The 68,156-nt window shown below is 41.5% G+C and overlaps 4 protein-coding genes across 10 annotated transcripts; all 4 read left to right on the forward strand.

Annotated features, from left to right (window-relative positions):
* Positions 1–38,496: 38,496 nt before the first annotated feature.
* On the forward strand, positions 38,497–42,745 carry LOC6732133 (adenylyl cyclase X E). Its single transcript, XM_002079229.4, has 12 exons — positions 38,497–38,662; positions 38,712–38,852; positions 38,909–39,068; positions 39,130–39,913; positions 39,976–40,076; positions 40,136–40,475; positions 40,599–41,049; positions 41,102–41,463; positions 41,522–41,616; positions 41,682–41,833; positions 41,891–42,035; positions 42,146–42,745. Exons 1-12 carry the CDS (start codon positions 38,552–38,554, stop codon positions 42,694–42,696), a joined length of 3,393 nt encoding a protein of 1,130 aa, XP_002079265.1. The 5' UTR covers positions 38,497–38,551; the 3' UTR covers positions 42,697–42,745.
* Position 42,746: 1 nt separating this feature from the next.
* On the forward strand, positions 42,747–47,942 carry LOC6732134 (adenylyl cyclase X E). Its single transcript, XM_016180060.3, has 14 exons — positions 42,747–42,949; positions 42,997–43,137; positions 43,194–43,353; positions 43,403–44,186; positions 44,267–44,367; positions 44,421–44,766; positions 44,819–45,266; positions 45,325–45,686; positions 45,745–45,839; positions 45,907–46,058; positions 46,113–46,251; positions 46,324–47,205; positions 47,247–47,397; positions 47,781–47,942. Exons 1-12 carry the CDS (start codon positions 42,857–42,859, stop codon positions 46,854–46,856), a joined length of 3,354 nt encoding a protein of 1,117 aa, XP_016024809.1. The 5' UTR covers positions 42,747–42,856; the 3' UTR covers positions 46,857–47,205; positions 47,247–47,397; positions 47,781–47,942.
* On the forward strand, positions 47,064–51,509 carry LOC6732135 (adenylyl cyclase X E). Of its 7 annotated transcripts, none has more exons than XM_002079231.4 (12): positions 47,064–47,205; positions 47,257–47,397; positions 47,453–47,612; positions 47,781–48,561; positions 48,699–48,799; positions 48,854–49,199; positions 49,281–49,731; positions 49,811–50,172; positions 50,238–50,332; positions 50,397–50,548; positions 50,606–50,750; positions 50,820–51,509. In XM_002079231.4, the coding sequence occupies exons 1-12, from the start codon at positions 47,104–47,106 to the stop codon at positions 51,314–51,316; spliced, it is 3,333 nt and encodes a 1,110-aa protein (XP_002079267.2). In that variant the 5' UTR covers positions 47,064–47,103; the 3' UTR covers positions 51,317–51,509. The 7 variants fall into 7 exon arrangements, 6 of the variants coding, with proteins under 6 accessions (XP_002079267.2, XP_016024817.1, XP_016024811.1 ...); XM_016180068.3 differs by having other exon boundaries at positions 50,823–50,963; XM_016180063.3 differs by lacking the exons at positions 47,064–47,205; positions 47,257–47,397; positions 47,453–47,612 and having other exon boundaries at positions 48,447–48,556.
* Positions 51,510–51,584: 75 nt separating this feature from the next.
* Positions 51,585–55,867, forward strand: LOC6732136 (adenylyl cyclase X E). The gene is made up of 12 exons (XM_016180069.3): positions 51,585–51,734; positions 51,796–51,936; positions 52,093–52,252; positions 52,311–53,082; positions 53,161–53,261; positions 53,321–53,678; positions 53,742–54,195; positions 54,260–54,621; positions 54,675–54,769; positions 54,833–54,984; positions 55,051–55,186; positions 55,244–55,867. Exons 1-12 carry the CDS (start codon positions 51,663–51,665, stop codon positions 55,810–55,812), a joined length of 3,372 nt encoding a protein of 1,123 aa, XP_016024818.1. The 5' UTR covers positions 51,585–51,662; the 3' UTR covers positions 55,813–55,867.
* Positions 55,868–68,156: the final 12,289 nt, after the last annotated feature.

Genomic DNA, 68,156 nt, shown 5'->3' on the forward strand with positions numbered 1-68,156 from the left:
CCCATAACATTTGTAATTTTTGACGCACACAATGGCAGCGTGGGAGAATTGCGCTCGTAGCATGTGTAGCGAATATTAAATGACTATTGGAGTTGTTTCTTTTTCAATGACAAGTAAGATGTAAAAAATTTAAAAAAAACTAGTAATGCTAAGAAAATTACAAAAATAAAACAATGGTCAATATTCAAATATATTAATTTAAAACAATAAATTATTATTTGCATAAAAAGGAACTAGATAGGCATTTGTTTTTTGTGACTCAAGAAACTTCGCATTTTTTTTTTGGTAATTACTGAATGTTGCTCAATAAAGGGACACAAAGAAACGTTGTGAAAAGTGGTTCTATGATAAAGAGCCACCGTTCGACAGTCAGAAAGTCAATAGCGATTTCAGTTGTGCGGGTCAATAGCTGACAAAATATTTCGCTACATCGACGACAGGTCAGCAAGTTGATTGCCTCATTTATTTTTCAATTACAACATTTGTTCGGGCCAGCAGCAACAGAAACATGCAAATTGGCGTAGCAACAAAAGGAAAACAACAGCACAGACTAATTAAAAAGTGTAGTGAATAAATGAAAAATCACAAAACTCATTAGTCCGATTTCCAAATGCCATAGACTCGACAACAAGTTTGTTTGACACGAAAGGCCAGCAGCAGCAGCATAAACATGAGCATAAATGACAACAATGATAGCAATTTCCAATGATAGCAATCGAAATAGAGGAAAAAAGTGGATGAATGGTAGAAAAAGGAACGGAACCTAATTGATAGGTTGGGTCAACAATGGCGGGATATTAAAACTAAACAAAACAAACAGATAAAAACATTAAATTAAGGTTAAAGCCCGCATTTCCAATGATATTTGAAAGCAAGTTGGTTGCTTTATACCGTCTATAAATTTTATCACATACCCAATGGGCCACATTAAAAGCGTATCACATGTTTATGTAGAAATTGTTGTTTATTGAAAAAAAGTCAAAATTCCTGCAATGTTCCCCAATCAATATTTAACTTGAATGTGATTAAAGGTTGTCTGTAATTTGACGTAATTAAATGTCGTTACACACTTCAAAAATTGAATTGAAAGTGCTGGAATTTGTATAGTCCACAATTACGTATTAATTGAAATAATTAACCCTTAATTTGAACTAGCACGCGAGCATAGTGATTAAATGTTGTAAGTACTTTTTATTGGTAAGAAGACGAAAAATGAGAGCTCATTAGGTTCTTTAGTTGGTCAAGTATGGCAAGTGAATGACTTGTAACTGGCATTAAGTTTTAATGGAACCAATTAAAGTACTTGGCTATAATGAATGAAATATTTATGAATAATAACTAGTATACATATCTATCTTATTATATATTATGCTAACTGAATTTAACTTTAAATATCACAACCACTTTGAACTGAAATGTGTGCAAAAACTGAAATGCTGCGTCTGGTAAATTCAATAAACAGCAAACCCGTGACCTTTCGCAGCCTGGCCCATATCACGAATCAAAGCCTTCCATTTGCCGCGGGTATATTTGGCACCACACTGTCCAGGCCCTGATCCTTCCTGACATGCATGGGGCATCTAGCCGGCAGGCAATCGCTTCATTTCAGGACCCCATCTCCGGATCCCACCAATCACGCCGAAATTCCCTGCAATGTGCTCCGTTTTCGATGTCGATGTAAAGCTAACATGTCCATGCCTACATGCTAATATGTCTGACAGTTGGTTTCGATTTGGGTCCGGGTTCGGTCCTGCCACTGCTGCTGTTGCCGCTGCTCCTGCCGCTACTGCTGCTGCTTATCCTGCCAGCTTAACTGTCATGCAACTACGGCATGGAACGCAAAGTATCCTCGAATTTGGGGCGGGTCGATGGTACCGGAATCCGGATACGGATCCGGATGCGGCTGCGAATTTGCTGCGACCGCCGAAGGAGTCTATAGAGGGCTTGTCCTTCTGGTGACAGCCAAACGTCCTCGTACTCCTATTCTCCTCGGATGCCGAACCAAAAAGGCGAAAATAAATAAAATAGAATGCTAAAAATTCAATTTGCAAAACGTTATCCGTGGGATTTACATAAAGCAGTCATTTTGAAGTTATACGCATCCCCGAAACTTTTCCACTGCCACTGCCTTTCGCACTCTTACCCATTTTTTGGGACTCCCTATATATCTAAGTATATCGTATGCTTGTACACTGAGCGAAATTCAGAATAAAATAACATTATATTCTTAAATTCTCTCTTGCTTACAGAAAGATTCAGACTCAAGTATCTAATACTCAAATCTTACATTTATATTAATAGTTATTATGTTAGTTTAATCATTAAGTGTCTTCTTTATTCCCCGAAGCATGTCCCCATTTGTTTAAGTGCACTTAAGTTCGATGGGGAACTTAACGCAGAGAGTGTTACCCTCGTTGGCGCAATCCCGCTGCCATGTCAATAACTTGGCTTGTATTAGTCATTTGAGCGCCTCCCCCAATTTCACTCATCCAGCCAACCGACATCCTTGCCCTCCACATTCGTCCTGCGTAATTCGAAATTTTTTACTGCGAATAGACGATTGAGTTTGGGTTGCAAATGGAAAACCATCAAATTTATTGAAATCACTTGCTTCTGCTGCTGTTTCTGTTTCTGCCTCTGCTTCTGCAGCTTTTGCTTCTGAGACTCTGCCCGGACTTAAATGTCCTGGCAGCCGTCTGGGGCCGTATCAGTCGCATCCTTTGCTATTGTAAACATCAAATCACAGACAGTAAAACCTTAACGCACACATACGTTGCCAGTCGGATACATTGAGACACTTTCAGACGGATCCAGGATACCGCACACACACATAAACATAAACGTAAACGTAAACATAAACAGGGAGAGGCGCTGGCCTAAAGTGCGTCTGGGCGAATGTCCTTTTTGGCCATGCGGATGGTGCCCCGGCCCATCACTCCAATCGTTCCATTCGTCAATCCCCCGTCACTGGCTTTCGATGCGCTGTAAGTTGTGTTCAATTTTCTAAAAAGTTTTCGCCGAAATTGACTTCGGGTGTTAGCCAAAAAGGGGAGCGGGAAAAAGTTTGCGAAAACATGTCGATTTTTAAGTACAATCAAAGGGAACTAAGCCGAATGCAAAACTCTCTGGAATAAGAGTTGAAATTAGGTCAGTCACTCCATTTATTGGAAATTGCGTGCTATCCAGCGGATATCACTTATAGTGAAAAACTTATTTTGTTTGTTTCTTACGAAATCCAATTTTTTAAGTTCAACTTTTAATATATGTGTAAATCAGTTAATGAAATATCCTTCGAATAAATTTAAGCTGGATAATCATCGGATTAAATTCCATAAAATCATTAAGTTAAATCTTCATAAACTAAATTGACATTTATTTTTAAAAACATCTTGATTATTTTTCATCCTTATATTTATCTTCTCTTGCATTTGAATAAATCAAACGATAAATGCCGAAAAGTACAAGGCGATGTGCTCGAGTGGCATAGCCTTATCCACATCCACTTATTTATAGACCAGCAGCAACCACAGTCGCAGTGACACCAGTCCACTTTCTCCGGCTTTCGCTCCATCTTCCATCGCAGACTTCGTTTCCTGACCATTTTCCGTGTGTCATTTTGCAAATGCTGTCAGTTGAAGTGTCCGGCAGAAGACAGAAACGGACAGCGAACGACGGGGAAGATGGAGTGCGGCGCATGGATGGGGAATCAATAAACTTGGTCAGTGGTTAGCAGAAATCTTGAATACAAATATTTTACAATGCTTACAATGTTTGCAGTGGGACCGAGTCCCGCCCTCACCTGGCAGTCGCCTTTATCGAGCAATAAAAATTCAATCACACACTTCGGACGGCCGGGGGTTCAGTTCGGTGCGGAGGAGGACAAAAGCCATGATAGTTATGTAGATACAAGCCCGGGGATCTCGTCCTGGCTGAGGGTCCCAGCGCAGTGCTTAAATATTCACATATCGCAAATTCAATTGAACGCAGCGCCCAGGATAACGCAGGACATGGCCCGGCTCTCGTCCTGGCGGCCACGCAATGCCAAGGATAAAACGGTGTTGACAACAACTATGGGAATACCAACACACACTCGTAATTGGGACTGGGGCTGGGGCAGGGGCTTGGGGTTGGAGAACGCAGTGCCCAGACAGCCGGAGCAGCATCTACGAGAAACGTAACTTTTTATATGTTAAAAAGGATTTGCGGTTAAGCCGAACGGACAATGGCAGGGACATATATGTACACACACCCGTAGAGTGACTGCGAAAAGTCTCGCAACTGGTTGCATTTTCCTACCCATTTTGGGGAGACACGGGCAGATAGCATCTGCACATATCCCCGGCATTGCGATGGGCCCCTGAGCCTCGAATTGTTTGTGCCCCTAATAGGGATCAACGTTGGTCAGCCTCTTGAGACATCCCTGCCACACCGGCGGTGCACGCAGTCAGCTCCCGCAGTTTATCCTCGTTATCCACCTTGGGATTTTCCCCAACACACACACACTCACATGCTACTTGCGGCATGACGGCGTAGATTGTTTTCCTGTAAACAAGTTTATAAACAAGGTAAACAAGGTTCTGAAGAGTGGAAGCAATTTTGCTGCAATTATGGAATTGGGAAAACATTGTCCTCCCTTATTAAAAAATATATATCACGCATAACAGTTTCCACACTAAATACATTTGTGTGGACTAATCATTCGAGATATATGTATATTCCCTACTTTAATGGATATTTTATATAGATATATAAATATTGAATATAATTACATTTTAGAAGCACATAATGTGCATATAGTGAACCATACGGTATCCTTTAGCCTTCATATACACTTTTATTTTCACCCCACACGTTTTTTCCTTGCCTTTTTTAGAGTCTGCTAATAGGAAAAAGGTTATAACGCGTACGCAACGTATTGTAATTATTTTAAAAGCGCAAAATAATCGCATCAAAGTGAATTAAATTAAAAGTTTCATAGCATTGCGTAAGGCACACGTTTTCCCGGAACCAAGTGGTTGCCAGGGGGAGACTACCTGAAAAAGTGGAGTGCGCGTAAGCTGCACATGGTAGAATTCACTTAAGGATTCGCCTTGAAGGCTCGTAAAAGGCAGAAATCAAATGGAAAACTTTTTCGTCACTAAAAAATTTTCGCCGAACGTGATGGTGAGAACGGGTAGAGTGGGTAGACACTAATACGGCGACCAAAGTGATTTCAACGCAATGCAAACGCCTCAAATTCGGCGGGGAAGTGGTGGGGCGGGCGTTAAATTAATGGCGCTTAACTCCATGTTTACAAGACGAATGTGCACGGGAGCAGAGCCAGATCCCGGGACACACACACGTGCTGCTGCAGACGAGTCTTCCTTCCGCCGGAGTCCTCGAGAGCGACCGTAAGTCTCACGGCCCCGTGACTGATGGGCGTATGCAAATGTCCTGATGACAGGCATCAGCAGCAAGGATTCCACCGCCGATGAGCAACTGTGCGACACAGAGCCGATTAAAAGTTACCATGACAGCACAGTCACAACCCATCGCACCGCATCCCATCACATCTCATCCTCTCACTCCGCTCCGGCAATCTATTTGCATTTGTGGGATGGCGACACAACGTTCGATTAGAAGGCAATCGAAAATATTCACTTGCCAATGTAGAAATTTTCAATTTAATTGATATTTTAAAACGATATGTACATATTCTTTATGCCATTATAAGTAACCTATCTATGCAATTTATTAGATACGCGTTGAACAAACTAGTTCATTTTATATGCATATTTGCTATGATCCATTACGTGGATATCCTATTTTTATATAATAGCAATTAAGTCGAAATTTAATAACAGCACGGAATAGTTTACCACAAACAGTATTTACTATTCACCCATGCAGCCTTATAATTTTGGTATATTTCAACAATACAGTATGAATATTTTAAAGCAAGCATATCGATATTCCATATCCCTATCTATAATTTAATTCAATCGACTTGCCAATTAAGCATGTAGCTCAATTCCATTCCCTACCTAGACAAAATCCACACGAAACCCAATCAATTCTTAAAATCAAAACGTATCTCGGGCCAAATTACATAAGTTTCAACACTCTCGTGTAAAACTTTGTGCATTACCCCTAACCTTTTTCCCATCCCTACTGGCTCTTTTGCTGCGCTCAAACTTTTCAAGCAGCCATTAGAATAAGTGCAATAATTATATCACTAATGTGCACTTACAATTGTTGACTTTTCGTCTTGATGGCAGTGACGCAGCCCCCCCCTTTCGTGGGCTAGAAACCCCCCTTCATTGGCACGGGCGGAGCCAAATTGACTGCTGCCACACCTTGGGGGCTTCTGTTCGACGGCCCCGGAAGGTGAAATGCGTTATTTGAAAATTTATCGACGCTCTGGGAGCGTTATTATGGTAAAATCAATAACAAATATTTACAGACCCGAAAGTTGAGGTCAGGGCTGTCTTAGAAGGGCGCCACCTAGCGGCAGGAACCGCCCGCCTACCAAATCTCCATCCAAATGCCTGATGAAAGAGCACGTGACATTTAAATTTTTTTTATATCGCTGCTAGACATGGTGTACTAGGGGCACGTCGTTGGTTTGAGTGTTTTAGTGGTTCCGAGGGTGTTGGGTGGTTGGGATCTTCATGATGCAGGGTCTGTGTGGGGGTGGCTTATAGGTCGGCTGGGCACGAGGACGAAACAAATCAGTAGCGAAATGCTCTCGATACACAGAAATTTATACAGAAAAATCATTGAAGCGACTTCAATGAAGATGGCGATGATGATGATGATAACGACGGCAGTTGGGGGCTGCCGAATTGGGGCGTGGCGCGACCATGACTGATGGCAAATGCTGCAGTTGGGATAGACAAATACAATGGCGTCAGGGTGTGGGGATGGCTGTGTAGATAGCACATAACAAGCTCAATCAAAGACAAAAAGCACAAAAAACATCAAATCAGCACTCACACATACATACACACACATCTATATATATATATATATAAAAGGGGGTTGGGGTTTGAAGGACGCACTACGATTGGATTTGTATTGATATAAATTGCTGGAGCGTCTAACGCGAATTACAGCTGCGAAAGCAGGACTCTCCGGTCGGAAAAGGGCGACGACAGCAAACAGAAACAAGGACGCGGACCAGGACGAGTTCGAGGACATCAACAATCATGGCCAGCGAAATGAAAATAAAGGAATAATCAAATCAAGCAGCATATTGATTGATTATGCACCGTACATAATGAATAAATATGAACTGAAACAAAACAGAAAAAAAAAGTGTGGGAGAAAAATATTCAAGCGGTGGCGAACCTAAACCTAAAGTAGACTGCAGAAAGGATTATCGTCGTCTTTATGGGCTTTCACAGGTGCCCCAGACAGCATCAGGATTTCGCCTCTGAAATCGTAATTTATTTGACATTGCGCATACGCCCTGTGTACCAAGCCAAAGAGTGTGCACGGAGTTGGAGTTGCTTTAACGCAATGATTAATTGTTGTATTTGCTGAGTGTGTGCGTTGCGTGTGAGGGATGTAAGACCCGATGCCTCTTTTATTTATTTAGAACGAAATTAATGTGTGTAAAAAGTAATCCAATAGAGTCCCTAGGCTGTTGATTTAAGTTTACTCGCATAAAGTCAAAATTAAATAATTCTACCTGGGGTGAAATCAATTGAAATAGGAATTTCATAATTTTATTTGATTTCTTATTTCCCGCTGCCCACATGTATTTACATTTCGATTGAATATTGCTCAAGAGTATTTGGGCTGCTGCTAAATTCGCCTAAGTGTCATTTCACCCTTGTGTTTAGTTTAAAATTTATGTATGCCAGCGCAGCGATTTATATTTAATTAAAGAAGCTACTGCATATGTCTGCCCCTACACAATAAACATAAATCTGTGTACATCTAAATAGGAAATGCGATAAGAAATGGCAGAAAGGGATGACAGGGTAAATTGAGAGTATGCGTATTGTGTTTGTCCGAAGGGCAAAATTTATGCATTAATCTTCACTTAATGGGCGACGAAGAAATGGGAAGGGGACAGCTGTTTGTATTGCTCATCAGCTTTATATCTCCATTTCTGATTAAATGCTGGCTAATCGAAAATGTACAAGTTATTTGCATAAATGAGTAGCACGACTACCGAGTTATATTCCCCTTCATTTGGCTGCTCCAGCTCGTGTCAAATGAAACCGAAAACGGTGCAAAAATAAAGCTAAAGGAAAACAGGAATTTGCGCAACACGAAAAGTTTTGGTGCAAATTTTTCTCGTATTTTTTGCATGGCATTGTGCTGTTTTGTTTCGACTGGATCCTTTATGGATGGTGGACTTCAGCTCCTTCCTATACGCTTATATGTGTGTGTTTGGAATGCGGCAAATTGCTATGGCCAGGCGAACGTGAAACGAGCAACAACAGCGGGAAACTGCGTTTTCCCAGCGGACTGCAAGTTCAGTTGAAAATTAAATACCAATTTTTGGTACATGGCGCTGGCCCTTTGTTGTTCCCGCTACTGTTGCCTCCTCACTGCCTGCAACATTTCAAATAACATTTCAACTTTTCAGCACTCGCCATCGTCAGCAGACAAAATTCTGCTTCGGTTGCCACAGGATCCCGCTTTCCCCCGCTCCCCGCCCCATTCAATGTTGCCCTCTGCAGCGGCATTTATTTATTTGTATTTGTGCGCGCAGCTCAATTACGTTTAACGCTTTTGACGTTTTACAACATGGCCAATACCAACACACACGCAGTCCCACTGCCTCCTACACACACACACATACAGAGGGAGAGGGTCCAGTTGAGTCGCTGATTGCGGCGGACAGCGAGCAGCATTCTCCACTTTCCACTCCACTCGCACATCCTTTTCTCACAAACCTTTTTGGAAATTGTTGAAATTTTTCAACCTTGTTTCGAATTGCTGCTACACTGCGATGTTAAATCTTAATCTTATGCTGCACTTTCTTAAACTAAATATAAATATTTTATGTATGCATTTTATAAATTTGTTGTTTTGTATGTTTCTTCAAGCTAGGCACATTTTCTAGTTTAATAAATAATTGTTTCGAAAGAGCAGTTTTGCTCTTTGTTATTCTTTCACTTAGCTTTAATCAATGAAGGGAATTTAACCCCTTGGTACCCCGAAGACCGATTTCTCTCAGTGCATTCAGTTGCGCTTAATTGGTTCTGTCAGCGGCAGCAGCAGCGGTGGCAGGAGCAGCAGGGGCAGATTAAAAAAGTTCTCCTAAAATAACATTAGCAGCATGTCCGATGCCAAGGGATTGGGTCCTGTTGCGGGGTGAGAGAAGTGGTGAGGACAAGGACTGGAATTTAAAGCATGTGCCTTGCCTCCCGGTGCTGGGCAAACAATTTGCTTAGTTATTGATATGAGCCGCACAAGAAGTCTAGAGATATCCGAAGCGCGAGTGAGAGATACCAGCCAGCGGAAAGAGATGGCACTGCGCCACTTCATTTCCGGGCTTCCGTTTTTCTAATAATGAGAGTTTGCCGTAATCTCGCGAAATGTACAATCCAATTGGGATGGGTACTCGAAGGAGGAAGGAGTGCGCAGACAGCAGTCGGTAACCAGCAGCCAGGATCCAAGACCAACAACTGGCACGTGAACAATGCGAGTATTTTCGATTTGTAAGGACCGAGTGGAAAAGGGACAGAGAGTGAGTGAGAAAGAGACACACAGAGCCAGGGACGTGAAGCCAGGGTCCTTGTGTCCTGTAAGTGCGCTCATTCGTATCGGAAAGAGTCACGTACAAATGGCAGCCATGGCAGCCAGACTCTCCGCTTCGTCCGCTTTACAGTTTTGCACTCAATTGCTTATGAAATTAATAGGATATGTCAGTGGTTAGTATTGACCGGAAGTAATACAATTGATAAGGATTATGGATGTCCAACTGTGTGCTGCTCCAGCTCCTGCTGCTGCTGCTGCTGTTGCTGTTGCTGCTGTGGCATGTGCGTGCCCGGATTCCTTAATATCCTACCGCACCTATTCCCCTCCCTCGCCATTTGGCCCGTCACTCATCATCGGCTTGGCCAACTGGGCGTATGAGTGTTATTGACGTGTGTGTCCTGTTAGGTTCCTGTTTCCCAGTGGTTATTGGCTTAGCCCCAAATTAGCATATATAATGCACGGGCCAAGCTGCAGGCAGTTCCGACTACCCCCTTTTCACCTGACCGAGCAAACGCACGCCATTGTTTAACACGGCGTATGCGCAATTATTAATTCAGAGTTTTCATTATGCTTGCAGCGGCCACGTTTATTGTTCGGCCTGCTGCGGTCGATGTTGTTTTTATTTAAATAATTTAATTGCTTTTCGATTTGTTTACAAGTTGAAAATGCAAATTTGCTGCCTAGGCCGCGGGGCAGTAAATTGACTGCGATTTAAGTCACGCGTTAATCCTTTCCCCCACTTAAATGAGTGGGTGGCACACGCAGTTGGTGTCGCAATAGGTCATTACTTCCCATGGGAAAATACACTGTACAATGTGTAACAGAATTTTAATAATGTCCCCTTTCAATTACATAGGTTAATTTAAAGATATTTACATAAGAAATGAACAGTTTAGCAATGCTTTTTAATATACATAATCATTGATATAGCTTGAAGATATAATTTGAAATTTATAATATATAATTTAATGGGACAAAACAGAATTACCTAATCCAAACCCTCGCTAAAATAGTGACTGCATTTGTACTTAAATCATTTCAGTAGCCACTTTGTGCAGCGAATGCAAGTACTTATAATAAAATTAACAATTACGCTCATAAATATAAATGTGCAGTACATATTTTACAATAAATAAATAATAATAATTGCTGCTTTCCAATTCGTGCTCGAGCGCAATTGAATGGGTCATCGATTTTTCACATCCCCCGAAAGTGGCTATCTCTGGCCCAATAATATTTACATTTCCAATATCCACAGCCAGCCAGATTTCCTCTGGCTGCTTACATAACCGCATTAGCCCACGGGAGGATAGGAAGAGAGTGGAAAGTCAAAGCTGTGGGCCAATTCAATTTGTTTGTCTCACTATCAGACGAACATCCGCTGACGCCGAGACTTCCTCTACCGCCCGCATTCCTTATTCCTTATTCCCGGTCCCACAGACGCGGAACTGTATCCTCGTCTATTCCCAAGCTGCATTTGCAGCTGCTGGAGATGCCCTGCTGCCGGAAATTATTATTGGTTTGTTAGAGCGAGTTGCTGATCCAAAGATCCCAGTGGTAAACTCTCAGCGGCGCACTGATGATGCTGGCCAAAAAAGTTTCCTCTCGCAGTCGCACTGGAGTGTCTCTATCGGGGTTATCCATACCTGGTGATTGGACTTTTATTATTATATTAACTTTGGTACTTGCATGGAAGAGAATTGCATTGAAGCAAAATGTTAAAGCAATTTAAAACAGCATTCGAAATTTGGAAAATAGTCATAAATAAGATGTATAAATTATGTTTTTAAAATTTTTCAGCATTTTTTAATTCAATTTGTTTAAGATAGATCTTAAATTTCGCGAAAACGGGTATCTGCTAGTTCCATCATATAACCGGCTATCTTCTTGTTGCTTAAGCATACGTATATTTCTTTTAGCCAGCCAAGACCAAGTTAACTTTTGCCATCGCAACGCATAGCCTGGCCATTGTCTCCGGCTCCAGAGGAAAAACTTTGCTCATGAACTTAATGCCAGAGGTGGGGGCTGAAAGGATCTGCAGGAAGTGCGGCATGATGGGGAGGAGGTGCATAATGCGTGGCAGGATTCAAGGGTGAGCTGCGGAGCGTGCGGGGGAGAGCACGCATCCTGATGACTTTGGGCATTATTCTTAAATCCGATCCAATTAAAATGCAGGCAACTTGCATATGCAATGCAATTTAATTAACGTCGCTGGGGAATTTTTGTTTACTGCCCTTTTGGCCACTGATCCACTCGTGCCTTCAGCTCCATTTTGCCCCGTTCCTTTGGTCAGCTTCAAAAAGCATATAAATATCCACTCAGACGTGCATCCGTATGTGTGTGCGAGTGTGTGTGTGTGTGTGTGGGGATCCGGGTATGCATGGCCAGCATATCCTTCATATCCTTCAGTTCATTATGCAACAATTATGCAGAGCAAAGCATGCGTTTAATCTTTTACCCAACACACGTACATACGTAACCAGCTATCTGCCTCTCGCTCTGCCACAGTTGCCATCTCCCTCCCGCATTGCATTTTCTGTGCGATTTAATACGCATTTAAATGCAAATTTATATACGAAATTATCTACGTGAAGAAATCTTCGGGTTTTAATAACATTTCCCCCAATCACCATTCAGCAACAATATTTTTACCTTTATTTTCCACTGTTTTATTTCTGAGCTTTTGAAATGAAGAAAGAAATTTAAGGGACAATTTAAGCGATTTTAGGTGTGAGAAAGTTTTTCAAAAAGTTGTGTTAAAATAAAATGCATAACATAAAGGTTTCTATATTTTTTAACGTTTACTCTTCTCAATTTTCATAGAAAGAACATTGCTTTATAGATTAAACAAAAAAAAAAAAAAACAAACCCTTGCGTTTAATTATAATTCAATATTATTTGGTCATTATAATTGATTTAAGGAATATAATTCAATTGAATAGTATTTGAAATGCAAGTGCCTCGGAATGTTTGTCATTTCCCATTACTGTAAAATCAGCATAATGAAAATGAGCGATAAGCTCAAAGTGTGAGGGATTGCCCGAAGTTGCAATAAAATTCATTAACCCAAACATAATTAAAATGGAAAGGCAACAAAGGCAGAAGGCAGGTTTATTAGTCCACGAAGCGTTAATTGCATTTGTCGACCGGATTCTCATTCATTTACCTTAACATTTAGCGCCCCTTCCCCCTTTTCTTTTTGGCCCAATGACATTGAAGCAGCTATCACGTCCACGAAAACAAAACGTGAACAAGATAAGACGGCCATAAATCGAAATCAAATCAAATGCCTGGCAATGTGGACTATAAAATACTTGGTGAAGATTTCATTTTCTTTTTGCCTCTGGTATCTTTTGGGTTCTCTGGTATCCTACTGGATTTCCCACTGTTGCCTTTATGAAAGCGTCCACAACTTTATTTGTTTTCAATGACAATATTTTTGCAGGCAAAAAATGTCTTTCGCTGGTAAACTTTGGGCGGTTTGTGGCACTTTCATTTTAAAACAAAATTCTCAAAATCTAAAGTTACTAAATACAGGAGCAGATTTTTAATGAGAACTAAGGTGGGTTAAATAAATGTTTCTTTAATTTATATAAAAGATTAAGATTATTTCTGAGACATATAACACATTTTAACATACTTATGCATTATTTTGATATAATTTATCACTTGGCGCATTTGGGCTTACTTATTGAGGGGTAACACAAAGTCCAAACCTTAAATGCAATGCAAGTCCTTGTTTTTTTGTGTGTTATTGTTCAGCTCTTAGGAAATATCCCAGTGATACATTCACCCAAACTAGTCGAGTTTCGGAGTGGAATTTGCCCCTCATCCATCCACCCAAAAGTGAATCGCTTTTTATGAGTTGAGGCAGCTTGCGTTGAATTGATTTGTTGTTATCGCATTGTTTGTGGGCTGTGGCCAAGTGGATGGATAGACATATAGTCGTAGATGGATGTGGATGCGGATGGGCCAAGTGGACGAAAGGATCTCGCCTCGTCTCGTCGCGTTTAGGGACGTGTCATGTGGCAATCAAAATTGAAAATAAAAGGCAACAGCTGCGTTGTCAACAAAATAAATCAGCGGCAGCAATTTCATTATTTGACAGTAAACGCGATAAACTGTTTCGGCCTGCACTTGGACCAGATGGCCGCCCCTTCTTTTATAGTGTTGCCAAAAAAGTTGAAATTGTTATTTGTGCTATTTTTCACAGCCGAGAACACATGCACGTTCGACTCCATACACAATTAGCAGCTTCCTCCTCAGTTATTTTATTAATTGAGCTGCAAAAAGTTTAACTGCCTTCCTTTTCAACCACACCTGATCCTTGTCACCACCCTGCACTGTAAAATAAGTTTGCGGAAAGAAGAGAACAGATTTGGAACTAACAAAGCAAATAAGTAGTAAATAGGTAGCCTGAAAAATTGGCAAAGATAATTGCTCGTCCTTTTTCCGACTAAGGTCCACAAATGAAACAAGTTTCCAACAATGGGAAATGTCTATTAAGCTAGTTTAAGCTTAGTTTAGTTTACTACTGGAAATAAATAAGTTATTTATTAAAAATTATTCGATAATCCTTTTATAATAAATACATATTTCTTTGAGTGTTCAGGTTCCTATTTTCGCATCCTGCAGAGAGGCGACGACGACACACCGCCGCCAGCCAGATAGAACAGGAAACCGAGTTCCCAGTGCCAGGGATTCGGATTCGGAGTCAGACCACCGGAGTCAGAGCCGCAATGGAAGTCATGGCAACAACGTATGGAAATCCCCATGTGCGTGTGCACGTAAAAGTTGCTCTGGGAATTGTTTTGGGGTGGTGAGGGATTTCGGAGCAGGTGGATGGAGGAACACGGCTATTGGGGCCGGCGATGGGGTTGGTGTATGGTGACCCAACCGCAGGATAGAAGGCTCTGAGGAGCTGCCGAGATTGGAGGGGAATGCTACGAATAAAATTTCATTAAATACACCAACAACAGACAAGTGCACGCAATTATGGTAAGATAGTTAAGTTTTTGATTGTGGGAATCACGCATGAGTACGCACACTCGCACACACACTACTCAAGGTTTTCCCTCGCTCTTGGGAAACTTTTTTTCCTGTGGTAAAAACAATTCTCAACTCGAGTCGTGACGCAAAATTTTCGTACATTTTGTGCGAGGATTTTAGTTTTAACAATTGCCTCAATTTATGTCGCAAAAGTTTTCTCCCGTACGTAAAACTTCCCATTGGGCGGGAATGGAAGTCAACTACGCGTGTAATAAATTTCAATGCCTTGTCGTTTAATTAATGATAACAAATTGTGGGGCGGGGGGCCAACGGCGGCAGACGATACCAATAAACACCCCCAATGGCAAGGACATTCCCTTTCACACATACACAGACAGGCACATGTACACACAGCCTTAGAAACACGAACGCACATTCGGCGCTAATTCAATTTAACAAATATTGACATATGCTAATTCATACAAATGTCTGGCAGGCCTCCTCGATTTAGACTTTAGTCGGGGATAATGGATTATAAAAACTGGCAATGAGCCGCGTTAAAACCCAATTATTTGCAGGAGACATTAGCCAACTTGGCTTTGACGAGGGGTTGCCTGAGCATTTATGGAAGGACTTAGCGGCATTGGCAGCGAAAAGTGGTTAACTGAATTGACACATTAATCACTTCGTCGTCAGGTACTAGAAAATGCCATATGGTCCATATAATTTTGCCCACTTTCAGCTTATAAATACTCTTAGTCCTTAAAAAACAATTTTAGTAATAAACAGAAAGATAAACAAGCTTAAAAGGAATAAACTTAAATTAAGAGTTAAGGTTACTAGTACTTCAACTTAATTAATTAATGTTTTTTAATGTTAGATATATAGTAAAAATAAAAAAAAAAAAATACTTTAAAAAGTATCCATCCTTGTTCCTCTTATATTAGTTCTTATATAATGGGCACTTTAATGCCATTGTTTGGATGTGAGTACAATCGAGTCGTTTTGAAGGCCATACATTATGGTTTGGCAGGGAGAAAGTGCTTTGAGTTTGATGGCCAGAGGCCTTGAAGCTTCACAATCGCCTCCGCATTAACTGAATAGAATCCTTGTTTCAACAATACAATTGAGCTGACTTTAGACTTGCTACAGCTGCTGCAATTGAGTCCACGATTTCCATTGACTTTAGTTCTCGAACGCCCGAAAGTATCGAACAATAACTCCACAATCAATGGCCCAAACGCCCCCAAACTCCCGCAAGCGGTGCCGTCTAAACTAGAGCCCATCGCCATCATCATTGACGGCATCTGAAGTTGATGGCCAACACATAATGGCAGACTAATGACAATAATCGCCTGGCCCGAAAAATTCGGGGATGCCGGGGGCGGGTGGATATGGATGTGGATGTGGAAGGCACCATAAGCAGTTGGAAAATTTATGGCCAAGGGCAATGGCAAATGGCCATGTGAATGAGTCCTGCCAGCCTGGTTAACTCGGCGTAAAGGTCCTTGGGCTGCTAAAGCACAGCAGGACATTCGATTTATAAATGAGCCATGCGTTCCGTTCTACATGCTTATATGAAAAATATGGTGAATTAATGCCTCATAAACCAAAATGTGTCCCATTTTGATGCCCTAACAGAAGGTGTAGTGCTAATCGACGTTACAAACGCATTTTATGAACACGAAAAGAGCATTAAAGCTTCTCTCCAAAGCCATTTTAAGTAAATAATCCCTTTTTTATCTACGTAAACTTGTCTTGTGTTTTTTCATATTATTTATCTTTTTAAAAATAAACAACCACATTTCTCTGAATAAAAGAAAATTTCATATTCATATCCAAACGAAAACAAATTTTAAATGCCCAAATAAGACTTAAATTTAAATACAACTCCCTTAAGAGCATTTTAGTCCTCGGCATCGAGAGCCAACCTTTCAGCCATGTTTTTATGGGTGCTAGCCTGGTTAAGTCTGGGGCTTGGTCGTTGGTTTTTAACTCGACACTTGGCAAGGTCGCCAATTTCGAGTTGAGTGAGTGACTCCAAGGCAGACAGAGCAGTCACTTTATTAAATTTAAAATCAACTTTTGCTTGCGGTCGTGTTGAAGGGGACGCTGCACCCAGTTTCTAGACCAGCTCCTAGCCCAGTTCAACCCCATTCCGCAGCTGTGTATCTTCGTATCCCTGGGCTATGACCTCGTCTTCGTCTGGTTGAGCACACATATGGGCGTGGCCCTGAAGGCGGCATGCACAGCCATTATTGCTCCATTAAATTTGTAAGTCAAGCATTTTAATATTTGGGCCAAACAATGCAAACGAGAGGCAAACCGAACGCGGCCAAAATAAGAAATGAAAAAACGCAGAACAAGGCAAATACGCCACAGCGCTGCACACGCGATCCCTGGAGGAGTCCTTGGAGCAGCAGCAACACCAGCAACACCAGCAGCAGCAACATCAGCGACATGTTCGCATTTTTATAATAACAACAGGACGGAGGGGCGGTGCAGCGGAGGGAGCCAAAGGAGCAACGACTACAAAGATATGCAATTTCGCATATGTACTTATATCCTAGCGACATGAAAAGGATCAATTGTGGCAAAACGAATTGCATACGAATGCGATGCCAGTGCCGCGTCCTGGCGTTTGGGGGATAGTGTTTTCTCTCACTCCCTCACTCGGCATGCACCACCCCCTCCCCGGGGCAGGGGCGTCGCTCGTGGGGGCTTTGAACGACAACCAGCTCTCGAAAGCAAAACGACGAAGTAATCCCGGATTTGCATTTTATCGGAATGCGGCGACGGCAAATGGAGGGCAACGTTGGTCTCGTTGTTGCTGCTGCTTCCGCTCTTAGCTGAAGACAACATACTGCAAGGGATTCATCGCGTTTATGCGTAGCACGAAATCGTGAAGGGCACAGATACGTGTAGAAAATAGACATGAGGTCATCGCAAGGAAATAATTCACAGTCCCCCATTCAAGAAAAGATGCTCACATAGGAAACGTTGCAAGTATATTTCCATATTTAGCATTAAGATAATTAAAAAACATGAAATGACGTATTATGATCATAAATTGCTAATATAAAATTAAGCTTTTTAAATTAACCCCATTAAATATTATACTGTTATTAATTCACAAAATTTACCCGCATAAACATCTATACCCATCTTTCTCACTCGTACGATTCCAACCAGATGCCATCTCTCTCTGGCAGTAAGTCAGTCATTTGCATGCGTCGCATATTTGTCGTTACAACAGGCAACTGTTTGTTATGCAATTGTAGTCGGTGAGTTTGTAGAATCGTCATCTCTCTACCGGTCTCCCAGAATTCAAGTGTGTGTGGGTCCTAGCTGCTGTGTCCTTTTGTAGCTTTTTCTTTGTTTTTCTGACCGGCATTCGTGGGGGGACAAGAGTATTCCTCTTTCGGAGAATTGCGCTTCGCATATTTTTCGTTCTTATTAAGTGGGACTCAACCATAGAAACCATATTTTCTTTTTCAGATATTAAGATAAATGGTATAAAATGTACACTCACACTCCTTTTACAACTCAATTTTATTTGCTACTAGAAATTCCCAATAAGTGAGGAATTGTTTTTGACCATATTATATAGTTTCAAGTAAATTTCCGTTTTCTATAATAAAGCTAAATTAATAGCAACAATTTAAATTTACCAAAAGGGAAAAACGAATGAATATATCATTGCCTATATTTTATATATTTTACACATAACTCAGAAGATACAACTCGGTAAGAGTATTGGATAGTCTGAAAACGAAAACTTCACTAACATTTTTATTCGGATTTTTCGTTGGTGCGCATTGCCAACGTTTTGTTTGCATGTTTTGCAGTCGGCAGCTTATTCACATTATATAAACTAAATGCGCTCGCGTCTTGCGTAACGAATTGAAAACTGCAATCCACGGGAAGCTGGGGAAATTTGGCTGATGAAGTGCCGGCAGCAGCGGTGCGTCCTTTCCCTCAATTTCTGGGCAGCCGGGCGGAAAATATACACAATGCACAACACACAGCGACCGGAAACCAGAAAAAAGTGTTGACATTTGTAATCAAATTTTTGGGCTGTAAATGCTGTTATCATCAGAGGAGAAGAAAGGCCCACAAGGAGGTAACAGCTTGCCGGGAGGAAATCGTGGGGTGTCGAAGTCGGCAGGGGCATGGGATAGCCATATGAGTTATATTTTTGACACGACCATAACAGACACACACACACACACATACAGGCACATGCACTGCCACACACAGCGGAGAAGTTATAGAAAATGTGCGATTTGCCAAGTACGTGACGCTTTTGTTGGATCCTTTCTTTGGGCAACAGTTGCCAGTTGAACTCAAATGGGTATAGAACCCCTATATCTATCCCCCCACCCCGAATCTACTGTCACACACACACACACACTCACACTGCAAATGGCAGTTACTTTTGTTGTTGGCATTCCAAGTTGTGCCCACATTTTTTAACGTTTTGGCGAGAAAACGCATTAAAATTTGTTGCACGTCGCATAAATGCTTCCACTGTGTGTGTGCTGCCCTAGGATCTCTACTGTGTATGTGTGTGTGTAAGTAAGCTAAACGAGCTAAAGGATGCGAAAAGATTGTGGAAAGGGGGGAATAGAGTTGGGTTAGCTGGCGAGAAAACTTTACTACGCTTCTGCACTGCAGGCAAATAAATTTGCGGATACCGAAACCGAAAACAGCACATAAAATCACAGCCAGGGCGAGAGATTTCGAGAAAGGTGAACGAGAAGTATCCAAGCGCCGAGGGGAGAGAAGAGCGGGCAGGATGTCCTGTTGCCAGCGGTATCCTTGACTCGACATTGCCACGATTATGCGCTGGGGTCAAGGCATCGATTTAACTTGGATATCCTTGGCTTTTCGTAAAAGTCGATCGCAGGAATACAGGAGGATTTGGACGATTAATGAATAAACCACATAATTTGAAGAATTACGCATGTTAAGTCCATAAACTTTTTCAAGCCAAATATTGTTGTTTCTGTCTCAACTAATTTCATTAACACATTTTCTTTCTTGGTGTGTTTGCAATCCATAACGCTTTTGACCAGCACAGCAAGGTTTTCCTTCTCTGGTCAGTTCATCTATTCCAGGCAATTCTGGGAGCTCTTTAGTGTTGCATTACTGGTAACAGTCTATCATTTACCACAAGTTTGCGCCCATCGAGGATCGGCCGTCACCCACAGCCACCCACCAAGGGACCAACTGCAGGGGCAACCGCAAAATGCTTTCCCATATCTTCCAAGTTAGTTATGGCCAACCAATCAACAATTTAGCATGCCAAATGTGCAATCTCAGGCCACTAATTGCAACGCATTCATCAGGGGCAAGTAGACAGACATTTAGCACACAAAATGATGGAGAGACCCCCCTGTCCGACACCTCTTTCAACAGTCCAGGCCCCCCAACTATCACCGCCAATTCCAGCTGGCAATTGGTTTATTAGGCCCGAAGGATTCCCTGCTCGATTTGTGCTCCGCTTTTCTCTTTTCCGGCAAATGAAAGAAAATTGTAAATGGCTTTTAATTAAAAGGCACAAACATAAACACCTGCTGCCGCCCACACATACACACACTCACGTCTAAATGTATATGTGTGTATACATATACGCACTCACGCATACCATGTTGGGGCGGAAATGAAATCGCAGCTAAGCTACGGCCAACAACAGTTCCACAATTCTCATTCAAACGCAGCCAGCTGTTGGTGTCCTTTTGTCTATTGGTTGCGGGTGAGGACATTAATAAGCCCGAATGGTGGCAAGAGGGAAGGGGAGTTGTAAGGCCACTCTAGACACACACTCACACACACATGCAAGACAACAAGGACAAGGAAATATGGCGGCATGTGTTGCGCGTTTGTTTATAAATCGCCAGGCCGCACGACCAAGATTCAGAGAAACGCAGAGAAGGAGTGAGGGAGGCAAAAATATAAGATAGTGGCAAAAGGCAGGAAAATCTGCATATGGTTGCTCATACGCAGTGTCTGCCTTTTGGTCCTCGTCCTTAATTTCAATTAAATCCTAGTCACAGAAGTGCTTGAAAATTTTTCAAAAAGTATACAATTAAATAAGAACGAATAATAATTTTAAAATTTTGTTAAGAAAATGTATTCATATTGACTAAATGATAGCATACTATAATCATTAATTAAGGAATTATATATAATATTTCAATTGAATATAAAGCTTTAAAAGTTACCATACATAAAATTCCATGTTTGTACTGCAACCTTACAATCGAAAACTTAGCAGTACTAATAACTACATTGTAGCCAGCAATTACTAGCACGCCATTTGATATTAGATTTAAAGATTTCAATTTGATAATTTGGCTTTTATGAGTTCTTAACCCAAATATATTAAATTTCCGGATGTTATATTTTGCGCAAATAGCGTCCATAATATGCTCTCTGTAGACTTTAAATTAGATTTTACCATTAATTTATTTTAGTAATTTGAAACTTCATTGCCTGTAAAACCGCAACATTAAAAATCTGCTCCAAGTTAACTTCCCAATTAAAGCTCCTTGGGTGTCCACAAAGTATCCATGGCCTCACCGACTTTGTTCATTAGGAGCCCCAGGAAGTGCTCAGACATCCGCTCGGCCACTCAGCCACTCGGCCCACTCAATTTGAATGCAAATGCACGGTGCACCGCCCGACTTGTTGCCCCACACACACACACTCTCACATACACACAGCTGCTGTGGTTGTTGCACTCGTTTTTCGTTGTCGTCGGTGCATTTGCATGCAACACTTTTTTTGGGGGCGGGCTGAAAGGCAAAGGAGGATGCCAGCCAAGTTGATTGTTTTCCTGCGGTTGCTCGAAGCTGCAGAACTGTGAACATTGGCCGGGAACAAAAATTGAAAATGCATCTTCTTGCGGTGCTGCGAATGGATTCTGCAGCCCGAGGTCGAGCCCGAGTCGAGCCATAAATAATGCGGCATTATTTTCAAATAAACTCCCGAAAAACAGGTCTCCATTCCTTTGCTTTTGGAAATTTTTGGGCCTTGCCGTCGAATGATTTTCACACATGAGGAACGTGCAAAACTGTCCATAAATCTTGGCCAGATTCGCCTTCCTTTTTGGCTTTTCTCCTTTTCTCTTTTTTTTTTTTTAGTTTTTGGTACTCTTCAGAGGTGATTCTCCTTTGCGGTTTTTTGTTTATTTTTTCTTCCGTTTTTGGTTTGTTTTTTGTCGTCGCGTTCATTGATTCTGCAGTGCAGCAAACGAAACAAACGAAACAACAATGGCAATTCTGGTGGCATTGTCGTTTAGCCTTTTCTACATTTGCAAGTGAAATGTTTTGCGGCCTGTCAAGCGCAATGAGGCGGGGTTCTAACCAACCAATATGCAATTGTAGCCCGGCAATGCCAAAACAGATGCCAATAGACAGTGCTTGGCCCCAAAAAGTAGGCAACAAAAACGTCACCACAGGCATTCCGCGGAGGAGAAGTGGAAAAGGGGAAACAAGGCGAGGAAAAACCGACTGTATGTGGGAGGAAATGTGGAAATGAGCAATGCCTGTATTGGCATATTCAATTTCGTTGATACAATGGGCGGTATATCCAGCATACATAGCAAATGGAACGAAATCAAAAGATTATGTGATAAGGACTTGCATTTTAAGGATTTCCGGTTAAATTTGAAGTCTAGCTTGAAAGAAGAAATGCTAAGTTAAAGCGAAGATATATGGATATAACATTTTACTTATTTATTTATTTATAATGTCAATTATTACGTAAAATACAAAGCAGCACCTTAACTTGCGCTATTAAGATTTAAATAGTTTTTATTGAATCCGTAAAACATGTTCCTTAAAGAATCCCATTTAAATAGTTTTCCCATTAATTACATTTGAAAATTGTTTCCGGCCCACTTCTTCTATCTCTCTCTCCCTTGCTGGAAGATCGGACAAAAATAATTCACCTCAGATCTCAATTGCATTCTCTTGATTCACTTAAGATGGCATCTTGTGCATCCATTGTGGCCCAGATTTATGGCAAGTTAATATGCCCATTCCTAGCATTTTCCTCGACCCAGAAGGATCCTGGCGGAGGGCATAAAAAGTTCCCGCTACTCGGAGCTGGCACACGGCAAATTATTAGTTGAGCATGTGCCAAAAAATATTGCTGAAGACGACGGCAGGCAGTCGCAGGACACTCCGCCCAGCCCGGTGTCGCCTATGGCATTCGTCCACACATACATATACAGACACACATACATACCTATAAAGAGAGTCTTGGCACTGGGTCGCAAAAATTTATGGCCGTTGTCTGTCGCGGACAAAGAACATCTTTGAATGTTGTATAACTTAAGTGCCAGTGCAAATTTTCTGCCACTTCATGGCCCGAACACACACATACAAACAGACACACACACACCCTGGCAGTCACATGAGAATGCACTTTTCTATAAGTGTCTAAGTGTGCTAGTTTTTGTTGCAATTTTCAAATTTATTTTCGGGGCGGAATTCTTAACTTTATGAAAAGCCATTTGGCAATTTGGTGCAGCCTCCAAGTGCAACTTGCAGTCCCAGTTGGCAGTTGGAATTAGAAATAAGCCCGGGGAAAGAAAATAAATACTTCCCTCTAGATTTTTGCTAATTGAATAGGGATAATATGGGTATGGGACACCGGATTCACTTAGGCTAAAAGTCAAATCATGTATTAAACGGCTGTATTATTTATTGGTCGCAATTCCTTTTAGAAATAATTAAAAATGTATCGTAACCTAATGTAATATTTTATGTGAGCAGGCTTTGGCTCATATAAAGATACGATTAAAAGGAGCTCCGAGTTCCGCTTCCGGACACTTTTGTAGCACACTTTAAGCCGGCTCTTCCAGTGGCTAAAACGCCTCGGGCTTAAATTTGATTGCTCTCTATTAACTTAGAGCTGTGGCCCACCTGCCGAGGCAAAGTCTTGAAGCTCCGGACTTGTGTCGTTTTTGGGGTAAATACGTTAATTAAGCCAAACACTTGGCCGCAGCAAACGAGTCGAGTGGACGCCTTTGGGGGTGGACATGTGGTCACTCAATTTGCCAGCCAGTTAAGTGCGTCAGCAGCATCAGCAGCAGCAAAAGCAGTAGCAGCAGCAATAACAACACCATCAGCAGCGGGAGGGTGTGCAACAGCAGGCAAGGACCATAAACAAAATGCAATAATGCTCGACATGACACCGAAACCCGCAGAAAAGCGTACGGACGGCAAGGATGGGCGGACGGCCACAGAGGAGAGGACAATTGCACCAACGATTATGGCCGGAAATGCACACACAGGCGCGTTTAAGTATGTAGGTGTGCCAACATACTGCTCATGTACGCAAATACATATATGAATGTATATGCCGAATGGCCAATGGATATAAGCACCCTGATATTGGCTTAATTAAGCAGTAATAATTGCGCATAAATATAAAACAACGGAACGCAATTTCGAATCGGGAATTTGTAGTGTTTGCGGTCGATCCGGTTGACATTCATTGCGTAGAGCTGAGTGCGTGAGGTGTAATATTCACGAATGCCATTCATTCATTATTTAACGAAATTTAGATAAATAGCAACTACTTTAAGGAAAATAATGAAAAAGTTATTGTTCTGATAACACGCTTTTTGATTAGCTTTTAAAGTGTGGATATATGCAGTTTAAGTGCGGAAGCCTTCAGGATTCTTTTAGAAAACGTACTATTCTTAAGGTACTACATTTATTTTTTATAATGTTAAATTCTTTCTCATTATAATTATAATTTCTGCTCATTATATGTTGATCAAAGGAAATCTAAAGAATATATATGAGATACTCTGATTTGTGAATGCAAGGTATGTATCCTATATCCTTATTAATTTTAATAAGCCTTATTAAGTTAATGTGATGGCTGAAGACAACACAATTAAAACGTTATTTTATTTGTTTTTCCTTAATTAAGCCTGTTCAATATAAAGTTACACTATGTCGAATTTTACACAGCTCTATGATTATCCAATTCGAGGTCAGTTGTGTTGGTCTCCAACAGAAATACAGATTTTCAGTGCGGATCGCATTGGATCGACTTTCATTTTAATTATTCACCTTTGCTGGAGGAAAGCCTTAAAGCCGATTTTAAGGCAATTACAAAAAACGTTTGCGAACATTAAATTCTGCATTATTAATATTATTATTGCTTTTATTGTTATTGCCGGCCCCGAACATATGTTGAACCATTTGTAGCAACATGAAAATTACACAAATCGTTTAATTTCTGCAAAGTTCTTTTTTTTTGGTCTGTTTCACTCAACCCACCGAGAGTCATAAATTTTATCGCAACCTCCGACTCTGGCATTTTTACCTGTGACATTTCCATTGTTGTGGCGTTTTTTTTATTTTTTTTTATTTGTTTGTCGTAATTGTGGGCAGACAAAACAAGTCGCAGAAAAAACAACAACTTCAGCAGCGGCAGAACAATGGAAGGTCATAAAAATTTAATGAAAATTAAAATGAATATAATTTGTGTGTTTAATTTAATTTTATGGAGCCCCGAAGACCGCGACGGCAGTAATTTTGTACGGAGATGGATGCTGGCCATAAACCAATTGCGCCTAAAACTATGCAACACATCATAAATCAGCGGCATAAATAACGAGTGAGTGGGGAAGGCAAAGACCCGTAGGCCAAGTCGAAAGCGTCCTTCTTTGCTCCTTGACGACAGGACGAAAATGGGAAAACAATTCGCGATTCGCAAGGCCAACGGATGAGACAGCAACGCACACACACTTACCCAGAGGAGAAGAAAAGATAACAATAACAATAACGGTAACGGTTACAGTAAAAGCAATGTTAACAATAACATTACTTCAAATTTAATTTAAATTATTGCCCCAGTTGCCAACTGGTGGAACAAACAATTGGGCAGATGAGTATCTGGCCAAGATTACCTGTAATGTTGTCGAGTATTAGCTAAAGTACACTGGGACAAAACTGTGTTGCTGTATATATTTTAACTAAAGGTTTTGTAAATATACAAAAAAAAAAACAATAATACATTTGTTCGCTTATTGTGTTATATATAAGGCGGTATATTAAACAAAGCTCTCTTTCTTTTGTGACTTGTAAATTTCATGGCACTTTTAGGCTTGAGTATTTCAATGAAGTTCACGATTTTCTCACAGTGCACTATGGTCCAGAATTCGTTTTTTTTGGCATAAAGTCTAAATTTTTATGTCAATATATCGTCCTCTAGCAATTATTTTCTAATAGAAAATTGATCATATAAATAAAAACCAAAAACAAAATTGACCGAAAGCTTCACTAAATCGTTTTATGAGCTTTTAAAGTTGAAGTGTTAAAAAGCTGATTGAGAGAATGCAATTTCCGAAAAATTACTTGCTTACTTTTGCATGTGGTATGATCGTTAATACGCATCCAAAAATTATAGTAAAATATGGAAAATAAATGCCAAGGTATGATGTTTTTAACTTATTTAGGTAATATATGTATAGTTGTACTGTTTTTATGTTGTGTGACATCCAATTTATGTGTATTTTAACAGAAAATTCTAACGTGTCCCCTGTGTTTCGTGGAGTATAACTAATTTTCTGACAATTTCTGACAAAAGTTAAAAACGTCAGTTTGTACCTTTAACTATTGTATTTCACGGTAAAGTAATATCTTTTGCCCATTTTTGCTCGTTTTCTTAAAAATTTGATTTTATATAGGCAATTTTGAGTTCAGACATAGCGACCTCCTGGACATTTGGAGGCGTAACAATAGGCAAATAAGTTATGTTTCAGATTACGTTTATTCCGCAATCAACAACAATAATCAGGAAGCGAAACAGACAGAAGATATTGACAAAAAAAAAGAAAATTTTGAATTATTTATTAAAAAAAAACTGCCCGAGTGTAACAGATAACTAGACCGATTTATTTCCAAACATACCAAGTGGATGGCGACAAAGAAAACTATTCTTGTTAGAGATTTTGAAAACTCCACGACGCCGAAGCAAATGGGACGCCGAAACTTATCTTACCAAAATGCAGGAGAAAGATTAAAAAGGAAACTGAAAATACGAGTGAAGCCCGGAATAAGCTTTACAAAAGGGATCGACTATCACATGCAAGGAAAAATAGTCGGATCAATAGGATGAGTGATATTTTCCACAGAGCGATTGATAACTCGGACCCACTATTATCAACAATTAGTTTAAAAGAAAGAGAGAGAAAAAATAGGAAAAACCACTTCCGAAGGCAGTAATAAGTCTTTTGGAAATACAGTATAATTTTAAACCTGATCCATGAGACAAAATATTGGATTCACAATCTGATTCTGATTCGAGTTCAGATTCGGAAATTTAAAATGTAGAACTAGAAAAAGAAGAGGGCGATTATTTTTAAAACAACAATATACACGACTTTAAAAAAAAAAAAAAAAAAAATTATATTTCGTTGACTCCTGAGTCATACCAGTAGTTAATATGGGAGGCAAGAGAGGGCGTGGTCGCACAGACTTCAAATTTTCTGTGCAAACTATTTGTGATTTAACAACAAAATGTACAAAGTTTCAAGTCTGTAGCTCAATTTTTAGACTTTATGCCAAAAAAATCGAATTCTGGACCACAGTGCAGTGGATAACCACCGCCGACCATAATCCAGAACAATGAGGTAGACATGTGTGCCCGGGGCCGAGGAGCTTAGGTCAACAAATGTGGGTAGAAGGTGGCCAACAATAGGCCACATTGGTCGTTTCGCGTTTTAGATACAAATCGCGGTCGATGAGGTCAAGCCCAGGAAATGGGATTTGTCGACCGCCGCCAAACTAATATTGCATGTGAGCTGCGAGCTCCATTGTCAGCCAAAAAAAGATTGCGGCAGCAGTCCGACAATTAGTTGGTATTTACCAAATGGAACCCGACTCCGATCTGAGGGATAAACACTTCCAATTGTTTGGGCAAATTAGTGGAAATTAGGCCAGGAATGAGAAAGCACTTGGAATATTTGGCTATCAACGGGATGCGATCGAAAAAATGTGAAATTCTACTTTATATTTAATTTGTAGCCACAAAATATGTACATAATGAAATAGTTTCGTTTAAAATAGGGATATTTGATTCACAAATTGGCAAATTTAAATAGTTTTACACGTGAAGAATCATGAAATTCAAATGTATTCGTTTCTAGCTCTAATAACTTTGCAATTATTTGTCCGCCAACCATATGATGCCTACCGGAAAAAGAGCCATCTGCTATGCATATCAATCAATGCGCAATAAAAATCCAATTTTTCCGTCACCATAATTGTTGTGCTGGTGATTTGAACTAACTCATTAAAATGAAATAACCAAACGCCAGCAAATTAAATTGCCAAATCGCAGAGCTGCCGCCCAAAAACACAATTCGAATTTCGGGCTGGTTTTCACTAATTACAAAAACATAGATCCACCGACGATGACAGCCGCAACAAAAGCGAAAACAACAACAACAACAATAGTACCATCTATAGTGGGAGACATACAAAACATTCATAAACTTGATTTCCAGTTGCATTTTCCATTTCCAACAGGATGTGCATTAGCAATTCAAATTCAATGCTCGCCATTAAACTCATTAACTGCACACAGCGGCCAGGAGGAAGGAGCACAGGACACCATGGGACGCCCAACCTCTGGGAATTCGATACGACATCTAAAGCTACATAAACGGCAGAGATAGAGTCCTTTGGGATGGAAATGCTGGGAGCGATGGGAATGCTGGTGGTTCCGGCCCACCTTTAACGGCCATCGTTCGACAAATTGAAGAATTGTCTTCATTAGACATTAGGCAGCGACATCTGCGAAAGCTGGTTAAGTGTTTGTACTAGTTTTCCTACCATTTTCCCAGCTTTTCTCGGCAGCGATTCGAAGAGCTTCCGCACAGGTAATTTGACTAAACTCTTTGGGGACTCAAAGAAACAAAGGAGAAAAATAGGGTGTAATTTAAAGATGAAGCAAGGATACCCTCTACGTCGTTTTTAAAGGAACATTTTCAAAACTATAGAAGGAGATGGTGAAGAAACTATATACTATAATGGTCCTCTGAACGCAAAGTGCGTAACAATTATATTATTATGCATAATGGCGACATGACCCTTGAAATGGCGCCCAAAACATTGTGTTAGCCCAAACCATCGCCCCTAAGGCGAGGGTATGACTAAGACCTTAAAGCATAAACTAGGTAGAAAAACCGGCGACTTGGCTCGTTTGCATAGAAAAGCCATTTGCACGCCGTTGACTTCGATGGCGGGTGGGCCGGAATAGTTGACTAGCTGCCAGGGAAAACAGAGCCGTTGGTGGAGCAGGAAGCTGGCGAGTGTTCCTGCTCCTAGGTGGCAAAGGATAATTGACTTTCAAATCAGTTTGCTATAAATTTTTATCGGCACTTCTGACGCTGTTGCTGGCAGTTCCACTACCCAGCATTCGAGGGCCCCAGTAGACCAGCTAGCGGCGACATCGCTATCGCCATCGTCGTCGCATCGACAACGGCTGCAATCAATTGCCAAAGTCAACGGGGGCAAGCCTGTGATAATTGCCAGCTCCGTGGAGTACCCGGAGGTCCTGAAGTGCCCGAGTGCCGTAGCAGTGGCAGTCGAAGTCGCAGTGGCAGTGGCACGGGCACTGGCCCTGGTATCGACAAAAACGCCACTAATGAGTTTTATTGAGTGACCCCGGCCCGGAGGGAAGCCCCAACCCAGATGGCCAACGACTCAGCGGGCTAAAAAAGAATTTGATGACGCACGGAAGCAGTTAATCAAATCTGCAAGTGACCCCTCCAAATCTGCCCAAGGGGTCATCGTAATTGCATTTACCTGGCACCCCACATACACACACACACACACATGTGGCACACACACCCAATTCGATTCCATGGCAAAAATAGTCGGGGCCAAAAAAAGATTGCTGCTGGAAATTGCGAATGGAAATGAAGGTGAAAATAAAAATTGGCATAGGCACGTAAATTATGTGCTGCCAATTAGCAGGCCACAAATTTCTGCACGCAATTCTTCTCTCGTCCTTTTGGAAAACTCGCAAAAGGAAGTGAAAATGTGACCAGAAATACGCAACGCACAAAAAGCGGGTAATACAGAACTGCCAAATCAAAGCAAAAAACTCTAAGGCTAGTCTATTTTTTCCCCAACACACCCCCATATATCGTATAATAGGCGCAGCACAATGTTATGCAAAGCGGAAAGGACTGCAAACTCGACTCTGATATTACCTGGAAATATGAAATATTATTATAAATATTTAGTAGTAAAAGCACGAAAATGAAATATAATTACCTCCTCAAAAGTATTATTTGGATTTAATATCCACAATATATCCGCATTATGCTTTGAAGTCAGATCTTCTTTACCTACACGGTATTTAAGAAGGGAAATATGTGTATATAAAAATAATTTCGTCACGACATAAGTGGCATCATTAGAAGAAGTATGTTGGCAGCCACCCACCCGCAGCCTTGACTCCCTTGGCAGCACCACCCACTCACCCCACACCCCCAGCACTACCCCCGCAGCAACCCCTCATCCCGTTCGTCTCAAGTGCCTGACGCAAAAAAGTCAAACACCGAAATTGCCAGGCACCAAGAACGCAAAAAGGAGGACAGAGTAAAGTTATATATGCACATATATATATAGCGGCAAGTGCTGGGGCCAAGTGAAGGCGTCAGATTGGGGGCGTGTTCCAGGCCAACAAGATGGTGAAAGGGTGGTCAGGGGGCTGGGTCGTGCGGAAATGGGGAAATGGGGCGGACCGCTGCGAATGAGTGCGAAGAAAACATGGTAATTTTTCATAAAAACCGCCAAATGCGCACACAACCCGAAGCGAGGCGAAGTCAAAAAAAAAGTAAGTAAAAGAAAATATATATACATTTTTCTCTCGCCCGCTTTTCCGTTTTTTGCTGGCCTGCGCGGTTTTTGCGGCGGCCGGAATGTGGCTCAAAGACGTGGGCGCTGCCTGAGCTGGGGGCGTGGCATGTCATGTTTATGCGACGTCTTTAGCCATTTAGGCATGCGAAATGCGTTTTGCCCCGAAATCCTTTCTACGTGAATCCTGAAATCTGAAGGCCCAAGGACAAGACAGGCCAGGGAAATGGGTGGAGCGGCTTTCATTCTTTTTTGCTTTCGTTGGACGGGGGCCGGTCGAGCAAAACAAACTTCGAACGGAAGTGGCAAACGGCGCGGCGGAAATGTCAACAAAACAGCAAAACGCTTTGCCACCCCCCGAGCCACATAAATCCCTGCTCCGTCCCCGGCCACTCATAATCATTCCCTGGTGAAATATTATCAAATTGCGGCAATTGATTTAACTGCCGGCGGGTCTACGTGACGCGGGGTCCGGTCTAGGAAAACGCCAAATCGCGATTCAAATTGACGCAGTAAGCCATCAAAGCGAAGGGATCTCAAGTTGCAGATGGATAGTTCGGCTTGGCTAACGAAAGATAAACACGAGGGGGATGAGGAAGTGATTGGTAAAGGGAAAGGCAGTATACTTAAAAAACCGAAAGCCACAGGGGAAATTCAATTGAATTAAACGCCTCACCTGAGTGCAGAATATTCAAACTTAATTATAATGGACTCCGTGCTTAAATTCGAAAGGAAAAGGCTCGAACTTCTCTGATCCTTAAAAATAATAATCTTTCAAAGAGTTGTTATTTCTAAAGTATCTTTGTATACCTTACATTATTTTAGCAAAGTCATTTTAGCCATTAAAGCTAAGTACAATTTTAAGCATTTCTTCAAATCAGAGAAATAATTGATTGAATAAAAATTTTACAAAAATATCTGAAGTGGATAAAAAAGCTTATGTGGTATGTAAAGTACAAATACACATATATAAATATGTGAAAAATCCTTTAATATGATGGCATTAAAGCCCAAATTGGAACATTTAATTACTGGCACACACACTTCCGAGAATTCTAGGCAATTCGGGGATTTGTCGTGCCACAAGTCGGTGGCGTTTTGCCACCATTGATTTATTTCGGTGGCGTAATTGAGGCGCGTTGCTAGGACTCTGATCAAATGCTGAAGCATAATTAGTACTTTGCTCAAAAATAGATCATAAATAATCGCTGTTTGCCCAAAGGATGAGAGTGCTGCTGAAGGAGAAGCCGCAAATTGTCTGAGGAGCCATGCATAAATTACTTAAATGTTCGTCTTCTTTGGACCCTTTCCCATCCTTTTTGTCCCACTCTCTCCCCTTAGCTAAGCGGCAACGCGTCGTATGCGCAATTTTATTAAATTACATTCGTGTTTTGGCAAATTAATTACGAAATTATGCTGTCGTCTGGCGCCTAACGAGCTCTATCTTCGGCAGGACCCACCACCCCCACCCCTGCATCAGATACATATGTATTCATCTAACTGTTGGCTAATGGGTGGGTTCGTTGCCTTGACAAAGCCCTTCGCCTTTGGTTATGCTTCGTCCTTGTACTGAACGCTCCATGCATTTCACTTATCTTTGACTGTCAGAGTAACCGCATCGTGCTGCTGCTGGCTCACCCCGCATCCATCGCCTTGGGTCATAGTTCATGCATATTAAAAGTAATTTCAGCTCATTTTTGGCATATTTCGTTGTCTGGCTGGACAAGGACGAAGCAGCAGAAGTGGCAGCAACAGCGGCGGACCAAACAGATTACTCAGCATTTGAATGGACCGTGTCGTCGTTTTCGGTTTGATTCTGGCACAGAAATACTAAACGAAATCTCAGGCGCCATAAATTTGACTTTATGTTCATGCCTCGCTTACCAAATTGTGTTTACAAATCATACAAATCTCTGGCTCGTTCCGTTTCCCCTTTTTCGCTTATCTAATTATAGCCCGGCCAAGGTCAGAGCTCAAGCATTACTCATACGCCGCATTAGCCGTTGCCCACATCATTGTCAAAATAAATTACAATAATTTGTTAAATCGCTGCCGCAGAGGGTTGGGCATGGAAAGCCTGCAAGGGATGTTGGCCAAATGGAAATCAAATCAAATTGCGAGCAACGTTTTAACGTTAAAAATCACATTTGCATATTTTCTGCATAACAATCAGCGGAGCAATGGCTTGTGACGTCAGAGGAATCGGTGAATTCAACCACATCCCATACGATGCACAGCGAACAAAAATATTTAAAGTTATTCTATCTCAAATTTACAAACATGATTTATATTTAAATTCAAACATTTAAGTATAAATGTGTAAATCACTTGATTTAAGGGTCATCTTATTGAGCTAATTCTCTTTTAATTAGAATTTCCGTGCAGTGTTACCTGTTTGGAATCTCGCAGTAAAATGTCTTTCAGTCCCTGCCAAATTGCTTTCAGCTTGCAGCGACGGCACACATCAACCAAAATCAAGGCGATGAATTTACCCTACTACCTGTCACCCCCTCTCCTTGGCAGGACACCTCACCTCCGCACCACTCAATTTACCCCTCCCCTGCCGTAAAACGGATGTGTACGCTTCATTTATGCATTCATCAATCAGCTAACCAAGTGTAAATTTTGCATTTCCTTGCGCGTTGAAATAAAACAGAGAATTTGAATTTAGTCCCCCCACTGGCAGGCAGCTCCTAGAAGCTTTTGTCTTTTGGGCTTTTAGCTCGCATCGAATGCTCCCTCGTTCGCCCTTCATTTATTTTATTTTGAAATATATAAATCGCACCTAAAAAGTATGCTACACTAAACTTTGATTCATGGCACAAACTTTCCGTGTGCGCTGGGAAATTTCGTTTTTCCTTACGCACACACCCACACTTCTTTGCAGCTGTTGCCCACAACGTTTCGGTTCAACGCTTTTTACGTGCTCAGCTGCCACGCAGCTCCACATCCCCATTCCACCTTTACATTTTTTAGCTGCGAGCATAAGAGCAGTGCCGAATAAAAAAAGAAATAGGAAAAGCAGAAGCTGAAGCAGAAGCAGCAGGCGAAGGGAGTTGGGAGTTGGGAAAGCCAGCTACGAAAATTTTTCGCAATTTTCCCTTGCGCCCATTTAGCACTCGGCCATGATACGCAGTTTTCTCTTTTATTTGCTGTGAAAATAATAGAATCATAAACTGAAACGAACCAACGCCAGCGATGGGGTCCGCTTTGAAGTGTTTGATGAAATTTTCAACACTTAATGATAGCACACGCAACCTTGCTGAAAGGGGGAGGTGGCTGCAAGAAAAACAAAAAAAAAAAAAAAGAAAAAGGGAAAGGGAATGGGAAAACGGGCTCTGGCAACATCACGATGTCCTTTCCTCGGCCAACCAACACAGCACATCATAAACGTCAACGGCAATGACCATGCACCACACAATTGTGTTAACCAAATGATGCTGCTGCCCCGCTGCCACATCACCCTTTTGGCCACGTCCAGTCCAGTTTCGGACTTTCCGCCAGATCGGTGACTACATAAATAGCAGCTGGACAGGAACAGGCGGGCTGTGGGCAAGCCGTCAGCCAACCGGGCCAATAAAACCAACGAGCCGCTCCAAAATAGGCTGCATGGAAAACGCGCGAAAATAAAATAGCTGGCGGTGGGGAATGCAAAAACTGCAGGGGCCATTGAAACAGAATTTTTATATACCCTGGAGGACAGTCCATAAAGGCTTTTTAATGCTTGCCGTTGAAATATTTAAACTTTCAGGCGAACGACTCGGTGGAAGATTTCATTTTCACTAGGTTTGCCAACAACAAGCTAAGATAATATTTTAATTATTTATAAATAGGTTAAATCCTTTAAATATGGCTTACTTAAAGTTTGTACCTAACGAGTATTCGAAACATTTTTTGAAACCTTAAAAAGAAATATTGAATTTTACATTAAAAGTATTTGTCAATTTGATTTTCTTAGCAAAACAATTAGCTCGGTAAAATGACTGTTTTGAAAATTAAATAAAAATATTCAATACATACGATCTGAGTGTTTTTACAATAAAGTTTTAAACGAGAAATTTTAGCATTACACCTCGTTTAAAATTATTACTATTTTGGTTTCTTTAGGCTTCCATCCAAACGATTTTTGAGCTTTGAGCCTAACTACCGAAGATATTTGCATTCATTACAGACTTGCAATTACCATATAAGGTACTTCTGGCATTATCACATCATTATTATGGCCGAAAATTTGCATGCCCCGACCAATATGGCTGGTACCGCTTTCCCTTTTTCCATTTTCCGCTTTTCCGCATTTTCCGCCTGCTGTTGTCAATGTTGGTCAGCAGCTGCTGTTGTTCTTTGCACATTTTTCCTGCCGCCGGTTGCTTTTGCCGCTTTTCTGTTTTTGTTTATGGTCGGGAATTATGTAGTTAGTGCTGTTTATATTTTAAAGCCCCTGAAATGCTTAAAGTGTTGCATTGAACGCGCCAAACGGTTTGCCAATTGCCAAATAAATTACGAAATTTACGGCCAGCACGAGAAAGAAAAGGGCCGCTAAAAATCGACATCGAACTCACTAAAGCCCCCCGCGAAACAGTTTTCCCGCTGCGAATGGCTGCAGAGTGTTGGCCCATTTGGACACAATCAACGGCAACATTAACGATATCGCCTTCAAAGTGCCGACCCGTACCCAACCGAGGAGCCCAAGCCCCTGCCCCTGCCCTTGCCACTGGCAAAAGCAAAACCAACCCGACCCAGACGGATCCGGGTCCTGCTTGGGTCCGGGGTTTGGGTCTGGGGATGGGGTCCGGAGTCCGTAGTCCGTAGTCCGTGCAATAGCACGGCAAACACGCAGGTCCCCCAATGACAAACCCCAAAAAGTTTTGCAGGTGAAGCAGATGGCCTTTACGCTCTAGCGATGGGCACGTGAAACGAATTCCAAGAAACACTTTAAACTCTGCAAGCTAGAAAGATAACTACTAAATCAAATCTGAAACTTAGGCACTAAAATATTCAACACACTAATATCAAAAAAAAACCCGGATTTATAACCGTATATAACTAACTATAACTAGCAACATAAGTTAAAAAAATATTAATATAATTATAAATATTTTAAGCTTGATTAGATCAAGATGAAGGGATGAAGATGGGCCAACATGTCGTATGGGTAATATTGTAATTCAAAGGAATACCGATGACAAATACACAATCATACTGTCATCTCTAGCTTAAATTTCCCCTGGCCTAGTAGCAAAGAGTTTCCCGAGTTTTGCTTGTTGCGTGTCCACTTTCACTTAGTTTTCATCGGTATGTGTGTGTCGGAGGCGCTGTATTAGTGTGTACCGAGAAATTGCGGTTTGTTTGCCAGGTAATTACATTTCGGCATTTTCTCTGTATGTGTTTGCCCCGCCAGCCCCCCCAACCCTCGATCCTCTGTGTGTGGGCATGTCAGCGTGATAATTATGCGACTATAATCGCACTTTTACATGCCAGTCCTGCAAAGGGATGGCTGGCGGGCGGGGAGGGCGTAGTGGCGGAAAATGGGAAAGGTAAGCAAATAAAAAGGGGACGAAGGAGGGGCAAACTCAACTTGGAACTTCGAACTTGGCTAAAACACTTGAACCTTAAGCGAAATATGTCGTCAAGCGGCAAAAGTCAGCAGTGCCAGCTAATTAACTGGTCGCCAGCTACAGACTTACCTTTCGACCCGACCCGACGCGACCACGCCTCCACCTTCTCCAGCGCCTCACTTCACCCACCGCCCCCTGCAACACATTCATGCAATATTTAAGCCAACTTGGACGGCCGGGCTCAAACAAAAGCGAAAGGCATGTTTAATCATAAGAGCAAAAACAACACGCCGTTTGCCGTGTTGCCAAAGGCAGAAGGTTCCTTTCGCTCCACGGCTAAAAAAGCAGCACCAGAATTGGCCGAGAAGTGACGTCAACGTGGCGGGCATACAAAAAAGGGTTAAGCAAATATTGAAGTGAATAAAAACGATGAAAAGGGATCCGAGCAAAAACTACGACAAAAATACCAGAAAACGTATAGATCTATATACACATATATAAATGCACAGCGGCGGTTGAACTATAAGTCTTAATCAAGACTTTATAACTTATGGTACTCATTGCAAGCTTACTTATTCTTTTTATTAAGTTAACTTAATAAACTTAATGCATTATAATGTTAGTAAAAATTAAAGTAAGGGGTACAACAGGTAAAGAATGTTTGTTAATATATAATTATCGTTAAGCTTTAAATCGTTACATCTTAAAATCCAAATTATCATTACCATTAGGTATTGCACTATTATTTTGTCTGCAATTGTAGTTGCAACAAGGTAGAGAAAAGAGAGATGAAACGCAACGCATACAGTCAACTACTCTTTTGGCCGTGTCGCGCTGCTGTGGGCGTGGCACACAGTGAAGGCGTGTGGGCCAGAGCGAAAGCCAGTTCCAGTTCCAGTGCAAAATCCAAAGCCAAAGCCCCGGCCCGACTTGCAGGAGCAGCAGCCACCAATTAATGTCCTTGTTAGGCAGTGGCCTGTAAAATTGGCTTAAAAAATATGTAACCTTATGCGAGAGCGAGCCGCAAACAAACTGTATATGTGTGAGTAATAGTTTATGTGGGAGGCTGTAGGAGATATTCTTTTGAAAGGAGATTTGTATAAGTCGTATTAACCGTTTTAGTTTTGTGTTAATCCTGACTTACTTGAAATCTTTATAATGTTTTAAAAATATATATTCAAAGCACTGATTATTCAGGCATACTGCTTTTAAACTTCGACTTCAATAATTCATTATGTTTTTAGGCAGTTCAAACTAGTTTGATGTGCATTAAAAACGCAATTCTCGTATTTCATCGCAGCATAAACGTGTGTGAAATGGTATGTTTATACGACCGGCGAGTGTGTGGTTGTGTGTGGGCCAAAGCGAAGGGCAGGAGGAAGTTCTTGCCACTACAATGGCTACTGTTACGTCCTGGCTGGTGTTGCTTTTGGCTTTAAGTGAAATAAAGTTCACTTCGCTCTCTTTTTTATGCACTCGCGGCTATTATTTAATTTGCCCAGCTGGGCGTAAATGGGCGACGGCTACGGCTATCGCGTTGGCGATGACGATGGCGATGGCTTTGACATGGCCTGGACACGAAGGCTCTTGGAATGCCAGAGTTCAACTTTCAGCGCCCAACGTTTCTGCATTTCAGCATTTCATTATGGGCCACCTCATGCGATGCCATGGCAAATCATTGGATCCGAATGTGGCCCAAAGCGGTTGCCGGGCACGCAGCTATTAACCAAAGACCCTGGGCCTGCCAAATATCGAATGGAAATGCAACATTTTTGCAGATATCAAAGTTGCCGCAGTGATTTGCAAAAACCAAGAAGGACACATCCTTGCCGGACAAAGGAGGCTGTCTGCATCCGTCTGCCGGTGGAGCAAGAACCGCAACCGGGTTTTGGGCCATGTGGAAAGTGCCAATCCCAATGCGGCGAACTGTGGGCTTGTGGGGGTGAGCATTTGCTCCTGCGAGGCCATCTAATCTGTAAGCATAAATTCCAATCATTTTGCAAATGGAATGTGCTGGCGCAAACCAATAAAACCACAAAACACAACACAGCAGATGGCCGAGAAGCCGGAGCAGCAGGACTCCCGTCAAACTGCATGCGGTTCCCGGAATAAGTGAAATTTTTGGGACCGACATTGATTTCGCCACGTATCCTGCATGGGACACAACCCTTTCAACTTCCCTTCACATTTCAACTGAAGATCTACGTCTGAAAACTCCTTTGAGATACAGTCTTTGTGGACAACATGAAATGAAAGTGGTAAAGCTCATGGTATTTTTACCAAAACCTAACATTACCAGGACTAGGAAAACTAATTGTCTACCACTACAGAATTTTAGAAGAAACATAGCCAGCTTATTCCCTACACTCATTTATAGTTATCTTACATAGAACACTAGCCCAAACCATGAGTTTTCCCAGAAATAACACCAGGAAATCGCCGTTAAAAAGAAAGAGACTTAGACCATGTCATCTTGACTATGCTAACGAGCGCCTATGGGAACACAGTTACTTAAGGGTAAGCTATAGTCCACCCTTATTCAGCAAATAAGGTTTTTCGCTTGTAGGAAAAATGCAAGGAGCTAAATTTGGAGGAGGAGTATAGGTACTACCAGGTCCGTCTGATGGTCAGCAACCTCACAATTTTTTACGTATTGTTCATAATTCTGGCCATCAGCTTTTTGACAATCGAATTGCTTTACGTACAGGTGATATTTTACGCTTGACCCACAAATCGATTTCAGTTAAATAAACTCTTATGCAGCACTATAATGCCATAATTGTTAACTTGGTTATCAGAGTAGTAAACACTATCCTGGTTTTAACCGTGTTGAGCATCAATTTTTGCGAAAAATTTGTCAGTCGCCACCAATGGGTCATGATAGCCAGCTCAGTGGTATCGGTATATCTAGTGGTACTCACAGGTGAGTTTATCAAATTATGCATTCAAATTATGTATTCACCGCACAGACTGTTCATTTTCAGATATTGCTATGATCTCGTATCACTATTACAAGAACGACTGGCCCCTTAATACCTCATTCGACGTCTTCGCACTCTGCATGATCTACATGTTCCTGCCAATTCCCTCGATCAAGGGAGCAGCCCTCTTGGCATCCTCAGTCAGTCTTATATATGTGGCCTTTTTCATGCACTCGCTCACTTTCAACGCGGTGTACACTGAGCGCGATAGTTTCGGCTACGATGTGATATCCACTGATATATTACACAACCTGGGTTTTAACATGATGGGTATCTTTTTTCGCATTATGAACGACACCATGGTGCGCGCATCCTTTCTGGACCGCCATCAGTTCATCATGGAGGAGACTTGGTTGCGTCATGCCTTGCTACAGGAATCGATACTCTTGGACAGCATATTACCGCCTCAAATTGCAAAACCCGTTCAGGAAAAAATCAAGAGCAAAATAACCCAGTCCGAGAACAGCAACGACCGCTTTCAAGTGGGTCCCCGAACGACAGAAAGCTTCATGGCCATACAAATTCATCCTGATGTATCTATCCTGTATGCAGATGTGGTAAACTACACCCACTTGACAACGACATTGACCGTGGGAGACCTGGTGAAGGTCCTGCACGACCTCTACGGCAGATTCGATATCGCTGCCTCCAACTTCAAGGTGCAGCGCATTAAGTTCCTGGGCGATTGCTACTACTGCGTGGCGGGTTTGACTACTCCGGATCCAGATCACGCGAAGTGCTGCGTTTCCTTGGGCATATCCATGATTTCCAACATCCAGGAAGTTCGGTACGTTGGCCATTGAGAATGAGGAATAGGCTTTCATTACAACGATCTCCATCATTTGACAGGGCTGAACGTGGATTGGATATCGACATGCGCATAGGTGTTCATTCGGGCTCTCTTCTCGCTGGCATCATCGGCGAGGCCAAGCTGCAATTTGACATATGGGGTACTCTTGGCTAGTAGGAAGTAATTCATTTGATATAATTTGATCAATATCTTTGTCAGGAACTGACGTGGAGATCGCCAATCATCTGGAGTCCACTGGGAAACCAGGTTACGTTCACGTTAGTGGACGAACCCTAAGTATGCTAAATCCAGCGGATTATACTATATTAAGTGGTCCGGAAAGGGCTCGAAGCGATCCAGTGCTGCAGTACATACACACCTATCTACTTACTGGCCAAGTGGCCCGCGAGTCATTTATAACATCAATTGGTGGAGTTAGATCCGGCTCCATTCTTGAAGTAAAGTCAATCGATCGGATCAGGTCAAGCAGGCCAAGTCAATCATCAATGACCGATGAGTTCCGAGAAGAGTTCCGGAATATGCCAGTTGGGGGCATTAAGTAAGTGTAAATTATAATTTCTTGTCAGTGAACTGGATATCTACATATATTTGCATAACACCCTATGTAAAGTTAAATGAAAAGTTAAATAATTGTTACTGAAACTTATACTTACCATCGTAGCTTGAACTCACCCTGCTGCCGACGAACTAGATTGGACACCCATAAGAAAGCCCAGCGGGAGATCGGCATTTTTTGTGCGGCGTTCAAGGACTCTTCCCTGGAATGGAACTACCTGCACCAGCCGGACTTCATCTTCAAGTCCTCAATGCTGCTGGCCTGGGGAATCGGGTGCTGCTTGATCTATATCCAGATAGTGACCAACAACTTTTCTTGCACCGCATGCATTGTGGTCGACTTGGTAACGTTCTTCTTTCTGACTTCCTTGCTGTGCCTCGCGTGGTACAAAAACGTGTGTTGGTGGAAAAGTGGGCGCTACGAGTTCAAAATCTATGGAAAATACAGCTGCATGGCGTTTCACATTTTTGAAAAGATCCAACACAGTGTGTCCCTGCGCATTACCGTCTATCTGGGGATCTTAATTTCCTACTATGCTGTGATCTCCCTAATAATGGTGAGTTTTAGGGAGAATTTGTTATCAGTTGTAATGAACTTAAAATTTGTAGATAAACTGTGACCGCGACATGTATGAGTTGAGTTATATTGAGAGCAAGCTCTATCACTACGAAATGGATCGGGATACCTGTTTCCATCCCTGGGTCTTCACGAACATGATCTCCCTGATCCTGGGCATAAGCTACACCTTCGCCCGAATTCCATTTGGCCTCAAGATAGTCATCAGCTGCTGCGAGACACTTGCCTACTTGTTAATCGTATTCTTCCAGTTCGCATTCATTTTCCAGCACAGTGCCACCACAACTCCATATATGAAGGCGGAACTAGCTCACTGTCTTCGGGTGTGCATGATGTTACTCACGATGTACGCAAAGGAGCGTCAGTCCGAGTTCAATACTAAAATGAACTATAAGTAAGTAGTGTCCGTAGATCCTGCACCTCATTAACTAAATCCATTGTGCTGTTAACAGGCTTAACGTGGATTTGCAAAACAAACAAAAGGCGGCCGATTTAACAAACCAATCCATCATAATCCTGCTCAATAACATACTCCCTTCTCATGTTGGTCTGTTTCAGGGGATATTTGCCAAAATGATCATTAGAACTTGATTTGTTTGATCTCTTTTACAGTTGACCTCTATCTCAATTCATTGGCCAAACACGAACTCTACTATGAAAACTATCGAATGGTATCAGTCATGTTTGCCATGCTCATCAATTTTCCAATGAACTTGCCAAGCCTCCGGGTGCTTAACGATATCATAACCGAATTCGATAGACTGGTGAGCTTCCTCCTTAACTGAATTCATTCGTATTCTAATATTCCCATACGATCGCAGTTGACTGCATACAGGGAATATTACGTAGTCGAGAAGATCAAAGTCGTGGGCTGCACTTATATGGCGGCCTGTGGATTGGACTTCAACCTGGCCTCAAACATCCGCCAAAGCGACCATTTTCGCAATAGTTCCCTACATGTTGAAGGTAGGTTATTAATCATAAATTAAGGTTTGTAATATTTGTTGCTTAACAATCCTCAGAAAGTATACAGATATACTTCCTAAATTTTAATTATCATCCTATCCTCATTCCAGTGGAGCACGCACGTAATCATCGTATGACCGACGAAAACTACGACAGTGATATGAACAATGATGAAGTGGTCTTCATAATGACCACCTTCGCCCTCGACCTGATGCGAACTCTAGCAGCTTGCAACCGGGCGTACTCAAGCTCATTTTTCGAGCAGTCCTTGTCCAACGGGAAGATCTGCATCGGTATCTCCAGCGGTGAGATAATGGCCGGCGTGGTGGGAGCTTCTCAGCCGCACTACGACATATGGGGAAACCCTGTGAATATGGCTTCTCGAATGGAATCGACAGGGCTGCCGGGACACATCCAGGTGACGGAGGAGTCAGCAAAAATTCTTCAGGAGTTCGACATCAAGTGTATATACCGCGGCATGACCTTCGTGAAGGGTCGTGGTGACATACCCACCTATTTTGTGGGAATTGACGAGAACCTTAAATTTATCTCCGCAAAATTGGTCAATCGTAGTTTGTCCAGACGTTTCTCAGTTATGTCTTCACTAGATCCGGACAGCCTTAGGAAGAGTTCGTCTAGCGATCAAGAATCTGGAGAATAGTTTGGTATATTTTTTCAAAAATTTCTGAAATATATATTTTTGATATGTAACCTTATGCTTTTCAATCAGTGTGTGTGGAATTTGTTTCTAAAATCATTAGGGACTTTTGAATAGTAGTGTAGGCTTTATTAATAAGAGCGATTTTTAAAAAATCCAAAATATGCACAAAAAAACAGCGTATGGGCTAAACAGATCGAGGAAATGTTTTCTGGACTACACTGATGAGCGACTGTGGGAACCGGGCTATTTAAAGGTGAAAAAATCCCCAAACCTTCAGGATACTTAATGATTTCCTTGTAGGCCAAATGTAAGGAATTGTGTCTAGAAGAAGAGTATAAAAAATATCAGATCCGCCTCATGATCAGTTACCTCACCGTCTTCTTTCCTTTGTTCATATTTGTGGTCGTAGGCTGCGAGCTCTGCCCATGGATTTTCTCTGAGGTGAGAGTTCAAACTTGACTTATAATGGGTTTCTATAAACCAGCTAAACCTTGCAGCAAAAAAAACTCATCTACTACGAATCATTAACGGCTATAATTGTATTAGTTGCTGTTGCTGCTATATTGAGCATCAATTTCTTTGAGAGCATTGTGCATCGCCACAGGTGGATTATGGTGTTTTCCTCAATATTGTCCGCGTATATTGTGGTATTAGTTGGTAAGTGTATTAGCCTTGAACCCTGATCTTCACTGACTTTCATTTTCAGATATATATCAGATACTGGTGTTCCATTTCAAGTATCACTGGCCACTTAATACATTATACGACGTCTTCGTCCTCTGCATGATTTATATGTTCTTGCCAATCCCTTCGATCAGGGGAGCAGCCCTGTTGGCCACCTCTGTCAGTCTCATGTACATTGGATTATTCATCTACTTTTTAAAGTACGACGATGAAGATATTGCAGAGGTAGTCCATGACCTTGATACGATTTGCGTCGACATATTTCACTATTTGGGTTTCAATCTGATGGGGATTTTCTTCCGGATAATGAACGACACCATGGTGCGCTCCTCCTTTCTGGATCGCCACCAGTTTCTCAAGGAGGAGATATGGCTTCGACAAGCTCGGCAACAAGAGTCGATGCTTCTGGATAGCATACTTCCACCCCAGATTGCAAAGCCCATCCAACAAAGCATTAAGGAAAGGATCATGTTGTCCGAAACCGATTCAGACAACATTGTCATGAATGCCCGGCGAGCAGAAAACTTTATGGCCATCCAAATCCATCCCGATGTTTCCATCCTGTATGCAGATGTGGTGAACTATACCCAATTAACCACAACACTGACGGTGGAGAAGTTGGTGAAGGTCCTGCATGATCTCTACGGCAGATTCGATATGGCTGCCTCAACTTTCAAGGTGCAGCGCATCAAGTTCCTGGGCGATTGCTACTACTGTGTGGCGGGTTTGGGGGAGGCTGATCCCGATCACGCTAGGATGGCTGTTTCTCTGGGAATTTCCATGATTGCAAACATCCAGGAGGTGCGGTATGTTTCCCAGAAATATTTACTAGAATCTCCCATAAAACAAACCACCAAATATATAATAATAACCCTTTAATCCACAGGTCCCATCGTTCACTGGATATCGATATGCGAATTGGTGTCCATTCAGGAACTTTGCTTGCAGGTGTGATCGGTCAAGCAAAGCTGCAGTATGACATATGGGGTAGGTGTAAACCAGGTGTTAGTGGCTTCATTATCTGATAATTGACATCTCAGGTCCCGACGTGGATATTGCCAATCGACTAGAGGCAACCGGCAAGCCCGGTTACGTGCACGTTAGTGGTCGCACTTTAAGTAGCTTAAACGTAGCTGAGTACACGATATTCCCGGGAACGGAAGTGGCCCAAAGTGATCCCATACTGCAGAAACAGCCAATGACCACCTACCTCCTAACGGCCGCCCCCAGCCGCAATTCAGTCAGATCAGTGGATGCAGTGCACTCCTACGCTGAGATCGACATAAACGCGTTGGGAGCTTCCCGGAAAAGCCCGATTTTGAGGCCAACCTTAATGTCAGATGAGTTGCGTAAGGAGTTTAAAAAGATGCCAGTGGGAGGCTTCAAGTAGGTGTTAAATGAAAATTTAATTCAGTACAAAAATTAATATTGTGAACAGCATTCGATCGCCGTGCTGCCGAGACCATTCGAGTGAGGAGAAAGTCAACAACGACTTAGGCATGTTTTGTGTAGCCTTCAAGGACTCGTCTCTCGAATGGAGTTATTTGCATAAGCCAGATTTCATCTTGAAATACTCAGTGCTGCTTGCTTGGGGAATCGGGTGCTGCCTTATCTACATCCAGATAGTCAACGACAAATTCACCATCTGTGTTGAATGCATCATGATCGACATGGTTGTGTTTACCTTCCTGACTTCATTGCTCTTTATCTCCTGGTACAAGAAAGTGTGTTGGTGGAGAAGCGTCGAAAATGAGACCCATAAGTATGGGAGAGTCAGCTGCAAGTTGTTCAAGATTTGGGAAAGAATCCAGCACAGTTTTGTCCTGCGAGTTACTATCTATATGAGTATAGTTGCGAGCTATTACTTGTTGATATCTACGATACTAGTAAGTTTAAAGCTACTTAGTACCCCGCTGCGTTAACGAATCTTATCATTCTATTCAGCTAAACTGTGACAAAAATCAATATGAACTAGATGTTATCAATAGCAAGCTCTATCACTATGACATTGTAACTGACAACTGTTTTAATCCGTGGGTCTTCACCGACATGATTTCCTTGATCATGGGCGTAAGCTACACCTTTGCCCGAATTCCATTTGCCCTAAAGATGCTAATTACCTGTTGCGCAACCGTTGCTTACTTGGTTATCGTATTCTTTCAGTACGCATTTATTTTCGAGCACAGTGCCACCACAACACCATTTATGAAGGCGGAACTAGCTCACTGTCTTCGGGTGTGCATGATGTTACTCACGATGTACGCAAAGGAGCGTCAGTCAGAATTCAATACTAAAATTAACTTCAAGTATGTTTTTAATGCTCTTTCTACTCCTCAATCAAGGGAATTTTCGAATTGTTTACAGGATAAATCAGGACTTGCAAGGCAAGCAAAAAGCGGCTGACATCACGAACAAATCAATCATAATTCTACTCACTAACATTCTTCCCTCCCACGTGGGTCAGTTCTTACCTAAATATAAAACCCCAAAGATCAAGGTTCTTATCAAAAACGTTTTCACCCACAGTTGAGGTTTATCTTGATTCAGTAGCCAATCACGAACTGTACTACGAAAACTATAAAATGGTGTCCGTCATGTTTGCCATGCTCATCAATTTTCAAATGGATTTGCCCAGCCTGCGAGTGCTAAACGATATCATAACAGAATTTGATAGACTGGTAAGCTTATGTATTGCTTTCTAGATAATAAGGTATCATCACTTCCGAACCCAGTTAAATGCCTACAAGGAATATTATGTCGTCGAGAAGATTAAAGTCGTGGGCTGCACTTATATGGCAGCTTGTGGACTTGATTTTACCCTGGCCAAGTCAAAATTTGGTAGCAGAACACATGCTTCTTACTCATCCGAAAGTAAGTACACCCTCTTGATGAACTTCCAATGATGAAGGGGGTAAATTTAGTTTGTAAACTCTTCTCTTTTAGTGGAACAGGTGCTTTATCGCAAAGAGTCCAAAGGCACAGAAAACGACCACGATGAGGTGGCCTTTATAATGACCACGTTTGCCTTGGATCTAATGAGAGTGCTTTCCGTCTGCAACAAGGCGTACGCTGGTAGACCCTTCGATCGGGCTCTATCTACCGGAGAGATCTGTATCGGAATCTCGACCGGCGAAATAATGGCCGGAGTGGTGGGGGCGTCTCAGCCACACTATGACATCTGGGGAAACCCGGTCAATATGGCTTCCCGAATGGAATCCACAGGGCTGCCTGGACACATCCAGGTGACGCAAGAGACTGCCAATATTCTCGAGCAGTTCGATATTCTGTGCATGTACCGTGGCATGACCTTTGTGAAGGGTCGTGGGGAAATTCCTACCTACTTTGTGGGCATAGACGATAATTTGAAGTTTATGCCCTCAAATTTGAAGAAGAAGAATATGTCAAAGCGTTTTTCAGTCTTATCCTCTCTAGTGCCAGCTCACAGCGGAAGTACATCTTCAAATGAATACATTTGATACTTTTTAAAATTTTACAGAAATATATTCTGTACGCTACTCCGAATTAGATATTTTCTATAATTTATACCCACACTGTAATTGTCATTGTTAGTTGAATATTAGCTTTGTGATATGTAAAATAAAGGCAAATGACATTCAATTAAGTTAAATGTAGGTTCATGGCTCTAAGCAGGCTTTGAGTCCTGGAACCCAGTTCTCATACATAATATAACTCAAACGTACAAAAAAAATACCATTTAAAAATATGAACAAAAAAAACACTAGCAAAACGCCGTACAGGGAAAGGTTTAGGCGATGTAATCTGGAATATACTAATGAACGCCTTTGGGAACAAAGTTATTTGAAGGTAAGGAATTTGCTCAGATTTCCGGCTCTTAAATGCAACAGATATTCGTAGGCCAGATGTAAGGAGTTGCACTTAGAGGAAGAATATATGAAATATAAGATTCGCTTGATGATCAGTTCCCTCACCGTTTTCGTCCCCATGTTAATAATATTGATCGTAGCTCTTCAAGTAATCATATGGTCATTTACTGAGGTAAGCGGTTTTAGTTGACGATCTGGTTATTTCTACGTATTTTACTTCTACGCAGTATAACAAATACATCTACATAAATGCGATATTTGACTTAGGATCATTAATTTTAGTCACGGGCTTACTGAGCATCAATTTCTTTGAAGGCTTTATAAACCGCCACAGATGGGTCTTGACTTTCACCTCGACTTTGTCGGCATATGTTGTGGTTTTGGGTGGTAAGTGTAAGAAGTTGAAGATGCCCTCTAAAATGTAATCACTTGTGTGATAGTTACACCAGCTACTCGTAGAGTGGGTGTACTTGATTCAATGATAATTAGTCGGTCCTTAAAATCTACAACTTTCTTTCATATGCACTCACCTGCAGTTTTTTCTCTTGTTTTCAGATATAGCCTTTAACACATATTATTATTACAAATCTGCCTGGCCTCTTAACACCTTATACGATGTCTTTGTGCTCTGCATGATCTACATGTTCCTGCCAATACCTTCGAGCAAAGCAGCAGCTCTGCTAGCCATATCTGTTAGTCTAACATATGTGATATATTTCATTCACTTTATGGCATTCAACGAGCATAATGTTGCTAAATATGTTCATGGTCTGGATATAGTATCAATAGATTTTTTTCACTACCTGGGCTTCAATATGATGGGAATATTCTTCAGAATCATGAACGACACCATGGTGCGGTCGTCTTTCCTGGACCGATACCAGTTCATCACGGAGGAGATTTGGCTACGCCAAGCTCGCCGTCAAGAGTCCTTGCTTCTGGACAGCATACTTCCACCGCAGATTGCGAAGCCCATTCAGAAAAGCATTAAGGAAAAGATCATGCGGCCCGACAACGACTTCTACCATCTGGGCACTTCCCGGAAAGCAGAAAACTTCATGTCCATCCAGATTCACAACGATGTCAGTATCCTGTATGCTGATCTGGTGAACTACACCCAATTGACCACAACACTGCCGGTGGAGAAGCTGGTGAAGGTTCTGCACGACCTCTACGCCAGATTTGATTTGGCTGCCGTCTCTTTCAAGGTGCAGCGCATCAAGTTCTTGGGCGATTGCTACTACTGTGTGGCGGGTTTGGGCGAAGCTGATCCCGATCACGCTACCATGGCTGTGTCTCTGGGAATTTCCATGATTGCTAATATTAAGGAGGTGAGGTATGTTGATTACTATGATCCCAATAGGTTTACAATCTATGAGTTATGGCGTCCCGCATCGGCAGAAAGGGGTTAGTTTTTTTTTAGTTTTTCTTTCTCTAACTTGGCTTTTCTTTTGAGTACCATTTCGTCCACAGTGTGAATCGTTCCTTGAATATTGGCATGCGAATTGGTGTCCATTCGGGAACATTGTTTGCAGGTGTGATCGGCGAGGCCAAGCTACAGTACGATATATGGGGTATGTTGCAACACAAGAAATCAATGAGCCAAAACTTATTCTTGAGTTTTCCAGGTACCGACGTGAATATTGCCAGTCGTTTGGAAGCAACCGGAAGTCCTGGGTATGTGCATGTTAGTGGACGAACTCTGAGTAGCTTGAACGCTGCGGAATACAGGATATATCCGGGCACGGAAGCGGCCCAGAAGGATCCCGTACTGCAGAAACATCCGATGAGCACCTATCTCCTCGCCGTCATACCATCACGTGATTCAGATAATATTATGAGCGTAGTTGAGGGTGTTCCTAACCTGGACCTTCAAACCGTGGGATCTAACCGAAAATCCCAGATTTTGAAGCCGGATTCACTGTCCGATGAAATGCGTGAGGAATTTAGAAAGATGCCGGTGGGTGGCTTAAAGTAAGTAGTGGGTGAAATTGTGCACTGAAATAACGAAATACGAGAACTTTTTAAGTTTAAAATATCGAACTACTACCGCAGATTTCAATTCCCTTGGTCACGACGAGAAAGAAATGTGAAAATCGAGAAGGTCGAACGCGATTTGGGCCTATATTGTGTAGCATTTAAGGACAAATCTGTGGAATGGAATTATTTGCATCAGCCCGATTATATTTTTAAATACTCAGTGGCGCTCGGCTGGGGAATTGGGTGCTGCCTCATTTACATCCAGTCCGTGAACAACTCAGATCTCTTTTATACGGGTGTTTTCATTGACATAATGGCGTTTTTCGTCCTGACTTTCCTACTATTCATCTGCTGGTACAAGAAAGTGTGCTGGTGGCATAGTGGACAGAACGAGCTCAGGAGTTACGGCAAACTCAGCTGCGCCATATTCAACTTGTTTGAAAAGATCCAGCACAGTTTTGTCCTTCGCCTCACTGTCTACATGATTATAATAGTGTGCTATTACTTGGTGCTCTCCTTGATATTGGTGAGTTATGAAATAACGCGTGCATAAAGCTGCCTTTAATATAAACATATTTATATTTTCTTTTTTTGTATGCCCAAAGATGAGCTGTGAAAAGGACCAATATGAGTTGGACATTATAGAGAGCAAGCTCTATAACTATGACATGGATCCGTTTACCTGCTTCCACCCCTGGGCCTATACGAACATGATGGCCCTGATCCTGGGAATGAGTTACACCTTCGCCCGCATACCCTTCGCCCTCAAGACCTTCATCGGTTGCATTGAAGCTGTGGCCTTCGTCCTGGTTGTGTGCTTCCAGTACGCCTTCATTTTTGAGCACAGTGTCACCACATCGCCCTATTTGAAGGCTGAAATAGCGCATTCCTGCAGGGTGTGCATGATGCTGATAACTATGTACGCTAAGGAACGTCAGACAGAGTTCAACACTAAAATGAACTACAAGTAATGCCTATAGCAAATACTTTCTTTAAATCAGCTGATATTCTGATTTTCATAACTGATTGCAGGCTCAACCTGGACCTGCAGAAAAAGCAAAAATCGGCCGATGTAACCAACCAGTCCATCATAATCCTGCTTAACAACATTCTTCCATCTCATGTTGGTCAGTTTGCATCGAATATCGCCCCAAAGAGCTTAGTATCTAAGTTCATAGTTCTCTTTCGCAGTCGAGGTATATCTCAGCTCTATAGCCAGACACGAATTGTATTATGAAAACTATCGAATGGTATCAGTCATGTTTGCCATGCTCACAAACTTTCAAATGGATCTGCCCAGCTTAAGAGTGCTAAATGATATAATCACAGCATTCGACAGACTGGTAAGCTATTGTATTGAATCTAATTTACGACTAATATACTATACCTTCTGATTGTAGCTTTCTGCCTACAAGCAATATTACGTAGTCGAAAAAATCAAAGTCGTGGGATGCACTTATATGGCGGCCTGTGGATTGGACTTCAGCCTGATCGAAAACATTGATAGCAACTCGAATTTCGGCAGTACATCATTGTCATCCGAATGTATGTACCAATGCATTGGTTCTTAACATAGGTTACCTACTTTTTTATGGTTGTATTTTATTATCTTAGTAGAACAGGTGCGTTCGCGTTTGGAGTCATCTATCAGAGAGAGGAACCATGATGAGGTGGCTTTTATAATGGCTACGTTTGCTCTGGACCTGATGCGTGTCCTGTCGGTGTGCAACAAGGCTTACGCCGGAAAACCCTTCGATCGGGCATTGTCCACCGGCGAGATAAGGATCGGTATCTCTACGGGTCAGATAATGGCTGGGGTGGTGGGCGCTTCCCAGCCGCACTACGACATCTGGGGCAACCCGGTCAATATGGCCTCTAGAATGGAATCGACTGGTTTGTCTGGCCATATTCAGGTTACAAAGGAGACTGCCCAAACGCTCGAGGAGTTCGATGTTATGTGCTATTATCGCGGCTTAACCTTTGTGAAGGGTCGTGGTGAAATTCCCACCTACTTTGTGGGCATCGATAAAGACCTAAAGTTCATGTCCAAGAAAATCGATAGAGCTTCGGAGAACCCATCAGATCTAAAACCTGACCTGGACGGCTCCTAAGACAGATGCAAATTTTTTCGGTAAAATCTTCATAATATGGAATTAGAATGGCAAATGCATATTGAAGGCTACGTTTCTCAAATTTTGAGATCGTAGTTCTTGACTGTAAAATTTGAGATGCGTAGCCTTACAAAATGATGTGGACTCAAATCTTGTAAAAATTATGTGGAAAATAAATATTTTTAATACCTTAGAACGTTTTGTACCAATTTTTGAATCCTTTGCAAGGCTCAACCATTTTTTTTATTGAAATAAAAATCTTGTTTAGGTAGGCTGTGTGTTCAATGCTCAAATTGTTCTGCCGGGTCTTGTGAATCGAAAATAAAAGATAAGCTTGTGAAACGAAATGCCTAAATCCCTAGGAAATTGTCAGCTTAATTATTCAAAGGAACGCATGTGGGAACCCGGCTACCTTAAGGTAAAATTAAGTCTTTGGACCTGCAATCCTTTATTTAGTATTCAATGTCCGAATATTCTAGGCAAAATGTGCAGAGTTGCGTTTGGAAAGCGAGTTTCGACTGTATCGGATACGGCTTTGGAAGAGTTACCTACTCACTTTCTTTATGCTGCATATTTTCGTTACCTCCGTGCACTGCACCTTACTCTTAACAACAATTGAGGTAAGAAGTTCTTACTAAGAACCGCCTAACTTAGCTACAATTTTAGACCAAAAGTGGCACAAAATATTTAAAAACCACTAAAAGCTAAATTGAGAAGTTTTCTTCCATAATGTAATTTTTTGACATTTTTTTTTCTCGTTATTGTATCTCCTGTAGAGCCGATCAATTATTTATTTCGATGTGGCCCTTACCATAGGATGCGCATTGGTTCTTATACTTGTGCTGAGTGTTAACTTCTGCGATGAATTTATTGCGAAACACACGTGGTACATGTATGCCAGCTCGATATTTGCCTCCCTGACTTTGGTATTCGCTGGTTGGTATTTGGTTATGATCATTAATGCATATTTCTTAAATTATATACTCACCTTTAGATCTAACTGAATCAATTTACCACACCTATGCGCACAGCTGGATACTGGGCACATTCTACGACACCTACATAATATACATGATATACATGTTCCTGCCGATCCACTTCATCAGCGGGGCAGTCCTGCTGGCTCTGGTGGTGTCCGGTATCTATATACTCTACTTTGTGATCTTCATTGCCCACGGCTTCGCCGAATTCGCGTCTGCCCTATTCTCGGTGGGCGGAATGTCAGTGGACATGGTGCACTACCTGTGCCTTAATCTTGTGGGCATTTTCTACCGCGTTATGAACGACACGGTGGTGCGCTCCTCCTTCCTGGACCGACACCAGTACATCAAGGAGAAGATCTGGCTGCGCAACGCACGGCTGCAGGAGAAGAAGTTGCTGGACAGCATCCTGCCGCCGCAGATCTCGCTGCCCCTGCAGAAAGACATTCAGGGCAGGATCATAATGGCCAAGCAAGGTATTCACTCCTGGACCGCCATGGAGCGCAGAATGGCCATACAGATCCATCCCGATGTCTCCATCCTGTATGCAGACGTGGTGAACTACACTCACTTGACCACCACACTGACGGTGGAGATGTTGGTGAAGGTCCTGCACGATCTCTACGGCAGATTCGATTTGGCTGCCTATCGCTACAAGGTGCAGCGCATCAAGTTCCTGGGGGACTGCTACTATTGTGTGGCGGGTCTGTCGGACCCCGATCCCGATCACGCCAATAACTGTGTTATCCTAGGTCTTTCCATGATTAACCACATCATGGAGGTCCGGTAAGTTACATATAAGATACATATACAGTTTCTTAAGCTCACAAAATACTCACTAATATTATTGGCCCCAATTTGTAGGGACATTCATGGCTTGGACATCAATATGCGCATTGGAGTTCATTCGGGCAATCTGTTTGCTGGGGTCATCGGGGAGGCCAAGCTGCAGTTCGATATATGGGGTAAATGGACAAGACAAACTATCACTTCCTGTTGATTACAAATGCTTCCGAACTTCTAGGATTGGATGTTACCATAGCCAATGTTCTAGAATCAACTGGAGTGCCGGGATGTGTGCACATAAGTAGTGCCACCTTAAACAATCTGAACGTTAATCGCTTCGACATTGAGGATGGACCTGAAAAAGCCAGGGATCATCCTCTTCTGAAAAAATACCGAATAAGATCATATATAATTCGAGAGGACTTGCAAATGGATGACGAAGATAGTGACGAGTTTCTTGACGATCTGCATACCCTTTCCCTGTGCGATATGGGAGCTCCACCAAGACTGAGTGATTCTGCTAATCAAAGTCTAAGGGCGCTTTTCCACGAAGAATTGCGTGAAGAGTTTCGCAAAATGCCGGTCAGTGCATTTAGGTAACTACACAACTTTTTAGTAACACAAAATATTTTCTAAATATAAACCCTTTTGGGTCACAGTCCCAAAAGGCTATTGGGCATTTGTCGTTTCAACATAGCACAAGAAGTTCCTGCACACCAAAAGTTAAACATTTGCTTGACCTTTACCGATCCGATTTTGGAAAGAGCCTATCTGAAGCAAACCGACTATATGTACAAATACAGCATTATTCTGGGCGCATGCGTTGGCTGCTCACTGGTGTACATTGAACTGATGGACACCCAAATGATATGCCCCTCCTGCTTCGTTTTGCCAGCCGCAGTCGCCATAATACAGTGCATTCTGGCCTTAATCGCGTGGTACAAGAAGTATTGTTGGACCAGATATGGCCGGAAAAATGTGCCCCATCATTACAATGGATTCAGTTGCATAATATTTCGCATCCATGACAAGATCCTAAACAGTCTACCCATCCGCATCTGCATATACCTCTTTCTAATGATATCGAGTTTTTTTGTTATGTGCGTAATTGTGGTAAGTACTTAAAGTTGGATGCAACGTTAGTACGGTTTAAGTGAGCGGCGAATCTTCTAAACAGATGAGCTGCCAACGCGAAGACTTCGAGATGGCTTATATCGAGGAAAGACTCTTTCACTATGAGCAGGAGGCCAAGATATGCTTTCATCCCTGGGTGACGACCAATATGTTATCCCTGATGATTTGTTTGACCTTCACATTCGCCCACATACCCATCATGGTCAAGACGGCAGTGGCCCTTTTGGAGACGCTCGCCTATCTGCTATTGATTTTCTTCCAGTTCGATTTCGTCTTCCATCACAGCGTTACGACAAACCCCTATTTCAAATCCGAGTACGCCCATGCCCTGCTAATATGCATCACTTTTCTAATCATGCTTGTGAAGGAGCGCCAAATAGAGTTCACCAACAAAGTAAACTTCAAGTGAGCTCGGTATCCATATCCATTTTAATTGTTATTCAATCGTGTTTTCTTAGCTGGCGTGTTGATCTGCGAAAGGAGGAGAATGCCGCCAACCTTACAAATCATTCGATCATCATAATCCTCAACAACATACTGCCATCTCATATTGGTGAGTTTACAACTGGTAAATTGAAAACATTAATATTAAGATTGATTTTGATATATTTCTTAGTGGATGTGTATCTCAATTCGTTGGCCAAACATGAACTCTACTTCGAAAACTATCGAATGGTGTCTGTCATGTTTGCCATGCTGATTAACTTTGAAATGGATCTTCGAAGCTTAAGAGTGCTCAATGAGATTATTGCCGAGTTCGATACCTTGGTAGGGTTCCTATATTTTAACAAAATAATTCTTTTGTTTTATAAAAAAAGAATGTCACACTTTTAGTTGCTGTTCTACAAGGAGTATTACACGGTTGAGAAAATCAAAATCGTCGGCTGCACCTATATGGCGGCGTGTGGACTTGATCTTAACTTTGCCGGCTCCACTAGTACAAATCGCAAAGAGAGCATACCTCCAACTGGTTGTTATAAATCTTATGAAAACCCATGTGAAAAAAGTATCAAATAGTACATTACAGAATGCAATGAAGAACACGGCCGAAGACTTCTGTTCCAGCAGAACAATGAGGACCTCGATGAAGTGGTCTTTGTGATGACCTCGTATGCGCTGGACATGATGCGAACCCTGGCCAAGAGCAATGAGACGTACCAGAGTATTGCTGGTGATCGAAATATTACGGATGGAACAATCGCCATCGGCATTTCCAGCGGTGAGGTGATGGCCGGCATTGTGGGTGCCTCGCAGCCGCACTACGACATCTGGGGCAATCCGGTCAACATGGCCTCGCGAATGGAATCAACGGGGCTGCCAGGACACATCCAGGTGACGGAAGAGACGTCCAATATTCTGCAACAGTTCGGCATTACCTGTTCTTATCGCGGCATGACTTTCGTTAAGGGTCGTGGCAAAATACCAACCTATTTGGTTGGTATCGATGAGAACCTTAACTTTATTCCACAGAAGGCAACGAGATTTCCAAGTCACCAGGAGCGCAGTACTGTTATATCATTGCAATCCACCTATACTCATCCGGATATGACTAACAGTATAGCTAGCACGTCTCGACACACTTTGCAAAGTATATAAATGAGTTTTTTGTTAGTTAAATAACTAAGCAATGTGGCCTTTATGTTATATGCTTATAAAATTAATTAATAAACTAATTCTCCTTTCTAAATGACAATTTATTTTCGGTAATAGCTCTTTAAAGACCTGCCCAATTGTCTCCCCATTTCCTGAGCCGGAAAGTGACATGCATTTTCCATTCGAATTTCGAAACATAATTAATGATTTTGCTGTGCCTATCCATTAAAAGTGTCAAAAACATGAACAGAGCAAAGCAGAAGCCTGGTTGCTAACTAGATTGAGCCTTTTTGCCTCATTCCCGCATTTCAGTTTTAATTGAATTAATACCAGACCGTGTTAAAATTTGGAGTGTCAAGTGTGCCCACAGGATGGGTTGGAATCCCTTTTCTCGCAACCAATTAAATGGTATTTTTACAAGCAATTTGGAAAATATGATGGCGCCGACAGATGTGGAAGGTGAGATCGCATACCTTTGATGCTGATGGTGCTTGTCATTGTTTGCTGTAATTGACGAGTTTTCGCCGGGATGAAACATCAAAAAAGCACGACAGCACGGAAATGCAAAAACACGCTTTAGAGAAACAGCCATTTCCGGTGAAAGCCCCCAGGATTCGGTGTCCCTTTCCGGTCCGCAAAGAGTTGTTTTATCTGCACGGACACGGTATTACTCCTTTGACATGTAAAACGCTTTCGTCCAACTGCACGCCGTCCCAAAATAAAAGATAGAAAAAAACATGTTGGCACGTTTTAAGAAGAAAAACTCAATGGTAGCAATTAAAAATTTACGTGCTTCCAAATGCAAATTATAATGGTAAGCTTATCAGCGCTGAAAACGGACGAGATATATGACAACTATCTTGTTGCAATTCAAAGGATGTTTAATATTTACTATATAATTGTACAATTTTTAAGTAAATCTTTTAGATTATGTTTAGCAACATTTTCCCGTGTGTATACATTCCATTTAAAATCCTCTGCTACAGAGTATTTAAGCCTCGTTATGTTGAAAACATTTTATACTTGATTTCATTGGTCTATAATGAGTGTCACATTATTTGTGTGCCGAAAGCTTTTGACCTATTTTCACGTTGAAAAACAGTTAAGCAAAAAGTCAAAGAAGACAACAGTTTTTAACTGAGTTACAAAACAAAGTTTGTAATTTGGCAAAGTGCAGCTACACATTCGTGGATTTTAAAAAATTCCCATTTTAATTATAATAAAATAAGTTGGCCTCGAACTAAATGGAATATTTCGATATTATTTAGTTTCCTCTTTAAGCTTTAAAACTAGCTGTTGCAATGTGTGGGTCTTCTTTAAAACTCTTCGCACGGATGGGAAACTAAAACCTGTACTACAGCCCATTGGTATTATTTTTATTCACTATATTTTAGATGAAGCTGTCGGTTGAATCCAGATGATTACTTCAAATGTGGTAGCTGGAAATGAAGACCAATTCTGGCGCACTCAATAACAAAGCGAAAAATGTTTTCATGACAAAAACCGAGAGGCAAAAAAATACAAGAACGCAATCGAAATCGAGTTTCATTCTCAGGCCATTTGCCATTCCCAGAATCCAAACTAACAACATTGACTCAAGTCCAAAAAAAAAAGATGGAACTGAAACTAAACCCTCCCAAGCTAACTAATCTTTTTTCAGGGATTTCTTTTTTTTACCCCCTTTTACCAGTTTTGTGTGTGTTGCTGCCAATCCGAGCGACCAAAACGAAAATGTCATCATCAGCAGAGCTTCGGTCAGAGAATAGAAGCGAAAGCAAACGGACTGGGAACTATACACGTTTATATGTATATATACATATATACTGCCACTCAACGTAACTTTTTATGTGCAACATAGCAGAATGATTGTGTTCCGTTCCAGAAATATCAGCACAACAAGCACGGCAACAACTCCGGCCACAGCAACAACATCTTAAGCCGTTTCGCATAAAATTTCACACACCATTTTAGCCAAGTGCCACATTACCTGCACACAAGATGGGACTCGACTCGCCCCCAGCCTCGAATGTCCTGTGAACCAAACCAAACCAAACCAAACCGAACCAAGCCAAGCCAACCCAAACCAAGGAGGAAGAAAAATAAAACGCTGGAAAAATGCTGGAAAACACGAAACTGAACATAAAAAATACCTTTTGACACATGCAAGCAGAACCGAATGGGGGCGTGGCCAGAGCCAAAAGTGTTGGCCAGTTGAGCAGCACGGGTGGAAAGGCTCAAAATCGGCGGGCAAGAACTGAAATGGCGCCAGCCAAACGAGCTGAAAGGAAAGGAAAAATCTTGAAAATTGCATTTTAAGAAGAACTTCGTGTGGCCATAAGGAAAAAAATCTATAAAAACACATACCTACACATGTAAGGGTTTATATACCAATACCCATACATATATATGTGGCAATGTCCGACTGAATGCAGACGGAATGGTAAAAGGATACATGGAAGCTCAATCTGGCAGTGACTTGGGGCCACAATAGCCATTCCAGTCGGTCAGCAAAGCATCCAGGAGGACCAATCCAATACAATTTTAACGGTAATGTGGTCCAAAAGCAAGCGACGGCGAAATTGATATGGCCACCAAAATGGTGAGCATTCACATTTGGCTGAGGTACAGATGCAAACGAAAACATCACGTATACGCCCCATAAACAGTGACGCTAAAAGTATCCGTAGGGGAAATGGCTTTGAATGCCCTTGAAACATTGTTCGCATTTGCATTTCAAAATAAAGCAAATATAAAAACAGGTGAGTTGTTTTCGGGTTGCGGACTCACATCCTTTACAGCCCAAATTAACTTTATTTATTCATCCTGTTAATCTGCTTGCAATAATAAATATACAAGTCGGTAAGTACGGATATTGCCGAAGATAAAATATTAATCTACCATGAAATTCCATCTTGTTTGAGTATCAAGTGCGTTGCCATAACAATTTCCACTTCCACCACTCCAAGGCAACCAGCTTTGGCAGAAATCTAAATCCTGGATCGCGAAAACTGAGCGCCAACAACTACAGAATTATGGCAGCAAATTGCAAACAAACAAGCAACAAACAAGTGAATCACCTTTAACGCTTCCTATGCACTTTTTGGTCTTTCGCCCTGCCACTTCGCCTCTATCCCTTTTCCGGCCAAAGGATCTTGGGCAGTTAGGGACGGGTCGAAGGGGTAGGCATGCCGCTCGATGGGCGGAAGGCGTGGCAGGTTTTGTCATAACTTCCACAGCCTTCAGGCGCGCACGGAAGGAACGAGGAATGACAAAAACTGCACACAGAGAGCTAGCAGCAGACAGGTTGAACAGCTAAAGACCGAGACATGCATGTCAAAGGACAACGAAATCTATGAGTGTGGCAGATACTACACAGTGAGAAATAAAAGTTGACAATTGGAAGATCTATCCATCTCAATAATGGATTGATTTTTATGTGGGAAATATGTCTACAATTAAATACGATTCAAGTTATTACCTGATTTCCAATAATTATATGATCTTGCATCAATTTCAATTTAATTTTCTTAAAAAAATATCCGCGAACTCCCCATCTTTCGCAGTGTGTTTTCGAGTGTATTTCCGTTTGTGTGCGTTGCTTAACACTCAAAAGCGGAAGTAAGCGGCATGTGCTGCGGTCGAGGATGAGCGGAGTAAAAGGAGGACGAGGAGCCAAAGGAGTGAAAGGAGTAAAGGGGCCATCGGGAAGGGGAGCGAGGCGGGACAGGAAGCAGGCTGAAGTTTGTTTTCTTGCGGCCTCATGACTGGCACTTCTGTCTGCTGCTGCTGGTGTTGCTAGTGCTGCTGGTGCTGGTGTTGCAGCTACTCCTGCTGCTGCTGCTGCTGCAGTGACAGCAAAAACCAAGAAGAGACAGCCGCACGGCAGCCCACGAACTCGAAGATGGCAGCAGGTGGAGGGATAAAGTCGGCAGGACGAAGCCTGCAAAGCCCGAAGGTGGTGGAAGGCAAACGGAACAGGACAGGTGTGCTGTGCTGTACGCTGTACGCTGTACCAACCGACACAAAAATATCACTTTAAAGTTTGCCACTGAGTCCTGTCGTCTGTGTTGGTTTTTGACATGAAATTGCATTACATTTCACACGGAAACAAGTTGGGTGTTGCAATGAGTTGGCTCTGCACTTTTGAACATTGTCTTATTTTTATGCCAACTGTCGTTCGGTTTCTCGAGTGAAGTGTACAAATTAGTTGGCCTTGTCACAGGCAACAGAAACAGCAGCAGTGCCGCAGTTGCAACAACAACTCACTCTTGCCCGGCATCCTTAAGCTACTTTTCATCGATCCGCTCAGCAATTACGTGCAGCGTTCTCTCTACGGAAACAATTTATCAGACTGGGCAAACGACCCAAGCTGGTTTCCTCGCCGAAGGAAACAAAAAATCGAGAGAAGAAACACGAAAACAAGGACTCCGGCCACTTTTCCCAAGCAGAATGTATGCCCAAAGTGCATGGTAAAGTAAATTTTATTTAACGGCAGCAACAAACAAACAAAGTGGAGAACATTCTCACCAGGAGTTATGGTTGGAAATTTGAGATACTCTTTAAGAGTACCACTGCTTCGTAGGAAAAGTAGCCGGAATCGTTGGAAAATCGGGTATTTTAGTATATGATGTGATATTTCCATTTCCTATTTGATTACAAATTAATAGTAGTAAAAAAATGTTACAAGAGTGCGATACAGGATACCAAATTATCCTTTTGTTTTCCTATGGGTATCATTAATTCGCACCTATTCATTTCTCATAAGCCAGAGTAAAATGTATTTTTAGACGACTCCACTTTTCTTTGAAAACCAAGGTCCCCTGAGCAATATATAGGTAAATTGGTATGCCCAGACTTTAATCAACAACCGACAAAACGGGGCCTTGAACTGCGTGGGTAAAGTGCCAAACAGAAAAGTAAAACACGACCTGGGGCCAATGAACCATATCAGGGAACGCCCAAGCCACGAATATATGTAGATATAGTATGTGGCTATGTATATAGAATGGATCGCAGCCCATTCCAGTGCAATCACCTCATACGGTTGCTGCCAAATCGTCACATCATTACTTATAGTCCGGCAAAATATAGTGTTTTGTGTCGGGCTTAGCCTAAAAATAGACTGACTCTGGCCAAATTGAAAACGTTTCGGCTAAAATGCACTTAACGAGCCAGCCTAACCGCCGGAGATCCAGATACCCCCGATCCCCGCCAGCTCCTGGCCATTGACTGACAGGCCAGTGTTGAAATTTATTGTGCTAAGCAAACGGCCAATTTACCAAACTGCAATTGTCGGCGGAAGCGCGAGAAGAAGAAGAAGAAGGAGGCATTGCCGGTTGCAAGGAGGTGGAAAGGAGTGCGCTGTGTCTAATCGTTGCGCTAAATTAACACGTATACGCCATGTGGCTGGCCAGGATTTCTGTCTGCTTAGCAGTCGCGGAGATTCGACTTGGTTGCTTACATTTCTCGTTGCATACTTTCAGGCGGTGAGTGTTTTTCTTTTGTAACTCTTCTTAGCACGAAAGCGGAGTTATCCTAGTGTACACTTCAAATCCAACTAATTAGGAACCATTTTATATTGGCATTTAAGGACTATCTCTAGTAAAAACTTTGTGTTTTCAAAACGTTTTATTAAATTTGAATAGCGTATTCAGTACATATCCACAGCATTGAATAACAACATAAAGATATTTAGTATATTATCGACTACATTTTGTGTTAATTCTTAACTTAAAACTTAAGTTTATGGTTATTTTTTTATTTATTCAAAGTTGCAACTAAATATATATGAGTGGTCCTTGCTTTTATTGGTATATCTGTTTAATGTACTGATTTTTGCTGAAGTACCGGATATTTTATAGTCGAAAACTTGCGCCATTTTTTCCGTGGCAATGCTCACGTTTTATGGGCCACAATTTCACAGTTAGCCAAGTTAGCCAAGTGGAGGTGCCAATATTGTTGTAAACTGCTGATAGTTGCCGCTGCTGCCAGTGTTGCTGTTGCCAGGCAAAGTGCAATGCGCCAAATGCGATTGCCATTTGCTCCGCAGCTCCGTTCCGTTTTCGTATTTTGCCCTTTTTTTCCCTGTAATTTTTCCCCAGTTCCCGACGCTCCGTGAGGAGTTCTCATTTCAGTTTCATTTTTATTGCATTTCATTCCCTTTTCGCCACTCGGCAGCAGCAGAAGCAGCGGCGAGCGAAATGCGAAATACATTTTTAGTTTTCTAATCGACGCGCGTTCATCGCATAAAAATAATGCAATAAACGATAATCCGAGCGAAGCCAGCTGCATTTCTGGCTCGACTTTTGTTCGCTGTTTCGATAATGTCTTGTTTATGGTCGAGGGCCGGGAGGGGGTGGCCCTGGTATCTGTTCAGGAATGATGGCTAATATTGGAATAGCTTGTCGAGAAAAGGATGGCCAAGAAGCAGAGGACAGTACACTTAATCGAGAAATTGCTTTTCGGTGCTTTGTCACATGGCAAAAGTTGTGAAGAAAACTTGTTAGACTTTAAGCAATAATAAGGCAACAAATTGCATCTAAACGACTGTAGATTTCCTCTTTTTTATATATTTATATGGCGTGTTTTATATAACCATATTCCACAGTTTATCACATTTATGTAACAAGGCCCATAAAGCAAAAAAATGAAAATCAGAAATCGCCTTAAAATTAATTCGATTTAATTGGAATGTGAAGCAGTCCCAGCTCATTTGCATCGAAATAAGCCAATTGTCAGTGACATTGAACTCCGTTCGGCGTCAATTTGCTACGCAATTCCCCCACCAAGCCCAAATCGAGTCCCATTTCAACTTAAAGTTCAGTTCGCCGGCGGATTTGAAATTCATGGCGCATTTAATGAACTTTGGCGACAGCCATCCAGGTAGGAGGCAGGAAAACATGGCTCCAAAAACAGCTGAGAGCCATTCCAAAGGAGGCTGGATTCTGGCCATGATAAACGGCTCGACTGATAGAGCTAAGCAAGTTGAGTTTTGGGGGAGGTGGGTGCTATTTTTTTTTCTTGTTTTGTTGGCCTCAGTTCGCTACGCGAAATTTAACAACACAATAAAACACATCAAATAAATTTGCGCTGAAATTTTGCTTATCGGCGAGGCGTGGCAGGGGGATTTTAGGATGTTTTAGCCGGAGATTTAATGGCAACTTGATAAGCAGACAGCCAGGAGGAGTCGCTTTAAACTCATGGTAATAAACTCGGCGGGCCGTGAAGCTGTTTTGAAAATCTAAATAGACTCGCCAACTTGAATTTATTTCCCCACTTCGCAGGGGAAAAAGTTAAGAGTTTGTGGTTCACAAAAAAAAACAAAAAATATATATATATACAAAAAAATACAGCGAGCAAAAACAAAGGCTAGAAATAATACCGCGGCATGCATAATTTCGAATGGTTTTTCGGCGTCGAGGCGGCCACATTATGCAACATTCCTTTCAGCACAGACCGAAAGCAACCCAACCCCTTGCCATTATACTCATTATGATAATACAAATGCTGAGCGCCACGGCGATATGACCAAAGGGGGCGTGGCTGGGCGGGGCCAAGTCTGCGTGGGAAATTTCCATGGTCCTCCACGGTCAAAGCCCACAACAACAATTAAAACGTTATTAAGCGTCCGACGAGAGAGCGGGTGGAAAAAAAAAATAAGAATTATGCAAGGATGGGCGAAAAAGGAGTCGCTGAAAAGGCAATGGCGGACCACAAAACAGATACAATGAAAGGTAGAAAAGCTAAAAACGAGCAGCAAATAAATGACAATGCGGTAAAAAATGTTAGTGAATTTGTGGCCAAGGATGTGGACAAAAGGCTGTTCTGCTAATGAATGTGTGGGCTAAATGGAAATGTGCATTTTTTCACAAGTCTATGTCCGTGTTAGTGAGTACAGTGAGGTACAGTGTGAAATCGATAGGATGTACTGGCAAATACATATGTTAAAGAGAATTTAGCGACACAAAATCAGGTCACTTTTACTAAAAAAACTTTTTTACTTTTTCAACTACACATAATACACATATTTTTAAAATAATTCATTTTGAATAAATAAATATTATATGTATGCATCAAAATTTTTAAAAGTGATTAAATAAACAATATAGAGACTATCAACCTTTTTTAATCGGATTTTAAATTGCATTCCACTAATAAAAGTTAAACTATAGCTAGTTATCGATCTAGTATTTGTATCCTGCGAGAAGGACAATCAACTAGAAAGGGAGGAGCAGCAGGGGATCAAAAGCAACAAAATTAACACAAACTATTGTTGCACACCACAATGTATCTAAATTATTGTGGCTGCTCTGCTGCTGATGGTGCATTTGTTTTTCTGCTCTTGAAATGTTAATTACGGCCAAAGAAGTACATGAAAAGATTTCCATTTTGGGGCACTGGGGAGCGAAACAAAAACTTCACAGATGTTAATTATTTAGTATGGCAAACGAACAAAGAATCCTTGCGAGCAGAAACACAAAGCAACAAACAAATAGGCAAAAACACACACACACACATAAATGCCAAAAGGAACATAGAGAATAATGCACTGTAGCACGCATTCCCCACAGATTCACAAATATTTGTAAAAGCGCAAGGACATTTCATAAGGGGAAGGATATGGGGAAAGAGAGTTATGAGTCTGCATTTCAATTAATCAAAGGGAAATAAACACAGGGATAAACTATTTAAGTGCTTAAAGTGGAAATTGTAAACAAATTTTAATAACAATTCATATCCATATTATAAATATTTTCGAAGATAAGAATATTAAATTTAACAATCTGTTAAACTTTTGAATGTTCTGATCTTTAAATTTTTACAGCATTTACTTTTCACACTTTTCTGAATGTTAACAAACAAATCTGTGAGTCAAAGACTTTTTGAAAAAATTAAGCTCAGCTGTAGCTTAATATTCTCCTCGAAATATACTTCAAAAAACTTATAAGCTACAAAAATTTTGAAAACATAATTTATAGCCACCTCTTGAGATAATAAATCCAAGTTTTGTTCCACTTAATATACTAATTGGGTAGAATCTACGGAGTAGCAATCGAAGACAATGTCGGAGGGGTGAGGCCACAGCCGGAAACAACAATAGAAAACGGCGCGGCAAACCGGAAACGGAAACTTTGAAGCACTAGTTATGAGCATCGTTAATTAAACTGCTCCGTATAAATCATAGGCCCCAAAATGTAGAATGATTCCGTGAGGCAGGCAGCTAGGTTCTCGGCCACAACCCCCTTTATCTGGCTAACCATCCATCTGGCTATCTGGCCAAAGCCGTCCATCTCCTCTCCGGTTTTTGGACTGCTCCACTTGTACAACTTTTGTCTTGGCTTCCTTTTTCTTGGCCTTTGTATCGGTACAACATGAGCGAGTGGGCGGGTAGACTTGGCCGAACACTTTTCACGTTGCGCGAAATTTATCATGATTCCATTACATAATTAAATCCGTTTTAATAGAAACTTTGCACGTCTCCTCTCGTTGCTGTTGTCGTTGTTGTTGTTGCCGTCGTATCTGGCTGTTGCTGCTGCTTTTGAGATGTATTTGGTAAAGTTTCCATCGCCAGGGCCAAATTGAAAAACAAAACAGTCCAAAGGAAGCTGGAAAGTTGCCGGTGCCGTCGCTGCCGGCGTCGCTGCTATTGCGTAAATGAAATTAAGAAAGTAACCAAAGACTCAAAGCTGCTGCCCCGCAAGCCCCTGGCAGCCCCTTCACCTTATCTGCGCTTCCATCTCTGCACTGAACGAAAAAGGGACCATATGCTATTTATACTCATATTGGAAATACTTTGTAAATAACGTATACTTAATGTTTAACCAAAGAAATGCACATTTTTCCACATTATGTATACGCAATGTTAGTTATCGTAATTGTGAAATACTTCTTATATAACTTTTTTTGGCAAAATATAACGTTTATTTTCGCATATCACGTATACGCAATGTTATTTATCGAAATTGGGAAATTCTTCGTATATAACGTATACTTAATTTTACCCAAAGAAAACGTATAGTTTTGCATATTAAGTATACGACATGTTATTTTGTATAAAAGTGCTCATTTATTTAAAAGTTTAATAATGTTAATTGGAATTAAGTGTTTCATTGAAATTTATACTAATGACAATGAGTGCTAACTTACTTGGTATCTCTGCCTTTCTGCTATTATTCATTATCTATTATACATTATCTATTATTGTGTTCGTAGTAATGTCAATCAAAGGATAAAACACTATCCTAATAGTCTTTATTAGGATGAATTCTCTTTCCATATTTAATGAAATTCCTTTTTTTTGCAGTGAGTGCTTGGCTTTCATTTCTGTTCCACTCGTACTCCGTCTTCCACTGTTGCTTGGTTTTTGTCTTGATAAATTACCCCGTCCTTGGCAGCGATTTCAACGTTGTCGGGCGACACAGTAAAGTGATATTTTTATTCGGAGTCTCGGTTCACCCCCTCGGTTCTCACTCGATGCTTTCTCTTTCTCCAGCTCGTCCCCTCAATTGCTGCCATTTTTAAATCTTGCCAAATTGTTAACGATGCTGAAGTTGCCATTGAAAGAGAGTTAAGGCGTTCTTAAAAGTCCTGGCCTTGGCCAAAAAAAAAGGGGATGAGTGGGTGGGGCACTCCAACGTCCAGGAGCGACGACTACGGTTACGACGACAAAGTTTAGTAAATGAAAATAATTTTCTGTCGGAAAATTATTTAAAGTAGTTCATTAAGTGGCCAATTTTTTGTTTTAATTTTTGTTTTGTTTCCTCTGTCATTTGATAGGGGGCCAAAGAGCTTAAACTATTTTAAAACTATTTTTACTTGGTTGCCTGTGAGTTTTTGGGCGGGAGTTCCCATTTTCTTCAGCGGAACTCATTACAAATCATGGAATTAATAGGGCCTTATTTTAATAAAATAGTATTGCTAATTTTTCCAGAGAAAATAACCTATTCATCCGATTAAAGACATGTTGAAAGCCATCAAGTTACTTGCAACTAACCAACCTCTTGATGTAACCAATTACCCCAACCGCTCCATCAACAATGCCCACAATTTCAATTAAAATCGCATTAGATAACCACATGAAGACCACATACCTCGTTACCCAGCTTGTTGCTATGAGATCTCTCCTTTTTTTTTAGCCCCAACCGTAGTATCGCACTTTCCTTATCCCCGCTTGACAACTCACTTAAATCGCAATAAATAAGGGAAAGGAAAAAAAAGAAAAGCTAAAAAAGGTACCACACACACCTGACAACATTGAAAAGGGGTGGTGGTGGGGGGCTGATGCGAAACGATCCCGCATCAGTGATAAGGAAAATCCTTGGAAATCCCACTCAAGAGTGCGGCAGCGGCAACAACAGAAATCTCGTGAAAACCCCGTTTTCAAATGCCCGCAACGGGCATTAAAATAAAATTAATTTTTCTTTCACCGAAGCAGGCAGCGGAGGCAAAATGACAAAACGATTGACTATTAAAATGGATAAGGCATAATATTTCTCGCATTTTGCGGTTGCAACACGAACGATGGTAGGGGGCTTATGAGGAAAATCTTGCCGAAGGTAGCGTCACGTAAATGTAAGAAAAATAGTTTACAGTCGGAGCTTATCTCACTGAGCCAATAATGTTTGCCTTTTTCGAAATGACAAAAGCACTCAGGCGCAGAAAGTTGGCAGAACTGGAAAAAAGGAAACCTAAGGACATAAAGAGCGCCAACCGAAGGCTTAAATTAAAAATGATAAAAGTTTTGTTATCATGGTAAAACCAAGAAGAAAAATATAATAAGAAGAACTGAAGTTTGCTGGATAACCATTTAAAATAAAATAAAAAACTAATTTGTTGATAAAAACCAATTTATTGAGTTGCTACTTTAAAAAGAAATACCAGATATTTTCATTTCATGTAAGCGTTTCTTATAATGCCTCAAATTCTGTATAGAAACTTAAGTAAATCTTAATAATCTTAGTAAGATAGTAATCTTAGTAATCTTAATATCGATCGGATGGTACGCACATTTATGGAATTTGATCTTTCATGTCTGCTCTTAAACCAGGCTAAAATACATGTAACTAATATCATAAATTTCTTATAACCTTGCCTCGCTCTAAGTAGTTGCAAATGTCCTTGTGGCTTTCCAAAAATATTTGTATGTGTGTTAAGTATTTCTGTAGCTGCTTTACTGTTGTCGTTGCTGCTCTTAATGTTTTCTCAACGGCAATTAAACATTGAATTTAAGGCACACCCCCTTGTAGCCACAGGAAGTTCGAGTGGAAGATGCCATGAATAATTCCTTGCTGCTGACCAAGGAGCAGAAGAAGTGGGAGAAGTTGGGATGAGCGAGATAAAGCATAGCT

Source organism: Drosophila simulans, chromosome 2L (genome assembly GCF_016746395.2).
Source record: "Drosophila simulans strain w501 chromosome 2L, Prin_Dsim_3.1, whole genome shotgun sequence".
Taxonomy (NCBI): domain Eukaryota; kingdom Metazoa; phylum Arthropoda; class Insecta; order Diptera; family Drosophilidae; genus Drosophila; species Drosophila simulans.

What these genes read in the sequence shown, in the direction of transcription:
- LOC6732133 (XM_002079229.4), top strand. Translation starts at nt 38,552, where the DNA reads ATGAGTTTTCCCAGAAATAACACCAGGAAATCGCCGTTAAAAAGAAAG. An exon ending in CTGTGATCTCCCTAATAATG is followed by an intron (nt 41,050 to 41,101) that starts GTGAGTTTTAGG and finishes TAAAATTTGTAG; the next exon opens with ATAAACTGTGACCGCGACAT. An exon ending in TAGTTCCCTACATGTTGAAG is followed by an intron (nt 42,036 to 42,145) that starts GTAGGTTATTAA and finishes TCCTCATTCCAG; the next exon opens with TGGAGCACGCACGTAATCAT.
- LOC6732134 (XM_016180060.3), top strand. Translation starts at nt 42,857, where the DNA reads ATGCACAAAAAAACAGCGTATGGGCTAAACAGATCGAGGAAATGTTTT. An exon ending in GTATATTGTGGTATTAGTTG is followed by an intron (nt 43,354 to 43,402) that starts GTAAGTGTATTA and finishes TTTCATTTTCAG; the next exon opens with ATATATATCAGATACTGGTG. An exon ending in TAACAGAATTTGATAGACTG is followed by an intron (nt 46,059 to 46,112) that starts GTAAGCTTATGT and finishes TTCCGAACCCAG; the next exon opens with TTAAATGCCTACAAGGAATA.
- LOC6732135 (XM_002079231.4), top strand. Translation starts at nt 47,104, where the DNA reads ATGAACAAAAAAAACACTAGCAAAACGCCGTACAGGGAAAGGTTTAGG. An exon ending in ATGCCGGTGGGTGGCTTAAA is followed by an intron (nt 49,200 to 49,280) that starts GTAAGTAGTGGG and finishes CTACTACCGCAG; the next exon opens with ATTTCAATTCCCTTGGTCAC. An exon ending in CATTCTTCCATCTCATGTTG is followed by an intron (nt 50,333 to 50,396) that starts GTCAGTTTGCAT and finishes TCTCTTTCGCAG; the next exon opens with TCGAGGTATATCTCAGCTCT.
- LOC6732136 (XM_016180069.3), top strand. Translation starts at nt 51,663, where the DNA reads ATGCCTAAATCCCTAGGAAATTGTCAGCTTAATTATTCAAAGGAACGC. An exon ending in TACTCTTAACAACAATTGAG is followed by an intron (nt 51,937 to 52,092) that starts GTAAGAAGTTCT and finishes TATCTCCTGTAG; the next exon opens with AGCCGATCAATTATTTATTT. An exon ending in ACCAACAAAGTAAACTTCAA is followed by an intron (nt 54,622 to 54,674) that starts GTGAGCTCGGTA and finishes GTGTTTTCTTAG; the next exon opens with CTGGCGTGTTGATCTGCGAA.